The sequence below is a fragment of the Hevea brasiliensis genome, chromosome 5 (genome assembly GCF_030052815.1).
Source record: "Hevea brasiliensis isolate MT/VB/25A 57/8 chromosome 5, ASM3005281v1, whole genome shotgun sequence".
NCBI lineage: Eukaryota > Viridiplantae > Streptophyta > Magnoliopsida > Malpighiales > Euphorbiaceae > Hevea > Hevea brasiliensis.
The window spans coordinates 20,661,173-20,733,261 of record NC_079497.1 but is presented as its reverse complement, the minus strand read 5'-3'; the positions used below and the strand labels follow the sequence as shown (position 1 = coordinate 20,733,261).

The following is a 72,089-nucleotide window of genomic DNA, read 5'->3' as shown; positions in this document are numbered from 1 at the left end:
CAACTAAACCTTGAGCCAATCAGAAGGTGACATGTGGTAAGGGTTTTAAGTGGTGATCTAGCTATATAAGTGTAAGGATGAAAGAACAAAAAATATAAGCTGTTGTTCTCTCTTTGGTGCTGCCACCCTTGGCTGCCTCTCCTTCTCTTCTTCTTCATCTCTCATCAATTCAAAGAGATTAGACAACAATCTTGTAACACCCCTCACTCGACTACAGTATAGCCGAGCAAAGTGTGCTACATTCGGTGCCGGAGCACCCTATCTTATCTTACTTTATTCCTTTCATAATTTGATCTCATTATATTTTAATATTAATTATTTTTCGACGGAGAAACCAGCGGAGTTTCCCCTATTTTATTACCAGTTGACGTATTTTACTATTTACCTGTTTGAAAATTTCAATAATATTTTACAAATAAAATCTCATCAATTATTTTCATAACCATCTCATTCATATATCTCAATTTCATATTCATTTCCATGCATTATCTATATATTTCAAATCTGTCTTCGAATCCATACAATCTCATTCATGCTCAAATCACATAAGTAAAATTTTCAAATTTCTTTAATTTACATAATTTCATAATTTACATGATATATAAATTAATTACATATGAAAAAGCTAATTTATTAAATTACATTACATTTCTATTAATTACCTGCTCATAATCTACATTATAATACAATATCTAGCATTTTATACTAAATACAAATTTTTCTTATTAATATTTGAGTTAATTATGGTTCCTGACTTTAGTTTAAATATTTTTTCGGACGTTCTAGCTGTCCGAACTGACAACGGTCACCGGAACAGTAGAATGTACGGAGTTGCTACCGGGAGGGTGTTACAAATTTCTTGAATTAAAAATACTAGAAATCGTTTCTAGTGTCCTGTTTACATCTATAATTTCTCAAAAGGCAAAACTTGATTTTCTAATTGATTAGGAAAGCTTTAGAAGCTGTTCAAGGGCTTCCATTGGTGATCTTGGTGTGGACAAGCTAGAGGGACAATACCTGGTGTCCTAAGACGCATCCCAATAGTGCCAAACACACTACAGTGCATCAAAAGGTTAGTGCACTTGTTCTTGATCTAATCTAGGGTTCTAATGAATTAATCAGTTAATTCTAAAATCTTAAATGGCAAATGTAGATCCAAAAACATATTAAAAGAGTTTTAATATGCTGTTTATCATTGAAATCAAATAGATAAAAATGAATCTTGCATGATGCATGTGACCCTAGGTGAAAAGTTTTTGAATTCAATGATATAAACTTATGTTTTTCATGCTTCCGCTCCTTCACGACACTAGCAAAGTGGAGGAGATATTTGAATTTTTGCTAAAGGAAAACTTCATTAATCTCCTTGCTAATCACAAGCTTCCAACCAAGAAGGAGATGAAGGGGAGATTATTATAAGTATCATGGTTCTTGGAACCACAACACCAACAACTGTTGGGCTTCAGGGTAGTGATCCAGGATCGCATCAATAAGGGTGTCTTAAAGTTTCCTGAGAAGAAAGAAGAGATGCTAATTGATGAAGACCAATTTCCTTCTTTGGCTTCTATTAACATAGCCACTATGGACCCTAGGGGTGTCATCAATGAATTAAGGACATTGCATATTCAAACTAAGCTAATCAAGAAATCTAGAGGTCCCCCTCATATATATTAAGCCTATGGAACTCTTCCAAGGGTTTCTAGGAGCTTAGTCAAGAGACGTCTTTAATTTGACTCACCATCCAGGAAGTTGCTAGGTGATAGGTACCAAGTGACTGTTAACTAGGTGATAGGTATCAGAGTTCTAACAAGTACCAGGTTGTTAGTAGGGAGTTAACAAGAGAGCTGGTTACCAGCCAGACCACTTTCCTCAAAAAGTCAAAAGTCTCGCACCTGCCACACTTGCAATAAAATTCTAAAGCAGTTAACCCAGGTTTATGGCACCACCTCTAGTATAACAAAGTAGAAAATGGCTAGTGGCGCTCCATCCCAAATTCCCATAACCACTAAGTTGTACATAAAAAAGAAGGCATCTGAGGTAAAGGGCTATAAAAAGAAGACAAAAAGAAGTTGAAAAAGAGAAGTCTCTACCAAAAAGAAAATTTAACAGAAAGGCAACAGAGGACTCATAATTAATAGGAAGTTTAGAACAGGTATCAAACCAAGGAAAGAGAGGTAAGAAACTACCTATTGATTATGATGTTACTTATTTACTGCTACTTACTACTTTCCACAAAATGGCGGTAGAGGTACCTGAAGAGGTTTGAGAACTAGCAGATCCCTTAGAAGCTAAAGTTTGTAGTGGAGTTATAATATAGTGTACCAAACTAAGGGAACCAAAAAAAAGTTATAATCGACAAACCATCTAAAAGAATGACCAGGCACTTACATCCTTTATATATCATGGCTTATCTTAATGGTTGTCCTATCTCTAAAGTTTTGATTGACAATGGGTCAATAGTTAACATAATGCCACTCAGGATGTTGTTAGCCTTGGGAAAAATAAAAGAGGACTTGATCATAACTGATGTCTCAATATCAACTTTCACTGGAGGTGTGTTGAAAACACTTGGTGTTCTACTAGCGGAGGTAGCTATAGGGAGTAAGTTTTCTACTATTGCATTTTTTATTATATGCTGTATTGCAACTTATCAAGCTCTCTTGGGAAAGGATTGGATCCATGTAAATCGATCCATCCCTTTCTCTCTTCACTATTTTTTTCCATTTTGGAAAAGGAATGATGTAGAAGTGGTGTAGGTAGATGCAAAGCCATTTATGGATAATTTAGAAGTGGTTGAGGCCTAGTACTATGATGTGGGCATAGGTCTTAACCAATTCCTCAAAAAGAAAGCTCGGGGGACATCGGCTCATAATTCCCCTAAGGAAAGTCACATGGTGTATGCTAAGGTCATAACAACTTCTTCACCCAAAGAAGCAAAACAAAGCGAGGAGTCAAAAGAGCTAACAAAGAAAAATGAAAAGTCATTTGCAATTATGCTTTACTAATGGCCGATAAAGGAACCCTTAGTTGAAAGGTCCATGATTAATAACAAACACACTCAGGAGGAGTTAGCAGTGACTATAGCTGCCATATCCAGAGCACAGATGCAGTAACTCCTTGACAGTATAGAGATGGAAGAGACTCTAGAGGTTAAGGGAGTCGAAGTCATATATGAAGAGGAACCAGAGAAGGAAGGACTAGGAGAATTGTAACTTCAAGACCTAGACCCAACACTTGTAAAGCTTGATGACTTATTAACTAGTGTGCAAGATCTACTGGAGGAAGTAAACCTTGGCTCACCTAAGGAACCATGGGTAACTTATATCAGTTCTTTATTAAGGAAAGACTTGAAATAAGAAATAATTTCATTACTTGATGAATACAAAGATTACTTTGCTTGGGATTACCATGAGATGCTAGGACTTCAAAAAAGCTTAGTGGAGCACAGATTATCAATCAAACCTGAGTATAAACCTCACCTCCTGGCACCTAGGAGAATGTCATGAGAGGTAATCCCAAAACTGAAAGAAGAAATAAAGAAACTCTTAGAAGCAGGTTTCGTTAGACCAACCAAGTATAGTCAATGGCTATCAAACATTGTAATTGTAGTTAAGAAAAATGGGAAGTTGCATGTTTGTATTGATTTTAGGGACCTGAATGTTACAATGCCAAAGGACATGTAAGTGATGTTGATTATAGATATGCTTATTGATGATGCAGCTAAGAATGAACTGTTTGAAGGAGCGGAAGCAAGAAAAATACAATTTTAGATCATTGAATTCAAAAATTTTTCATCTAGGGTCACATGCATCATGCAAGATTCATTTTTATCTATTTGATTTCAATGATAAACAGTATACTAAAACTCTTTTAATATATTTTTGAATTTACATTTGCCATTTAAGATTTTAGAATTAATCAGATTAATTTATTAGAACCCTAGATTAGATCAAGAACAAGTGCACTAACCTTTTGATGCACTGTAGTGTGTTTGGCACCTTTGGGATGCGTCTAGGACACCAGTATGGCAGCCCTTGAACAGCTTCTAAAGCTTTTTCCAATGAATTGGAAAATCAAGTTTTACTTTTTAAGAGATTACAGATATAAACAGGACACTAGAAATAATTTCTAGTATTTTTAATTCAAGAGATTGTTTGCTAATCTCTTTGAATTGATGAGAGATGAAGAAGAAGACAAGGGAGAGGAGCCAAGGGTGGCGGCACCTTTTTGAGAATGAGCAGATTGTATTTTAGTTCTTTCATCCTTACACTTATATAGCTAGGTCACCACTTAAAACCCTTGTCACATGTCACCCTCTGATTGGTTCTAAGTTTAATTGATCCAATCACATTGTGCCAAGTGTCAAACCAATATTTAATCTTGACTTTGATAATCGTATATGATTAAAAGACATTTGGCAAGCTTATGTGTAGTGTCATGTGTCACCATCTCATAGTGCCACACGTTACCCTGTGAAATGACCAAAATACCCCTGTGTCTTAATTTTGAGTTCTCAATCCAAAATAATTATTTCTCTTCTTCTAATCAATTTATATCAGATATAAATTAATTAATTAATCTTTATTAATTAATTTCTCATTAATTAAATTCATATTTAAACACTTTAAATATAAATTTAACTTATACTATACATCCAATAACCTAGATTTGGTTTTAAGCCATGCTAGGCACTTTGCAATCTAATTGCAAACCAAACGTATTTAATTAATCAATTAAACTCTTTAATTAATTAATTAAATTATATTTAATTTGATGATTACTTGTGTATGTGTGTGACTTACTAGGCTCATCACTAATTGGCAATGAGACATGATATCAACTCTTAATATCATCAGAACTCTTTCTTACCATAAATGATTTCTCTAAATCATTTTATGCACCTCATAGACCATGGTTAACACCTAGCATAACATGCCATGGCCATCCAATTAGTAATAAAGTTTACCTTAAATGAACCTATAATCATATGTTACCATGCACTAGAATCTCGCTATTACAAAATCCCAATTTGAGCTAAAGTCATGGTTTATGTCAAACCCCATTTGCTATGAATATTATGTTCTCTTTTAATTCTAGTTCTTGATTAAAAAGATTTTCTCATCAGAAACACTTTTCTGAATAAATCTATTTGTCCTGGCCAAAAACTTGAAACATCAAGAACAATTAAAAGAACATAGGATTTTATCCCTATTTATTTAGAGGAACAGATTCCATCTTGATCAACACCTACCTCCCTATATAACTAGTAGGAGCCAACACATGCCCATATACCCATACACAATATAAGTATGAAAGCAGTATCAAACTCAAACCACCTATATACAAGATAATTATGCTATCTCAGGTCTAAAGATTATATGCACTGATATGATTTATGACAATGCATTGACAAGAGTAAACTCTATGTGCTTGTCATAAGTGTCACTGGTTCGGCCTACTTATCATGTATAAGTGCCTATCATGTTTATTATATGGCATGAAACTCACCATTCCATCTTATTGATATCTCATATAAATAACTTGGGAACAGACATGAATTCTGGATAAGTCATGTCCTTATTGTGAAGTATCCTCGATTGTGAACCTATTTATGATACTTTATACTAGAAATACTGTCACTCATATTCTTAATAACTTAAGAATAGAATTTCTAACAAAATATCAATGGACCTTTTCTATTACACATAAATATATTATATAAACGAAAAAGTGAAAATGCTTTTTATTAATAAAAACATGTACAAGATACATACTAAATGATATGCTCTAAGGCATACTACTAACACTGTTGTCCTTTCTTGACAGCTTTTCAAGCTATAATTAAATATTCATTACTCCAAAAGATGTATCAAAGATCACATTTAGGTATCTAGGTTCCATTGGGATGTTTGAATGGTTGGTCATGCCTTTTGACTTGAAGAATGAAGGTGCAACTTATCACAAGGCCATGAATGCAATATTTCATGGCATGCTAGGGCATTTCATGGAAGTTTACATTGATGACATAATGGTGAAATCCAAAAGGTCTGATGAACATGTAAAGCATTTGAGGAAAAAGCTTCTAGAGAATGAGGTAACATCAATTAAAGATTAATCCTTTCAAGTGCCCCTTTAGTGTCAAAGCTAGAAACTTCTTAGTTTTCCTGATAAATCAAAGAAGAATAAAAGTGGATTAAAGCAAAACCAAGCCCATCCAGGAAGCAAAATTACCTTAGACTAAAAAACAGCTGTAAAGATTGCTAGGATAGGTGAATTACTTAAAAAGATTTATATCTAACTTTGCAGGCAAAGCAAAAGAATTTTCAGACTTGCTAGGACTTAAGCAGGAGAGTGAGTTTAGATAGGAAGATAAGCACTAGCAGGCCTTTGACAAATTCAAGGACTATCTTACCAGGTCGTCAATACTTATTCCTCTAAGGTTGAGTGATCCACTTAAGCTTTATCTGTCTACTGCTTGTGATTCTATTAAGTGTTTGTGGGTATAAGATAACCAGTTAAGACATGAGCAGGTAGTATACTACTTGAGCCAAAACCTGAAAGATACAGAGACTAGGTATTCCCCCATTGAGAAACTTTGCTTGGCTTTGTATTTTTCTTATATGAAGTTAAGACATTACTTAATAGGTTCTAGGGTCTATGTAGTCTCACAGACAGATTTAGTGAAATACATATTGTCAAGACCACTAATTATTAGAAGAACTGGAAAGTGGTTATTGGCTTTATTAGAATTTACCTTGATTTATTTCCCTTAGAAAGTTGCGAAAAGGTATGTACTTATAGACTTCCTAGCTAACCACCCATGTTTGGAGACAATTAACCCAGTGGATTAAGGACTAAATGTTTACAATATTAAGAAGGTACCTTAGTCCCTGTGGTTTATTTGTCCCAGTATAAAGAACTCAATAGGTATGGGGATCATAATTGTCTCGCCTATTAGTACCAGAATAGCTCTCTCATTTAGTCTAGAGTTTTAGTATACCAATAAACATGCCAAGTATGAAGCATTAATCATTGGCTTGGAGATCCTTAAAAAATTAGGAGTAGAAGAAATACACATTATGGGTGATTTATAACTAGTCATTAAATAACTTACTAGAGAATACAAGTGTGGCAGTTTCTCCTTGGCTTCTTATTTTGCTACTGTAATACAAATTCTAGACTACTTCAAAGAAGTCTATTTCACATATATGCTAAAGGAAATCAAATGGAAACTACTGAGTTGGCCCAACTAGCTTTTAGTTTAAGGATGTCCTAGGAGCTAACACATAGGATGATTTTAATGAGAAAGAAAAAGCATCTATCCATAGAAGAAGAAAGAGCAATACCCATTGACTTATTTAACACTGACCTATTTATCACAGATGACTGGAGAACCTTGTTAAAGAGGTACCTGAAGTCTCCTTCAATCAAAGTACCACATCACATCAAGGTCCAAGCTATAAACTATTTACTACTTGAAAGTGAACTCTTCTGGAAGGGCTTTAATGACATATTGCTTCGGTGCCTAGGTTTTTTTTGAGGCCATGAGAGTGATGTAGCAGGTACATGAAGGGATCTATGAAGCACACCAGGAAGGTATCAAGATGAGATGTCTCATTAGGAGATATGACAATTACTGGCTGAAGATCCTAAAGGATTTCATAACTTATGCCAAGTGTAACACCCGCCACTTTTTGATGTAGAAATTCCTATCATTGATGGGAAATTCTCATGAAACTTAGGGTTTCGCAGATAAAGGAAGTGGTGGTAGGTTATATATATGTGCTATGATGTGTTAAAGAGGTATATAAGAATAAATAAGTTTTTATTTGTCTTGGACAAGTAAAAATTTAAGTGTTATTTTTAGAAAGAAGGAACTTTGGTAGTAGAAAGTTAGACTTTCGGTAGCCGAAATCCCTTATCTTTATTGAGATGTCCTTTTGCACAAAAAAGACTCTAGCAGCTAAATTTAGTAGCCAAAAGTTCCTTGACAGCTAAGGGTATAAAAGGATTAATGGCTCATTTTTCTGTCAAAAGAAACTTGAAAATTCTCTCTTTCTCACTCTCTCTCTCTCTTACTGTTACATGCAAAAGGTTTTAGCTTAAGTAATTCTTGGCAATTTGCATGATTGGAATTTCCTTGGAAAACTCAAGAATTCAAGAGATAGTTGAAGTTTTCTCTACCCTCTCTCTCAATCTCGTTTTCAAGGGAGAAAGATATTTCTTCTTTTTAATTAATTTTTTAATTATGGTTTTAAGTATTTATACATGGGCAAGAGTGAGCAACTTAAATTGCATATAGAATTTGAGTTGTTTTACATCAAATTTGATTTTAGGAAAAGTTTCTAAATGTGAGTAGTTTTGGTGAGATTTTCAAATTGTATGTCTTCTTGAGGGAGTTCTTGAATGAACTTACAGTGTTTTTAACTTGAGGGAGTTAATGGTTGAGATGTTGTAAAGTGAATTAGTTAAATTTTAGTGTTTACTCTTTTGTTGAGGTTTGAATGAAGCTTTTGATGGAATTTTTGACTTTTTGTTATAAGATTGGACGCATGTGACATCTTTGGTAGTTTTTAAGTTAATGGATGTTCTAGAAATGTGTTTTTAAGGTTGGATCATATGTTGGAGCTTTGAGATGTGTCTTTTTTAATTGTTTTGGGAGTGAGTTTTTTGCAAAATTCAAATCTAGAAATTTTGGAAAATTCCAAGTTCAGCTACCAAAAATAATAGTTTCGACAGCCAAAGTAGCTGAAGCTTTTTAGGAGTTTTTAATTCAAGACTTTGACCGGAGTGAAAGACCTTAGGACTTCGGTACTGAAGCTTCTTACTTCTGCAACTATAGTCATTATTGCCCAAAAAGGGCATTTAAAGCTCAGGATTTCAACAATCAAAGTTCCTTACTTCGGTAACCGAAGTTCCTTACTTTGGGAGCCGAAGTTGGTTTTGCCAACCTTATTTCCCTTTTTGTTCTAAGGCTCATAAACTTATTTTTATGACCCAAAAGGACCTAGAATAAGTTGTTTGTTTTATGTATAGAGTTTTAGAGTTCTAAAAACTCATTAAGGTCTGACTTTCATAAGATTAGATTTGAGGGACCCAGGAAGCCAAGGATAAGCGGATAGCGATCATTAGTGTCTGGTGGTTAATAGGCTATAAGAATTGAGTAACACTAAATCTAATAAATGGAAACTTATTTTAATTGAGCTCAAATCATTCTCATGCATCACTTTATGATTTTATTAGAGTGTATGTATTTAGAACACAAAAGTGCTATATTATTGCATATTTATTATTGTTGCATGATGGATATTAAATGACCCACTAATTTCCCCATGATAAGTTATATATTATGATCATGCATGATATAAGGTGGTCAGACCATGAGAGGTCTAGAAAAGCCCCTGGCTCACTATTATGAAAGAGAAAGACCCAAGGAACTTTTTTGTGAGCCAGGCACTTTAGTTATATTATGTATTTAAGAGGAAGTCCTGAAGAGCATCTATATGAACTGGGCAAATTGGTTATGAAAAATCACTAGTGACAAGTTCATCTTATGTGAATTGTTTATGATTTGAAAAACTCATATGACTGATGCATTACATATTTATGAGATGATTAATCTGACAACTGTAACTGTTAGTTTACTCACTAAGCTTTTTGAAGCTTGCTGACCCCTCTCCCCTAACCCCCAGGTGCAGGGTTGCAGGAGTAGAGTTACCTACAGGAATAGCTAGTCAGAGGCATGAGTTAGCAAGTCCTTATGCATGTTGTGTTATAAATTAGACATGTAATTTGTAATTACTAGATACCATGCTTGATTTTAGAAGAACTGTAATATATGATGTTTAAAGTTTAAGATATGTATTTTTACCTTAACCTTTTAAGCATACTCACTGAGTAGTTATGTATGTATGAAAGAATTACACTTTAGTGTTTATGAATGAAATGAAAAAGTTCAAATTTTGTACTGTTCAAAGAAAAATGATTTATGTTCTAATGTAAATGCTAAGGTTTGATTATTCATGAGTTACTTAGGTTTAGGTTTATGTGGAATGAGTTATGTTTATCAAGTCTTAGGCTTGCTATAGGTTCTAGTAGCATTAAGCTGACCCGTTTCCTTGCACCAATAATGGTCCCTTGTTGGGTTGTTACACTAAGGGTTACCAGCAATGCTAAAGATATGGCGTTGTGAAGAGGAGACTAACAGAGGAGATGCACCCTATCTTAAAGCCATGGCCATTCAGAGGTTAGGATATTGACCTCATAGGTAAAATTCATCCAACATCTTCAATGGGCCATATTTTAATTATTGTAGTAATAAACTACTTCACTAAATGGGTAGAAGCAGTGCCTGCAAAAAAGGTGGAACAAGGCAACGTAATTAAGGTCATCAAGAAGCACATTATTCACAAGTTTGGAATCCCTCAAATCATTACAATTGGCCAGGGAATGATGTTTAGTGGACAAGATATGAGGAACATTATAGAGGACTATAGCATAAAGCTACTCACTTTAACTCCATACTATGCCTAGGCTAATGGGCAAACAGAAGCATCCATCAAGGTCTTGATTGGCATCCTGGAGAAAATGATTGACCATAACCCAAGAGAGTGGCACCTGCTCTTGTTAAAGACCTTATGGGCATACAGGACTTCCAAACAGGATGAAACATAAGCAAGCCGTTTTGCCTTGACTTATGGTCACGATGCAGTATTCCCAATGGAGGTAATAGTTCCTTTACTCAAAACCTTTCTAAAAAATGGCCTTACTCTAGATGAATACACTCAGGCTATGGCCATGGAGTTGGAGGACTTGGGCAAAGTGTGGATGCAAGCATTCAATCACATGGCTACACAAAAGAGGAAGGTGTCAAGAATCTACAATAAAAGGATTTTAAGGCAAAATTTTCAATAAGGAGAATTGGTATGGAAAACGGTGTTACCTATTGGTGCCAAAGACAGGAAGTTTGGCAAATGGTTTCTAAGCTAGGAAGGACACTTCTAGGTACATTAGGTATTCAAAGGTAATGCTTATTGGTTAGCAAGTCTTATAGGAGAGCCACATAAGAAGTCAATCAATGGAAGATACCTAAGGAAATACTTTCCCGTTATATGGGAAATGCAAGAAGAAAACAACTAAGGCTGACCTACGACCTCATTAAAGATGACTCCACGGCTAGCATAGAATTCTTGCATAGAACAATGTAATGAAAGCTAACATAATGACTAGATATTCAATGTAATCACATGCAGTTAAGATAAGCTTTGTAATCAAAGTTGGCTTTTTTGGCCACTTATAAAATATATGAATAAATAAAGCCAACACATGGCTCACCATTCACAGTATAGCTGTAAATATATATATATATATATATATATATATATATAGACACACATATGTATAATAACTAAGTATCAAATGTCAAGGTCTGCGAAAGAGATAAGATGGAATCACAAAGGGTTGTCCAACGACTTTGGCTAGAAGCCAAAAACTCTGAGCACAATTGATGTTCCTAAATCATAGCCTTTGTAGTTGCAGTCAGCTCCCTCAAGGCCTCACCCTTAGACAAGATCACACCTTTTTTAATTATTTGATCAAGAAGCAAATCCTTCACCTGTTATAAAAGAAAGGCCTCCTCTATCTTCAGCTCTACAATCTTTGCCTTCAAACTAGCTAACTGCTCTTCTAGGCTAGCCACCTTATCCTTGATGGCCTTCACCTTATCTTCCTTTTCTCTAGCTTGGGACATATAAGATTGAGCTTTTTGAATAAGCTTCCTAAACTCAGCATGGTAGGTGGTGAAGGCAATAATGGAGGTAGAAAAGGATGCAGAAGACTTATTCTTTTCTACATAAGCAAGAAAGATCTCAGGAACCTATGCTTGGGCATCCTAAAGCTGTGTGCTTACTGTAATCAGAGTGGATAAAGCTAAAAGCAGTGAGGACCTTTATTCCTCTATGTGAGAACCAAGCTTTAGAGACAATAAGTTATGTAGCTAATTCTTAGCTGCTGTGACTGTGGTCTCACAAGGCCTAGCTACAAGATGAGTATTGGAGGAGTTGCTAGAGAACCTGGTCAGGAAAGAGAAGTTAAGATCCTAAAAGGATCAACCACATTGATCACGAATTCTCAATTAAAATCCTTAACACTAAGAAATTGGGGGAGAGTTCTCAACTAAATTCTCGACCAAAACCTTAATAAAATATGTGGAGATCAGAGGAGAGTTCCTATCCAAAATCTCCTGCTTAAATTTTAAACATAATACTCTAAGAGATCGAGGGAGAGTCCTTACTTGAATTCTCGACCAAAACCTTAATAAAATATTTAGAGATCGGAGGAGAGTTCTTATCCGAAATCTCCCGCTTAAATTTTAAACAGAATACTCTAAGCGATCGAGGGAGAGTTCTTACCCGAATTCTTGACCAAAACCTTAATAAAATATATAGAGATCGGAGGAGAGTTCTTATCCGAAATCTCTCGCTTAAATTTTAAACGGAATACTCTAAGAGATCGGGGGAAAATCCTTACCCGAATTCTTGACCAAAACCTTAATAAAACATGTGGAGATCAGAGGAGAGTTCTTATCCGAAATCTCCCGCTTAAATTTTAAATAGAATACCCTAAGAGATCGGGAGAGAGTTCTTACCTGAATTCTCGGCTAAAAATCTTAATAAAATGTGTAGAGATCGGAGGAGAGTTCTTATCTGAAATCTCCCTCCTAATACGTTAAGAGATCGGGAGAGTTTTTTTTACTCGAATTCTCTTAACTTAAACCCAAATTAAAACATCACAACTTCAATATGCGAATTAACCCGCAACAAAAAAATCCATTACACAACCACTATTCACTGAAGGGTCATTTCATGTACTTGTGTTCTTGGGCAACCCTAAATAGTGAAATATCAAATACTCCTTTTATCCATATAAAGGATTAACATTGCCATTATCACCCCCCCCCCTCTTAATTATCAATTTTCATTTATAAAGAGCACAACATTAAATTTGCTTACCCTCGTCGAGGGACGAGGTTAGATGCCTAACACCTTCCCCACTAGTGTACGGACCCCGAACCTAGAATCTCTATTTTCAAAGTGGTTTTTTTTAATTTATTTTTAAAAATGATTTTCTTTAATTTCCCTCAAAATTAAAGTGACAACTCCTTACTTTTCCCACTTCGGTGAGAATTCGTCCAAGTGACCGCAAAATCCCTTGCGATACAAATTATCAATCGTAAGTTATTAAGAGCACATCGTTAAATTTGCTGACCCTCATTAAGAGATGAGGTGGGGTGCCTAACACCTTCCCCACCCGTGAAAAGACTCCGAACTTAGAATCTCTGTTTCGGAAGTGGTTTTTATTTTCAGTAATGGTTTCCTTTAATTTCCCTTAAAATTAAAGTGGCGACTCTTTACTTTTTTCACTTCAATGAAAATCATCCGACTATTGTAAAACCCTTGTGACAGCTTGGCGACTCCGCTAGAGAATATAAACCAAAATAACCTTGGTTTAGAAGTCCAAAGAGCAAATTTAATTCTGTGCTTTTATAAATTGATATTTTCAGGGGTTAACTTATAGAATCAGAAGTTTTAATATTTTGATTATTACTATTATCTCTAACCATTTTGTTTGTTTTGATTGTTTCATTTATTGGAGTAATCCTCGTCTAAATTCCCTTGAATAAGGAAGAGGTAAATGTGTCCCTTCACACACTGATCACCTATACAATGTCCTCACATACTTTAGCGCTACACCCGGGCTCTCTTACCCTTTAGGAAGTAGGAGGGAGTCATGTAGCGGTACTCGTAGGTTTTTACCCCATTAGTATCCGTGAAAACTTCTGCTTAGATTGGAACTTATTTCACTTATTATGATACCCATGGGTTTGTCCCGTTAGTATCATAATGGTGAAATAAGGCTCTACGGTTTACAGTAGGGACAATTTGGGGACCTGTGGCTTTAGAAAATTAGACCTTGAGCTAAACCGTCACATTAGTCAAAGCCCATAATAAACCATCCTTGAGGGTAAGACCATCCAATTAGATAGTACCTACCCTATGTCATGGTTACCCTGTATTAAGACAAAAGGGAACTTGCTTTCACCTTACTCTGTTTATATTGTTAAACTTTTCTTAAATAACATGAGGGTAATTTTGAATCATACTGCCAAGATGATCTAAACACCTTCCTACTTTGATACGTGTATAGATATTGCCAAGCAAGCAGTATAATTCAAAATTATTTGAATTTATTCTGCTAACTTATTTTCTCCACAGGTATTATAAATTGGTGTTTGCTAAGGGTAAGGAAAACTTTAAAATGGCATCTTCGAGCCAGTCAGCCGAAGAGGTTTCAAAATAGAAACGGGATGCTCAACAAAGATTAAAATCAATCCATGATTCAAAATCTTTACAGACTAGTGAGATAAAAGCAGAAACCTATCCGTTGCCTCCATTAGATCCTAGTAAAATTGAGATCAGAACAGCCGGTTTTGATGACTTGTTAAATAGTTATAATCATTGCCCAATCATGCCCAGACGCAGTTCGAGGAAAAATATGGGAAGATTGCCTCTCTGATACGGGTCAAAGCACAAGCTCCGGCACTAAAGGCCATTCTATCTACTTGAAATCCCGGTTATAAAGTAATTTCATTCAATGATGTTGATACGACACCCACGGTAGAGGAATATCAGACGCTGCTAGAGATCTCTTATATAGCCCAGAATCGTATTTATCTCTACCTTGATCATAGACAGACATGGAAACGGTTCGCGTACATAATAGGAGTCCCAGTAGAGGAAGTTAAAGTAAAAGAAACCATTAAGGGAAACTCGTATGGCTGGCTTTGGATTTACATTAAGAAGCATTTGGACCAGTATATTCAGGGTAAGAGATGGGATAAGGCTTTGTCCATTCTAGCTCTAGGGATTTAAGGACTGGTCTTATTCCCTGGACCTCTGGGAATTGTAACTCATAACATCACGGAATTGTTTTGAGCAGTGGAAAAATAGAATGTCAATCTAATACCTGCCATTCTCGCTTAGACCTTCTTGACCTTGACATATTGCCAATGAAAGGGTAAGGGAATCATTAAGTGTTGCATCCAGCTGCTGTATCTTTGGATCCTCAGTCATATCTATCCACTAGAAACTAAGGGTCTAACCTGGTACTCTGATCAGCCCATTATTAAAAAGATGGTGAAGTTAGTAATAAGTCAAAAGGATGAACAGTAATGGCAAGAGCAGATTCTAAGTTTTAGTAGTCCACAACTACCTACAATTACTGCTGGAGGTAGTTGTGGACTACAGGCCAACCCATCTTGATCAGTATAGGAGGTCATCATTTTGTACCATTGGTAGGGCTAACTGGATGCACAAGTTATGTCCCAACCATGGTAATGAGGTAATTCAGCTCGACTCAAGTCATTCCCAGTATTGAAGGATTCCATCAAACTCATTTCTATCATGAACCTGGTAGAGAAGGTGAACTGAAAGCTTTGCACAAATCTTGGAAAAAGATGATCTTGATAGAACAGTCACCTAAATTGCCAGGTATAACGGAAGAATATTCCCTATGGAGAGACAAGAGGGACAAGGAATATCGAATCTCCAAACTGACAAGGTTCGGGGAAAGCATATCTAACTAAGAAGTCTGTTTGAAAAAAGTTAATGCCGGATTGGGCAGTCCTCTTCAAAGTTTGACTACTGAGAATCAGCAGCTGAAAGAACACATAAAATAGTTAGAAGATCAATAGCAAATGTTGGAAAAGGAAGTAAAGAGACTTAGAGAAGAGATGATGGCAGGAGAAATGGAACATGAGGGACGAAAAGCCCAATGGAAAAAAGAGAAGGTTTCGCTCCAAAGCACAGTAAAGGAGAAAGAGATACAAAACGGTAAATTACAAGAAAGATTGGAACATCATGAGATACTGGTGGAAGAATACAAACAAGAAAGCAAGAAGAGGAAGCTTGAGCTTAAGGATCAGGCACAATTAATCAATGACATCTTGAAAGAGTGTGCTAAAGAAAAAAAGGAAAAGGACAAACAAGCCACCCTTTACCAAGAACTGCGAGGGAATGTCAACCGGTTAGAAAAGATGATAGCGTAAGAGAAACAAGAACTGCTGCCTGAATCCGAATATGCTTTGAAGACATTCAACCCTGTAAAATAAGAAGCGAGATTATATGAGTATCTCAAAAGATGTCATTGTATTTTAAGGAGCCTTCTTGAGCCTAGGCAATAGTGCAATACTATGTATGCTTTATGAATAATAAAACTGTGTTTTGGAACCTTGAAACTTATGAATGAATAGTGTAACTCTTGTAGGATTTATCCTCATTAGAGCTATGCAAAAAGACATATCGTCATATGAACATGTATCATAACCATGCATACACCCCGTCATTTATGGTTGGACTATCGAATGATGCCATTATAAAGAATAATGTAATTAACCCTTGGCAGACACCATTTCAGGCAATTGCTTGCTACAGTATCCTTTGATCGGCCAAAACTTTGGTCACTATAAAATTATTTATAGAAATAAAACTGATAATGCACTTTTTCCACAGGAAACCAATATTGCTCCCAAAGCAAATTCGATCCAGCAACCAGTTGTACCAAGAAGAGTTTACTTAACAGGATCTCGAACAAAGAGGATAATGGAAGAGAAAGAACAAGTGCAGAACCTACAAGGGCAAGTTTCAGAATTAAGGGAAAGATCTCAGAGTTAATGAAGATAATGAGAAAAATGTCCCAAAACGAAGAAACCACCCAGCCAGCACCGAAACCAAATTTACCAGTAATTCTCCCATTTACAACAACAATTGATGCTCATGCCCAAAAGCTTCATGACCAAGCCTCAACTTCTTTCACCTTCCAAACTCCCATTCCTGACCCAAAAATTACCTTCAATCCAACATTCCCAAGCAGTGAATTACCTGTCTCTTATCACCAGGCTGTCCCAAATGCAGAATTTCATCCTTTAGCACCAATCCCTTCAATTTACCCTACAACTAATTTTCCAACTGGGGGAATAGCCCATGCAATAGGAGGAGAAAATATAGAGAAGGAGAATGAGAAGTTATTTGCTCTAGAGGAAAGACTAAGAGTTATTGAAGGGTCAAATATATATGGCTCAGTTGATGTGTCTTCACTGAGATTAGTGCCAGATGTAGTGGTATGGCCAAAATTTAAAGTCCCGAAATTTGATAAATACAAGGGAGCTCCAACCCGCACATCCATTTGGCCACCTTCATAGCCAAGATGTCCACTCTTACAGAAAATGACAGACTCTTAGTACACTTCTTTCATGAAAGTCTCACAGAGGTAGCTTTACGTTGGTGCATACAATTGGATAGAAGTATATTACGCTCCTGGAAGGATTTAGTGGACACTTTCCTCAAACAATATAAGTTCAACTGTGATGTTGCCCCCACACAGAGAGACCTCTACAATCTGGTGCGGAGGGAAAGGGAGAGCTTTAAGGAGTATGCCCAGAGATGGAGAGAAAAGGCAGCTGAACTTTATCCTCTGGTGACAGACAATGAACTCTGGTCTTTGTTCATTGAGACCCTGAAGGCCCCATTGTAACACCCTCATTGTAGCAATTTCGTACATTCTACTGTTCAGGTGACCGGTGTCTGTCCGGATAGCTAGAACGTCTGGAAAAATATTTATACTAAAGTGAGGAGTCATAATTAACTCAAATAATAATAAGAAAAATTTAGGAAAAAATTTAGAAATAAAATACAACCAAGTTAAATGAGTCGATGCCCTAGCAATGGGTAACCCAGTGGGAAGTTGTGGTCTTCACAGCTAGAAGCCCTAAACCCAGGGGAAAATTCATGAAATAATTTTTGGGACTCCAGAGAAGATTCATTGAGGTTTTGATAGCATTAGAATGGCAAGAAAATGCTTAGAAAAATTTTTAGATCGGTATAGACGATTTTGGCTCGATAAGCCAAACGGAGGGCATTTTGGTCATTTTGTCTTCAGAGATGATTTTTTACCAATTTGTCCAATTAAGCAAATAAATTATATGACATGAAATGAGAATAAATATTATTAAAAAAATTGAATTGAAAATGAATAGAAAGAAAAGAAAGGACAAATGAAGAAAAATGGGACTTTTGACATCATATGATGTCATTATTAAAGCCTCCAAAAATCAAATTTCACCAAGCTATAATAAGTCAACTTAAAGAGAGTTAAGTGGGAAAAAATTAAAAAGAAAAATCTTCATCCCTTCCTCTCTCAACCCGGCCAAAATCGTCCCTAACCCCAAACCTCCATTAAAGCTTTATCAAGCTTTATAGCTTACACCATTTCACCTCAAAATCCCTCACTCTCTTCACAAAAAGTTTTCCTCACCCCTTAAACTCTCTCTAGCTAGCAAAAAGAAGAAGGAAAAAGGAAGGTTTTGCAAGCTTGGGAGTTAGCTCCAACAAGGTTAGTGCCAATTTGATTGCATAATAGTTGTGCATGGCTGCCATTGAACATGATTTTGGTGTTTTAATTCATGGATTGTATGTATATAGAGAATTGAAATTATTGGAGTTAGGGTTTAGGAAAAACCTAAGGTTTTGCTCATGTATTGGTGAAAGGAAATTCTAATGGTCAATTAGTGACCATTTGGTTATGTTTGAGTAGGAATTGAAGTGAATTGTGCCATGAGAATTGAGGTTAGAGGTGCTGCCTTGAGTGCCCTGCAAGTCTGCATGTGAGTCTAGCATGTTTGGGCAGCTATAACTTGAGTTGTGTAGGTTCAATTGGTGTAAAGCTAATTAGACATGAAATTAGACACATAATGGCACAATTTTGGTGAAGAAACTCTATCCAGAAACTAAACATAGGATGCCCTAAAAATTGACCAAATCTGGGTGACTTACATTCTACCTGGGCAAAATGACCAAATGAATAGTATTCATTCATTTGGTCATAACTCAGTGTAGAAAGGTCCAATTGACCTAAATTTTTACCAGTAGAAAGCTGAGACATAGCCCTACAACTTTTAAAATAAACACAAATTTTGACCATATTATGTCCAAAAACTGACCTACATTCAGTGTACAAAAACTGCAGAATTGATTCTACTCAGAAATTCTGGAAAAATTGCAATCTGGCCAGTTATGGTGTTTAGGTCATAACTTGAGTTACAAAACTCCAAATGGAGTGATTCAAAAAGTGAAATATAACTAGACACAATAAGGAACAACTTTGATGAAGAATATTTGGCCAAATTCTCACTGTAGAATGGCCTAATAGAATAGTGAACTCTAGTACCCAAAACTAAAATTTCTAATTTATTCACCATTGGTTAGGAGTATGGATTGGCAACTAATGCCAACACTTTTGGGAACCAAAATGTGGTAAATTCATGCTATTATGCATTGGAAAGTAAACAATTTGACCTAAATAGTAAAATGAATAGTAACCTTACATGTAAAGCATGAAAATTCAATCAATAACTTTGTAAAGTGCCCTAGTACACCTAGTAAGATTGGTTTGGATAGGTTGGAATGCCAATAGGGTTCGGTTAGCAGTACTGCACATGGAATTATGTTATTCTGTGATTTTATGGCTTTTAGCCATTATGATATTATGGTGATACTTGGCCTTGTGCCTAATAATTATTACAGCTTATTAGCTATTCTGTTGCACATTGGGAGATACATATGTGACCAATGGTAAGATGGCCTGAGGTACTTGGTACCTAGTGCCAGTTTGCCCGTTTATCTAGTCCAGTCATCCAGTATAGGTTACTTGGGCAACCTAAAATGAAAGTTGATAAATTTAATGAAATAATGGATATAACAAGTACCAAATAAATAAGACTATAAATAATTACCAAAAATTTGTTTGCATGAGACATCAGTATACACACTGCATATTTATTCTCTTTTAGTTCTTTTTATTTTATTATTGGCACCACTAAGCATTATTGCTTAGCGCGTTGCTTTTTGCTACGCGTAGGTACTAGAGATACGGAGCGTGATCTCAGTAGACCCCAGTCAGGGTGAGAGTTAGATTTGCTAGTGTCCTTTGTCACCTCTCAGCTACAGTGCATTGGTAGGATGCTAGGCTACATTTTGTCTTTTGTGTTTTGTATTTTTATAAATTTTGTAATTAAACTTTTATTTTTTCATGTATATTGAAACTTATGTGATTATGTATTAATCAAATTATTTGTAAATGGCGTTCATAATGAAAGTTGAGCATTTAATTATGATTTGAGTGTAAATATGATGTGAATTGAATGATTGGAAAGTTTGAGAAATTGATGAGAAACTGTTGAAAATTGATGTGATAATTAGGAGTTGTGGAATAAAATGATTATTGGAAGTGTTTTTCACAGGTTCCGAAGAACTATTTTCTTCATTTTTAGTCGGTACTCTACCGGATTTTCTATAAAATTTTTGGAACCTCAAATGAATTTATAATTTCTATAAATGACTTAAATGAGTCAAATCTCCCAAATTGCATTTCATCATCATAAAGAAATAAATTAAGGAAGGATAAAAATAATTGAGATAAAATATGGTGTTCTGGTATACAGTGTGGCATATGTTGCTCGGCTATATTGTAGACGGGTAAGGGATGTCACATTTAGTGGTATCAGAGCACAATTTTGGCATTTCTGGGTCTAGATCGAGTCCATACCATGCATTGTATTTGTAAGAGTTGAGGTGACACTAATGCAGATTTATTTGGTTTTCTTATTTTGATTAGGATATGGACCCCACATCACAGAGGGCAGTTGAGGAGGAAGTGGAGAGTCATGCTCCACCTGCAGCAGCTGAAAGGAGAACTTGCTCCACCAGCTCCAGCAGAGCTTGCACAGCCTCCAAAGGCCATGTTCCAGCAAGTGGCTGAGTTTTTCAGACAAATGGCAGGGGTAATGCCACCACCACCACCTCCACAATAGAAATCCCATCTGGAAAAATTGAGGAAATTTAGAGCAGTGGAGTTCTTTGGCAAGAGAGAAGATGATTCTGTTGCAGTTGAGAACTGGTTGAACAGAACAGGGAGAGTTTTAAAATAACTCCATTACACCCCAGAGCAAAATCTAGAAGCTGTTGTATCTCTACTGTAAGATGATGCATATCAATGGTGGGATACAGTGTCCAGTGAAGTGTAGCCAGAATAAATAACCTGGGACTTCTTCCTCTCATAGTTCAAAAAGAAGTATGTGGATAGTGTATACCACGAAGAGAGAAGAAGAGAATTCATTAATCTGAGGTAGAGACAGCTGACAGTGGCAGAGTATGAAAAAGAATTTGTTAGACTAAGCCGTTATGGAAGGGAGATAGTCCCTAATGAGGTCGAGAGGTGTAAAAGATTTGAAGAGGGGCTAAATGACAACATAAAGATAATGATCACTGCCTTGGGAATCACAGACTTTACCAAGTTAGTGGAAGTTGCAGTAAAAGTTGAGAAAGTCAAAATAAGTGAGCAAACTAGAAGAGAGAGACAGCAAAAGAGGGGTCCAGGTCAGTCTAACTCATCTCCTGCACCGGGAAAGAAGTTCAGAGGTCCACCTGCTAATAGTTCAGGTCAACCTCAAGGTCAGGGTCAGTCCCAGGGGCCTAGGCCATAGTTCACACCCAGGAGAGGCTAGTCCACACCATCAGTGGGCAGCTCTCCGGGGACGGTGTTCAGGGGACTAGCCCCAACATCTTCTGCATGTTCACACTGCCTAAAATGGCATAATGGGGAGTGTTGGAGAGTGACGGGTGCTTGCTTAAGGTGTGCGTCGACAAAACATTAGTTAAAGAACTGTCAACGCAGAACTGCTATAGCTACTCCAACATAAGCAGATAGACCTGCCCTTGCACCTGAAAGGGGTAGGAAGTCCAGTAAATCTAAGGCAGTTAGTCCATCACAAAGACCTGCATCTAAGCTAGCCGAGAGGCCAGAGGCTAGAGCACCTACCAGAGCTTATGCCATGAGAGCTCAGGAGGAGCAAGATGCCCCGGATGTTATCAAGGGTAAGTTCTCCCTCTACAACACATCTGTGCTGGTGGATCCAGGATCCACTCATTCATACATTTGCACCAACCTACCCGTAGAAAGGGGGATATTAGTAGGGGAGAGTGACCAAGACATTCTAGTCACTAACCCATTGGGCCACAGTGTAGTGGTGAACAAGGTGTACAAAAGTTGCCCGTTAAGGATTCAGGGGTATGAATTCTTGGTAGACCTAATTGAATTGCCTTTCCATGAGTTTGACATGATTTTGGGAATGGACTGGTTGTCACGTCATCAGGCAATGGTTGATTGTAAATCGAAGAGGATTTCCTTGAAAACTCCAGAGGGTAATGAGATTACACTTGTGGGGGAAAGGACAGACTTCTTATCCAATGTCATCTCAGCCACAATTGCAAGAAAACTGATGAGAAAAGGTTGTGAAGCCTACCTAGCACATGTGGTAGATACTAGACAGGCTAAGCCTGATCTGTGTGACCTACCCACAGTAAGAGACTTCCCAGATATGTTCCCTAAAGAATTGCCTAGCTTGCCACCAGAAAGGGAAGTCGAATTTGCTATTGAAGTACTGTCAGGTACAACACCAATCTCTATTCCCCCTTATAGGATGGCACCCACAAAATTGAAGGAACTGAAAATCCAGTTATAAGAGTTACTGGATAAGGGGTTCATATGTCCCAGTGTGTCACCATGGGGAGCTCCAGTGCTGTTTGTGAAAAAGAAGGATGGGACTTTGAGGTTATGCATCGATTACCGATAGTTGAATAAAGTGACTGTGAAGAACAAGTATCCATTGCCTAGAATTGATGATCTATTTGATCAGTTGAAGGGAGTAAGAGTATTTTCTAAAATTGATCTCAGATCAGGGTATCATCAGTTGAGGGTGAAGGATGCAGATGTACCAAAGACTGCATTCAGGACTCGATATGGGCATTATGAGTTCCTGGTGATGTCCCTTGGCCTAACAAATGCACCAGCAGCATTCATGGACCTTATAAACCGTATCTTCCGTATATACCTAGATCGGTTCGTAGTGGTCTTTATTGATGATATTTTGGTGTATTCCAAGACTAGGGAAGAACATGATGAGCATTTGAGAATTATCTTGCAAACCCTAAGAGAAAAGAAGCTGTATGCTAAGTTGTCCAAGTGTGACTTCTGGTTGAATGAGATTGCATTCCTTGGACACATTGTGTTAGCTAATGGGATTAGGGTAGATCCCAAGAAGATAGAAGCAGTGATGGAATGGAAGCCTCCCAGAAATACAACTAAGGTCAGAAGTTTCTTAGGGCTAGCTAGGTATTACAGAAGATTTATGAAGGGATTTTCTTTAATAGCTGCTCCAATGATCAAGTTATTACACAAGAATGTCAGATTTGACTGGAATAACAAATTTCAGGCTAGTTTTGAGAAGTTGAAGGCTATGTTAACAGAGGCACCAGTGTTAACACAGCCAGTGTCGGGAAAGGATTTTGTGGTCTACAGTGATGCCTCATATAATGGGTTAGGGTGTGTATTGATGCAAGAGGGGAAAGTGGTTGCCTATGCTTCCAGGCAACTAAGGCCACATGAACAGAACTACCCTACCCATGATCTAGAACTTGCAGCAATTATCTTCGCACTAAAGATATGGAGGCACTACTTGTATGGGGAAAAGTGTTATATTTACACAGACCACAAAAGTCTAAAATATTTGCCAACCCAGAAAGAGCTCAACCTTAGACAGAGGCGATAGATTGAGTTCTTGAAGGACTATGATTGTGTGATTGACTACCATTCTAGGAAGGTAAATGTAGTTGCTGATGCTTTGAGCAGAAAATCCATCACAGCTTTGAGATCATTGAATGCCTGTCTATCTTTGGCTCGAGATGGAGCTATTTTGGCTGAGTTGCAAGTGAGGCCAAACTTGCTACAACAGATTTTAGATGGGCAGAAGGTAGATGAGAAGTTAATGGCTACTATGAGCAAAGTCTCAGAAGGAAAGGCAACTGATTATAAGGTGAAAGCAGATAGGTGTCTGTACTACAAAGGAAGTATGTGTACCAGATGATGGGGAATTAAAAGCCAGTATTCTAAAACAGGCACACATCAGTGTTTATGCTATGCACCCAGGAAGTACAAAAATATATCATGATATGAAGCTTCATTATTGGTGGCCTGGTATGAAGAAGGACATAGCTGACTATGTGAATAAATGCTTGACATGTCAGCAAGTCAAAGCAGAACATCAAGTTCCATCGGGTTTGCTACAGCCTATATGCATACCTGAATGGAAATGGGATCGGGTCACCATGGATTTTGTAAGTGGTCTATCTCTCACCCAGAAGAAGCATGATGAAGTATGGGTGATAGTAGATAGATTAACGAAGTCAACATACTTTCTGCCAGTTAGGACTAACTACTCACTTGAGAAGTTAGCAGAATTGTATATCAGTGAGATAGTTAGACTACATGGAATTCCACTTTCCATCATATCTGATCGAGACCCAAGGTTTTCATCGAGATTTTGGAAGAAGTTGCATGAATCCTTGGGTACACAACTCCACTTCAGCACAACTTTCCATCCTCAAACGGATGGGCAATCAGAAAGAGTAATCCAGGTAAACAATTGAAACCAAATTGAACTAATACAAATATTGAACTGAAATGATAATAATAACATGAAATATATTTCGAGTCCTTGAGGATATGCTGAGGAGTTGTGCCATTGAGTTTGAGGGGAGTTGGGATAGATACCTCCCACTAGCAGAATTTGCATACAATAATAGCTACCAAGCTAGCATCCAAATGGCCCCGTATGAAGCACTGTATGGGAGAAAATATAGAACTCTAGTGGGTTGGACTGAATTGGGCGAAGATAAACTGATAGGGCTAGACCTAGTGAAACAGACTGAGGAGAAGGTAAAGCTAATCAAAGCCAATCTAAAAGTTACCTTAGATAGACAGAAATCTTATGCCGACCTAAAGAGAAAAGAAATAGAATATGCAGTTAAAGATAAGGTGTTCCTCAAGGTGTCACCATGGAAAAAGTACTGAGGCTTGGAAGAAAAGGTAAGTTAAGCCCTAGGTTCATTAGCCCATATGAAGTCATTGAATGTGTGGTTCCAGTGGCCTATAGGCTAACTTTACCACTAGAGTTGAACAAAGATCCACAATGTGTTCCACGTATCTATGCTAAGAAGATACCGCTTAGATCCTTCACATGTCATCTCCATGGAAGAAATTGAAGTACGACCGGATTTGACATATAAAGAAGAACCCATACATATCCTGGCTCGGGAAGTGAAGGAGTTGAGGAACAAGCAGATTCCACTATTGAAAGTGCTTTGGAGGCACCACAACACCGAGGAGGCAACTTGGGAAAGTGAAGAGACGATGAGGCAATAGTTCCCTCAACTGTTTGCATCAGGTAAATTTCGAGGACGAAATTTAAATTAGAGGGGAAGAGTTGTAACACCCTCACTGTAGCAATTCCGTATATTCTACTATTTAGGTGACCGGTGTCGGTCCGGATAGCTAGAACGTCTGGAAAAAATATTTATACTAAAGTGAGGAGTCATAATTAACTCAAATAATAATAAGAAAAATTTAGGAAAATTTTAGAAATAAAATACAACTAAGTTAAATGATCCGATGTCCTATCGATGGGTAACCCAGTGGGAAGTTGCGGTCTTCGCAACTAGAAGTCTTAAACCTAGGGAAAAATTCATGAAATAATTTTTGGGATTCCAGAGAAGAGTCATTGAGGTTTCGATGGAATTATAATGCCAAGAAAATGCTTAGAAAAATTTTTAGATCGGTATAGATGATTTTGGCTCGACAAGCCAAACGAGGGCATTTTGGTCATTTTGTCTTCAGAGATGATTTATTACCAACTTGTCCAATTAAGCAAATAAATTATATGGCATAAAATAAGAATAAATATTGTTAAAAAAATTGAATTGAAAATGAATAGAAAGAAAAGAAAGGAAAAATAAAGAAAAATGGGACTTTTGACATCATATGATGTCATTATTAAAGCCTCCAAAAATCAAATTTCACCAAGTTATAATAAGTCGACTTAAAGAGAGTTAAGTGGGCAGAAATTAAAAAGAAAAATCTTCATCCCTACCTCTCTCAACCTAGCCAAAATCGTCCCTAACCCCAAACCTCCATTAAAGCTTTATCAAGCTTTATACCCCACACCATTTCACCTCAAAATCCCTCACTCTCTTCACAAAAAGTTTTCCTCACCCCTTAAACTCTCTCTAGCAAGCAAAAAGAAAAAGGAAAAAAGGAAGGTTTTACAAGCTTGAGAGTTAGCTCCAACAAGGTTAGTGCCAATTTGATTGCATAATAGTTGTGCATTTCTGCCATTTAACATGATTTTGGTGTTTTAATTCATGGATTGTATGTATATAGAGAATTAAAATTATTGGAGTTAGGGTTTAGGAAAAACCTAGGGTTTTACTCATGTATTGGTGAAAGGAAATTCTAATGGTCAATTAGTGACCATTTGGTTATGTTTGAGTAGGAATTGAAGTGAATTGTGCCATGGGAATTGAGGTTAGAGGCGCTGCCTTGAGTGCCCTACAGGTCTAGATGTGAGTCCAGCATGTTTGGGCAGCTATAACTTGAGTTGTGTAGGTTCAATTGGTGCAAGGCCAATTGGACATGAAATTAGACACATAATGGCACAATTTTGGTGAAGGAACTCTATCCAGAAACTAAACATAGGATGCCCTAAAAATTGACCAAATCTAGGTGACTTACATTCTGCCTAGGCAAAATAACCAAATGAACAATATTCATTCATTTGGTCATAACTCAGTGTAGAAGGGTCCAATTGAACTGAATGTTTACTAGTAGAAAGCTGAGACATATCCCTACAACTTTTATGAAGAAAACAAACCCAAATTTTGACCATAACATGTCCAAAAACTGATCTGCATTCAATGTACAAAAACTACAGAATTGATTCTGCCCAGAAATTCTGGAAAAATTGCAATCCGGCTAGTTATGGTGTTTATGTGACACCCCTTTCCCGTGTACAGTATACCCAAGTAAGCAATGTCACACGGTGTACTGGCACACTCTAATATACCTTAATTAATTTTTATCATGCCTTTGAATATAACTTGTGAAATATAATGTATTTGAGCCATTTATTGAAATTATAATTTATTTGAGGTTCCGAAAATTTTAAAGAAAATCCGCAGTGATCTGGCTAAAAATGGAGAAAACAGTTCTTCGGAACCTGTGAAAAACACTTCCAATATTCATGTCTCATCATCTCAAACTCCAATATCAAAATCTCAACAACATTTCTCAATTTCAGTTCTCAATCATCCGTCACATGTGATAATCAAGTATAAATCACAATTATATATTTACTTTTCCATTCACAAATACAATTTTCATAATTTACATGAATATCAAAATATATTACATAATTCTAAATACATATGAGAAAATAAAAATTTAGTTACAAAATGACAAAATGACACCTAGTGCCCTACCAATGCACTGTAGAAGTTGAGGTGACACGGACACTGTGCAGAACTGCAGGATGGACTCACCCAGTCTGCGGTCTACTGGGCTCACGATCTGTATCTTCAGAACCTACGCATGGCAAAAGCAACGCGCTAAGCAATAATGCTTAGTGGTGCAATAATAAAATAAAAGAAATAGCAAGAAAATAAATATGTAGTGAATGTATATGTTTCATTTGTTTTGAATTTGTATATCATTAACTTTGTCCACTTTCATTCATTTGGTTGCCCAAGTTAGTACACTAGACGACTGGACTAGATAAATGGGTAAACTGGCACTGGGTATCAAGTACCTCAGGCCGTCACACCATCGGTCACATATGCATCTCCCGGTGTGCAACAGAACGGCTAACAAGCTGTAAATAATATCAGATACAAGGCCAAATCTCAATGCAAGGTCAGAATGGCTAAAAGCCATAAAATCACAGAATGGTTTATTGCCATGCGCAGTACTGCTAACTGAACCCTATTGGCATGCCAAATTATCCAAACCAATCTTGTTAGGTATACTAGGGCATTTGAAACTTTTAAATTCTTCAATTTGTGAATTTCAAGTTTTGGTGTCACTATTCACCCCATTGGTCAACAAAAATGTTGACTTTTGGATAGAAAATAGGTATATTGGTTTTGACACTCCCAACATACCACATTTTGCATTTAAAACTTGTTGGAATTAACCCCTAAATCCATTTCCAAACCTAAAACCTAGAGAGCAAAATTTTCAGTTTTTGTGACCCAAATTTACTATTCCATTGGGCCCTTTTGCAGTGGGAATTTGAGAAAATGGTAAACATGAAAGTTGTTCCTTATTTTGTCTAGTTGAATTTCCTTTTTTGAATCACTCCATTTGGAGTTTTTTAGGTCCAGATATGGTCTAAAAACCACAGCTGGCCAGATTTCAAATCTGCAGAATTTACCAAATCTACAGTACCATGAACAGTGACTGCCACTGCCTTGTTGGATGGGTTCTGGCCATAATTTGGGGTAGGTTTCTTCATGAAAGTTGTTTGTCTATGTCTTATCTTGTTGCTGTAAAACTTTCAGGTCAATTGACCATATCTACAGTGAGTTATGGCCAAATGAACAGTTACTGTTCATTTGGTCATTCTGCAGATTCTGGGTGCAGGGTATCCGGATTGGGGCCAACTTTTGGTCCACTTGCCTTGGTCTTTTGGACATGGTTTCTTCAGAAAAATTGTGCCATTATAAGTCTAGTTTCATGTTCAATTGGCCAAACACCAATTGAACCTACACAGCCAAAGATATGGCAGCCCAAACAGGCTGGACTCACAGCCTCCCTGCTGCTGTCACTAGGCAGCCTACCAAAACTCTTTGTAACCCTCTAATGCACTTCAAATTATGGTCAACTTACCTCAAATGGTCACTAATTGACCATTAAAATGTTCTTTAACAATTTCATCAGCCAAGTCAAAATTTTACTCTCAAAACTCTAATTCCCATTATGAGTTTTCACAACATACTTTAATTAACTAACTAATCTATTATACTTATATTTACATACTTCAAACATAATCTCTAGTGCACTCCAAGTCCATCAAAGACACTCAATCTTGTTCCTTCCTTAGGGGCAGCCGAAATCCATGGGCTACATACACTTAACTTTTATTCATTTGGTTCACAATTCACACTTATTTTGAGTCATTAACATGGAATAAGAAAGATAGGTGTATAAATAGGCACTAACCTCTTGTAGGGCAGAATTTTCCCAAGCTTGACTTCACTTTCTTTCCTTTTCTAGGCTGCCAAACACTCCTCCTTGGTGTGGGTATAATTTTTAGTGAAGAGAGGATAAGGTTTTAAGGTGAAATAAGGTGAGGTTTGGGAGCTTTAGTGAGCTTTCATGGTGGAATGGTTATGGAATTTGAGAGCTACGGGTGGGTTTTGTGAAAGTGATGGCTGCTGGAATTTTTAGGAGCTTTTGCTGTATTCTCATCCATATTTTATTGATTAATTTAAGTGTTGATTAAATGTGATTGGTGGGTAAGTGTTTAATGACATCATATGATGTCATAATTAGTATTTTCTTCCATTTTCTTTTCTTCTTTTCTCTACTCATTTTCAATTCAATTTTTAGTAATGTTTATTCATATTTTATGTCATAATAATTATTTACTTAACTGGACAAGTCGGCCAAAAATCACCTCTGAAGGCGAAATAACCAAAATGCCCTCCGTTTGGCTTAACGGGTCAAAATTGTCTGTACCGATTGAAAAATTTTTCTAAATATTTTCTTGGCATTCTAATGCCATAGGAACCTCAATGAACCTTCTTTGGAGTCCCAAAAATTATTTTATAATTTTTCCCCCCGGTCTAGGGCTCCTAGTTGCGAGAACCGCAACTTCCCTCTGGGTTACCCATCGCTTGGGCACCGGCTCGTTTAACTTGGTTGTATTTTATTTCTAAAATTTTTTCTAAATTTTTCTTATTAATATTTAAGTTAATTATGGTTCCTCACTTTAGTTTAAATATTTTTCCGGACGTTCTAGCTGTCCGGACCGACACTGGTCACTGGAACAGTAGAATGTACGGAGTTGCTACCGGGAGGGTGTTACAGTTTAGGCCATAACTTGGGCTACAAAACTCCAAATGGAGTGATTCAAAAAGTGAAATGTAACTAGACACAATAAGGAACAACTTTGATGAAGAACATTTGGCCAAATTCTTACTATAGAATGGCCTAATGGAACAGTGAACTCTAGCACCCAAAACTGAAATTTCTGATTTATTTACCATTGGTTAGGAGTATGGATTGGCAATTAATGCCAACACTTTTGGGGACCAAAATGTGGTAAATTCATGTGATTAGGACTCATGTAGCTATTATGCATTGGAAAGTCAATAATTTGACTAAAATAGTAAAATGAATAGTAACCTTACATGTAAAGCATGAAAATTCAATCAATAACTTTGTAAAGTGCCCTAGTACACCTAGTAAGATTAGTTTAGATAGGTTGGCATACCAATAGGGTTCAGTTAGCAGTACTGCAATGGCATTATGTCATTCTGTGATTTTATGGCTTTTAGCCATTCTGATATTATAGTGATACTTGGCCTTGTGCCTAATAATTATTACAGCTTATTAGCTGTTCTGTTGCACACCGGGAGATACATATGTGACCGATGGTGTGACGGCCCGAGGTACTTGGTACCCAGTGCCAGTTTACCCGTTTATCCAATTTAGTCATCCAGTATAGGCTACTTGGGCAACCTAAAATGAAAGTTGATAAATTTAATGAAATAATTGATATAACAAGTACCAAATAAATAAGATTACAAATAATTACCAAAAATTTATCTGCATGAGACATCAATATACACACTGCATATATATTCTCTTTTAGTTCTTTTTATTTTATTATTGGCACCACTAAGCATTATTGCTTAGCGCGTTTCTTTTTGCTATGCGTAGATACTAGAGATACTGAGCGCGATCCCAGTAGACCCCAGTCAGGGTGAGAGTCAAATCTGCTAGTGTCCTGTTTCACCTCTCAGCTACAGTGCATTGGTAGTATGCTAGGCTACATTTTGTATTTTGTGTTTTGTATTTTTGTAAATTTTGTAATTAAATTTTTATTTTGTCATGTATATTGAAACTTATGTGATTATATATTAATGAAATTATCTGTAAATGGTGTTCATAAATGAAAGTTTAGTATTTAATTATGATTTGAGTATAAATATGATGTGAATTGAATGACTAGAAAGTTTGAGAAATTGATGAGAAATTATTGAAAATTGATGTGATAATTGGGAGTTGTGGAATAAAATGATTATTGAAAGTGTTTTTCACAGTTTCCAAAGAACTGTTTTCTCCATTTTTAGCCGGTACTCTGCCAGATTTTCTATAAAATTTTTGAAACCTCAAATGGATTTATAATTTTTATAAATGACTTAAATGAGTCAAATCTCCCAAATTGCATTTCATCATCATAAAGAAATAAATTAAGGAAGGATAAAAATAATTGAGATGAAATATGGTGTTTCGGTACATAGTGTGGCATATCTTGCTCGGTTATACTGTAGACAGGTAAGGGGTGTCATACCCATATTTTAATTTGATGATTGGGAACACTTCCAATAGCTTTTCTGGTATCATTCAGACAGGGAGAGGATTGAATCAAATCTCCGATTGGGGAGATTACACAAAGTAGTAGGGGAGAGTTATATGAAAAAGTCTACCAATTTTAGGAAAAAGAAGGAAGGGGATGTGCACTCAATTTCAAAGCAGACTCACCTACCGCCACACAATAATTTTTGCCTGTACCCTCCAGCCCAAAGTTCATACCCTCCAGCCTAAAACTCAATGGTAGTAAATGTTCCTCCTCCATTCCCGAATTATCCTTGCCCACAATATCCTCCCCAAGCTACCTACAATCCCAGACCATCAGACCAAAATGCTCCTTTCAGACCACCTGCTCCTCAATCTAGTCCAAGACCATCAAGGAATTCTGATCTGCCGTTACCACTCCCACTCAGTGAAATTTATCGTTACATATTGGGTATCAATCAGATAGTGCCCATCCCACTAGACCCTGTCCAGCAGCCATATCCCAAGTGGTATGATCCTAGCGCCAAATGTGAATATCATGGTGGGGCTATGGGACATTCAACGGATAACTGTGGAGCCCTTCGAGGAAGGGTACAATCCCTGATTAGGAATGGGTGGTTAAAGGTTGAAGGGAATGGCTCTACTTCTAATATCACTTCAAACCCATTACCCCATCATGACATGGGAAAAAGGAACGGTGTGAGTGTGATAGAATCCCTAATTGAGAACTTAATTACAGAGGTGGATCAGTTAATCCCGTACTTTGATGAGATTCTCACGATGGCAGTATTGGAAGGGTACATATATCCATATGGGCTTGACTCTGGAAATGATCTGTCGGGCTTAGGATGCCCTTATCATCATGGAGCAACCAATCACGAGTTGCAGAATTGTAATGAATATAAGGAGAAAATCTGGAGGATGATATGGCGAAGACATCTTAAGATCTGCTCCAAAAATGATTTTTGCTGTTCCTACCACATCAACACCGCTAGCATCACCCCTGACAGTCATACGTACCCCACCACAGCTGCCAGTTACCAATACCCATATTGTGCTTTGGAATTATAATTTTCAAGTTTATACACAGAGTGCATCTAGCAGTACTTCTATTCCTACCCTCAACCATACCTACACTCAACTTATCACCACTCCTAAACCATGTTTCAACCCTCATGCTCACTTCGAAATGACCTACACAGGCCCCTCCAATGACTCTGCTCTCCAATTCACGTCAAAACCTGCCCTAACAAATAGCTCGCCCCTAATAGATCCAGAAGTAGAATTTATTATCAGAAGTGGGAGGTGTTATGGCACTAATGAAAAGAAAAGTAAAAGGAAAGCAGAAGCAAGAGAATCACTTGAGAATGGGGAAAAGGTGGGGAAAGCAGTAGAGAGGGGAGAATCTAGTGAAATAAAAGAAGAAGATGAACTGTTATTGCAAATTATGAAGCAAAGTGAGTATGATGTGATTGAACAATTAAAGAAGACACATGCTCGAATCTCCTTACTGTCATTAATATTGAGCTCAGAAGTGCATTGCCATACCTTACAGAAGGTTCTGGACTAGGCCTTTGTAACCCCTGACATCACACCGAGGAAATTCAAAAAGATAGTTGGACAAATTCAGGCATCCAATTTCATCACTTTCTCAGAAGACGAAATAGACCCGGCTGGCTTGAAGCACACCGAAGCTCTGCATGTGATAGTTAAGTGTAAAGGATGTTTAGTTGCTAAAGTTCTGATTGACAATGGCTCGACACTCAATGTCTTACCCAACGCAACTTTGGCAAGACTCCTAATAGACCCATCTGGAGTATGCTAAAGTTCCATGATTGTAAAAGCAATTGATGGTACAAAGATAGACGTGTTAGGAGATATTGACCTGCCACTTCAAATTGGGGCATGCATTTTCAATGTTACATTCCAGGTAATGGATATTGAACCAGCATACACTATGCTATTAGGAAGGCCCTGGATTCATTCAGCAAATGCGGTGCCTTCAACTCTACACCAAAGGATCAAATATGTCATGAACGACAAAATTATCACGGTGAGAGGAGAAGAAGCTACGCTAGTTACTAAGTCACAGTCAGTTCCTTATGTGGAAACAACTGAACGATCCCTAGAAAGTTCATTTCAATCATTAGAGTTGCAAGGAACTACCTTGGGGGACGAGGGAGCTGCAGCCATGGTTATAAAAGTGATGCTGAAAAATGGCTATGAAAAAGGCAAGGGATTAGGTGCCACCCTGTAAGGAATTATCAAACCCGTGTCAGCCGCTCAGAGAAATGGTTGCTCAGGGTTGGGATATGATGAAGATGCTTTGACTGATAGAAGATTTAGGATGAGGAATATACTCAAGGATCAGAGGTTCGACAGATCTCTCGAAATGAGGAAAAGTGTTTCAAAAATCTCGAACATTTTTACCAAACCAATCATTGAGAACTTATAAGAAGAAGATGGAGAATCTCCCTCGGAGTCATCCATCAATGTCCTGCACCTAGAATTCATGTCCAAAATACCGATCTCACCAACCACTAAGGAACAAGAGCTTGACAATTGGGAAGCCGAAGATATCCCTATGCTTTATTTCGAGTAAAGTATATTTTATTACCAACACTTAATTACTTTGTCCATGGTGTCAAGTGTAATTCTGTAAATGAACCTCTTCTTATGATTAAATGATTAACAAATTAATAGCGCATTTTCCCAAACTTTGTGTCTAATATTTTCTTTTAAAAAAGTTCATTGTTAAAATCTAATCCTTAATATAATCCATTTTCATTTCTTCAAGACCATTGACCAACCCAGCCATAATAATCCAATCAACTCTGAAATCCCTTATGTTAACTTTGAGAGTCCCATAATTGCCATCGACACAAGTGATCATGAAGAAGAGCCTGTAAAAGAGCAAGGAAAAGCAGATGAACCCACTCTAGTACCCTGTGGAGATGAAATAAGTACCTTAAATTTGGGGACAGAGGAAAATAAAAGGGAACTCAGAATCGTGAATAATGAAGAATTAGAAAACATGATTTAATTGCTAAAGGAATTCATCGACATGTTCGCTTGGGGCTATGATGATATGCCAGGACTAGACCCTCAGATAGTCACGCATAAGATTCCTTTAATTCCTGAAATAGTCCCAGTTAAACAAAAATTAAGAAGAATGAACCCTGACACACTGCTCAAGGTCAGGGATGAAGTTAAAAAGCAATATGATGCTGGATTCCTAGAAGTGGTAAAATACCCAGAATGGGTAGCTAATGTTGTACCTTTAATGAAGAAAGATGGCAAAGTAAGGGTATATGTTGACTACAGGGATCTCAATAAGGCAAGTTTGAAATATGATTTCCCTCTCCCACATACAGATGTACTGATAGACAATGCAGTAGGATTGGGAAGATGCTCATGTATTGACGGAGCTTTAGGGTATAATCAGATTTTGATGGACAATGACGATAAAGAAAAGACTGCCTTTATCATCCAGTGGAGAGTCTTTTGCTACCGGGTGATGCCCTTTGGGCTAAAGAATGCAGGTGTTACGTACCAACATGCCATGGTCACATTATTCCATGACATGATGCACAAAGAAGTAGAAGTTTATGTGGATGACATGATCATTAAATCTAGAGGGATCGAAAGCCATGTATGGGTATTAAGAAAAGTATTTGAAAGGCTCAGAAAATATCAGCTGAAGCTGAACTCGGCTAAATGTGTGTTTGGGGCAAGAACAGGAAAGCTGCTGGGATTTATAGTAAGTGAGAGAAGAATAGAGGTGGATCCAGAAAAAATTTGAGCCATCGAAGAGATGCCTTCCTCAAAAATGGAAAGGGATGTGCGTAGTTTCCTGGGAAAGTTAAACTACATTTCAATATTCATCTCTAATCTCACCGCTAAGGCTGAACCCATTTTCAAGTTACTTAAGAAGAATAATACTGCCAAGTGGGATCAAGCTTGTCAAGAAGCTTTTAAAAGGATTAAGCAGTACTTGTCAAATCCGCCAATATTGGTTCCTCCGGTGATGGGTAGGCCATTAATTCTGTACATGGCAGTTTAGTAAAGCTCGATGGGTTGCGTTCTGGGATAACATGATGACATTGGGAGGAAAGAAAGGGCCATTTACTATTTGAGCAAGAAATTTAATGATTGCGAGTCGAGATACTCATTCTTGGAAAAAAACCTGCTATGCATTGGATTGGACAACGAATCGACTCAAACATTACATGTTGAATCATAAAACATGGCTCATCTCCAGAATGGATCCAATCAAGTATGCATTTGAAAGCCCTTTCATACCTGGGAGATTAGCAAAATGGCAGATCATATGTTCTCAATATGACATAGTCCATATGACAAGAAAAGCAGTAAAAGGGAGTGTGATAGCTGATCTCTTGGTTGAAAACCCAATCAATGATTATGAAGCCCTGGATTTTGAATTCCCAAACGAATATATTAACACAATGGGCGATGATGCTGAGGGTACAAATGATGTATGGGAAATGTATTTTGATAGAGCTGTCAATTTAGCCGGTAATGGGATTAGAGTGTTACTTGTTGCCCCCATATGGGAAACATTTCCTAATAGCTGCTAAGTTGAGGTTCAGCTGCATAAACAACATAGTAGAGTATGAAGCCTGTGTGAGTGGCTTACAGGCGGCCATTAAAATAAAGATAAAGAAATTAGAGGTGTATGAGGATTCAGCTCTGATCATTTACCAAGTCAAAGGGGAATGGCAAACTAAAGACCCGAAATTGGTCCTGTATCAAAAATATCTCCTTGAACTAATCAAGAAATTTGAAGAGATTTCTTTCACTCACCTGAGCCGAGATAAGAACCAATTTGCTGATGCCTTAGCTACTTTAGCGGTGATGACTCGGATGGAGGAAGGGCAAGTAACGCAGTTATTACAAATCAAAGCAAGAAGAGAGCCAGCGTACTGTTTTATGATCGAAGAAGAAATAGATGGCAAACCCTGGTATCATGATGTCCAGGTTTACATCAAAAATAGGGAATATCCTCCTGGGGCAAGCAGAAATGAAAGGAGAATGATCAGAAGATTAGCAATGGGATACTTCCCTAGTGGAGAAATCTTGTACAAGAGAAGCTCCAATGGTGAGTTGTTGAGATGTGTAAATGCCAAAGAAGCTAAGAGAATTCTATTTGAAACCCATGAAGGGAACTGTGCTACTCATAGCAATGGGTATATGTGTTAGTAGTATGCCCTAGAGCATATCATTTAGTATGCATCTTGTACATATTTTATTAATAAAAGGCATTTTAACTTTTCCGTTTACATAATATATTTATGTGTAATAAAAAAGGTCCATAGATATTTTATTAGAAATTCTATTCTTAAGTTGTTAAGAATATGAGTGACAGTATTTCTAGCACAAAGTATCATAAATTGGTTCACAATCGAGGATACTTCACAATAAGGACATGACTTATCCAGAAAGATTGTAATAATGTTTGTTCCCAAGTTATTTATATGAGATGTAAATAAGATAGAATGGTGAGTCTCATGCCATATAACAAACATGATAGGCACTTATACATGATAAGTAGATCGAACCGGTGACACTTATGACAAGCACATGGATTTTACTCTTATCAATGCATTGTCATAAATCATATCAGTGAATATAATCTTTAGACCTGAGATAGCACAGTTATCTTGTATATAGGTGGTTTGAGTTTGATACTGCTTTCATACTTGTACTGTGTATGGGTATATGGGCATGTGTTGGCTCCTATTAGTTATATATGGAGATAGGTGTTGATCAAGATGGAATCTGTTCCTCTAAGTAAATAGGGATAAAATCCTATGTTCATTTAATTGTTCTTGATGTTTCAAGTTCCTGGTCAGGACAGATAGATTTGATCAGAAAAGAATTTCTGATGAGAAAAATCTTTTAATCAAGAACTGGAATTAAAAGAGAACATAATATTCATAGCAAATAGAGTTTGACATAAACCATGACTCTAGCTCGAATTGGGATTTTATAACAGAGAGATTCTAGTGCATGGTAATATATGATTATAGGTTCATTTAAGGTAAACCTTATTACTAATTGGGTGGCCATGGCATGCTATGCTAGGTGTTAACCATGGTCTATGAGGTGCATAAAATGATTTAGAGAAATTATTTATGGTAAAAAAGAGTTCTGATAATATTAAGAGTTGATATCATGTCTCATTGCCAATTAGTGATGAGCCTAGTAAGTCACACACATACACAAGTAATCATCAACTTAAATATGATTTAATTAATTAATTAAAGAGTTTAATTGATTAATTAAATAAATTTTGTTTGCAATTAGAATGCAAAGTCCCTAGCATGGCTTGAAACCAAATCTAGGTTATTTGATGTATAGTATAAGTTAAATTTATATTTAAAGTGTTTAAATATGAATTTAATTAATGAGAAATTAATTAATAGAGATTAATTAATTAATTTATATTTGATATAAATTGATTAGAAGAAGAGAAATAATTATTTTGGGTTGAGAACTCAAAATTAAGACACAGGGGTATTTTGGTCATTTCACAGGGTGACATGTGGCACCGTGAGATGGTGACACATGGCACTATACATAAGCTTGCCAAATATCTTTTAATCATGTAAGATGATTAAAATTAAGATTAAATATAGGTTTGACACTTGGCACAATGTGATTGGGTCAATTAAACATAGAGCCAATCAAAAGGTGACATGTGGCAAGGGTTTTAAGTGGTGACCTAGCTATATAAGTGTAAGGATGTAAGAACAAATTACACAAGCTGCTCATTCTCTTTGTGCTGCCACCCTTGGCTGCCATTCCCTTCTCTTCTTCTTCTTCTCTCATCAATTCAAAGAGATTAGCAAACAATCTCTTGAATTAAAAATACTAGAAATTATTTCTAGTGTCCTGTTTACTTCTGTAATCTCTCAAAAGGCAAAACTTGATTTTCTAATTCATAGAAAAGGCTTTAGAAGCTGTTCAAGGGCTGCCATTGGTGATCTTGGTGTGGACAAGCTAGAGGGACAACATCTGGTGTCCTACACGCATCCCAAAGGTGTCAAATAAACTACAATGCATCAAGAGGTTAGTGCACTTATTCTTGATCTAATCTAGGGTTCTAATAATTAATCTTATTAATTCTAAAATATTAAATGGCAAATGTAGATCCAAAAACATATTAAAAGAGTTTTAATATGCTGTTTATCATTGAAATCAAATAGATAAAAATGAATCTTGCATGATGCATGTTACCCTAGGTGAAAAATTTTTGAATTCAATGATATAAACTTATGTTTTTCATGCTTCCTCTCCTTCAATTGATATCAGAGCTACTATATTTGCCATTTAGATTGTTGATTATATGATTTAATTGTGTGGTTTGATCATGAAATGATAGATCCATTGCTGGTTGGACCAACAAAGGTGGCGGTTTGATGAACTACACCACCATACGCATGGTTTGATTCATTCAACCATGTGCATAGTTGTTTGGGTATGTTTGTGGGCTTTGTTCCAAGGCCCATAATTAGGCCAATGACTAATTAAAGTGCTTAATTAGTTGTTTTAATCACACAATTAAATTTTGATTCAGATCTGAATTTTAAAAATTATTTAAATGTGATTCAAATTTGAATTTTAAAAGTTGTTTGAATGTGATTCAAATCTGAATTTTTTAAAGTTGTTTAAATGTGATGCAAATCTGAATTTTTAAAGTTATTTAAATCATATTCAAATCTGAATTTTAAAAAGTTGTTTGAATGTGATTCAAATCTGAATTTTTAAAGTTATTTGAATATGATTCAAATCTGAATTTTTAAATTTGTTTGAATCACATTCAAATCTAGATTTTTAAGTTGAATATAAGATATTCAATTTAATTTAAGTATGTATATTTTATTTAATTGTTAAATAGTGATATGCATGATGGATGATCATGGACTATAAAAGACTAATGTGATTGGATTAATTTCTTTTATGTTTTCTTTGGGTTGTAAATTAATTAATTTATTTTAATTTATTTTGGGCATGTATTATAAAGGTTGTAATATTTTGGATTGTAATTTCATTTATTTAGTTCTTGTAAATTCGCCTTGGTACGCCAAGGATTACTATATAATTGGATTGCAAGAAGATCAAGGAGGTCAAGAGCATTGGTGGGACCAGTGGGAGGAATTCAAGATCAAGTATTGATTATGTACTCCTTCAGCAACTTTTGTAATATGAATGAATGAAATGCACCTAGGAATGCTCTGATTCAATTCTTGGTGGCTCAGAATTGAATCCCTTAGAAAAGTCCATGATTATACCATATTTATTTATTATCCATGAATGCATGAGATGTATGGGAATGTATGCAAGTATATGATATATGCATGCTAATTGGATAATGTGCAAAGTGAGACCTTAATAGTAATTAGGACGACCATAAAATCTTTCAAACAAATGATTAAGTTGGATATGCTATAATTAAAGTAATTATAACATGAGCCCTCCATTGGGGCAATTATTTTAAGAATTTTAAATGGTTGCATATGATGCAATTAATTTAAGAGATTTTCTTAAGAATAATTGTTAAGCATGAGATGTTGTAAATATGTAAATGATTTGGTGGCCAATAATGGATGTGCCTGAGGACATTAAAATTATTTGCATGTTTACTGGCTAAATGGGATCAACTTAACTAATGCAAGATAAGTCAATAATAGATTTGCCTGAGATTTTGAGCATTAGGGGCGGGCTAAATGTTACATGCTTGCTTCCATGAGTAATGAGTTATAAAAGCAGCATGAGAACATACAGAGTGCGAGTGAGATCCTCCTTCACCTACAAGAGTTGTATGGTGAGCACAGTAGGAATGCTAGGTATGAGATATCTAGACAGCTATTCCGCATGAGGATGTCTAAGGGACAGAATGTTGGGGATCATGTCCACAAGATGATTCGGCTAATTGAGCAGCTAAAACATCTTGACATTAACATGAATTTCCAACTACAGACGGATTTGATCCTTTAGTCCCTTCCTGAGTCATTTGATAATTTTGTGACAAATTTTCATATGACTAAACAGGAATGCACCTTGGCTGGTTTACTCAACATACTGGTTATTGCCCAAAAGAATATGCCGGGCAATAAAGGAAAAGAGGTAGCTTTGATTGCATCTTCTTCTGCTGGAAAGTCCAATAAGAAGAAGGGTAATAAGAAAAAGAAATCTCAGATTTCTAGTCCTTCCAAGAAAATAGCTAAACAAAAAGGGAAGACTAAAGTTGATAGAGGCAAAGGAAAGTGTTTCCATTGCTAGAAGGATGGGCACTGGAAAAGAAACTGCCCAGAGTATAGCAAGTAGTAGCAGCTTGCAGTAACGAGATATTAGATTCCGAGTTGGCAAAAGCTCAACTGTTGAAGCTTTAACCATAGGATCTAAATCTTTATACATGTCTGGACATGTTTTGTGTTTGGATAATATTTTATATGTACCTGATGCTTTTAAGAACATCATTTCTATATCTAGTTTGACTAGAAATGGCTATGAATTTCAATTCACAGATGATGTTTGCAATATTTATTTTGGAAATAAATATGTTGGTTTGGGTTATATGAATGATGGTCTTTATTATTTGGATAATAATGACAAACACAAATTGAATGCAAGTGATCTAAATGAATGCAATGCCATGGTGAAAAACAACTCAAGTTCAAAATATATTTGGCACTTAAGGTTAGGTCATGTTGCAGAAGATATGATTACAAAACTGGAGAAAATAGGAATTTTATCTTCATTGGGCTCTGAACCTACTCCAACTTTTGAATCTTGCCTTCAAGACAAAATAACTAGATCACCCTTTGTAGGACAAGGGATAAGAGCTGAAAATATTTTCGAGCTAATACATAGTGATGTATGTGTGCCATTTAAAGAAATGGCTAAAGGTAGTTTTCATTACTTTATTACCTTTACTGATGATAAATCAAGGTTTGGGTATTTGTATTTGATGAAATACAAACATGAATCCTTTGAAAAGTTCAAAGAATTTAAATCTGAAGTAGAAAATCAAACAGGAAAGAGTATTAAAGCTCTTCGATCAGATAGTGAAGGTGAATACTTGAGTACTGAATTTGATGAATACTTGAGAGAGCATGGCATTGTTTCCCAGCTGACTCCTTCAGGAACACCACAGCTGAATGGTGTATCTGAAAGGAGAAATCGTACCCTATTGGATATGGTATGTAGTATGATGAGCTATACTGATATGCCAATCTCCTTTTGGGGATTTGCATTAGAATCAGCTTTGTATATTCCGAATAGGATTCCATCAAAATCAGTATCTTCCACATCATATGAGATATGGCATAGAAGAAAACCAAGTCTTAAGCATATTAAAATTTGGGGTTGTCCAGCTTATATCATAAAGCTGAACACTGATAAATTGGAAACCAAATCAGAAAAGGGTCGATTTGTTGGATATCCAAAAGATAGTTTTGGATATTATTTTTATTTGCCTACATCACAAAAGGTTGTGGTAAGTAGAGATGCCACATTTCTTGAACAACAGTTTGTTCAAAAAGGAGGCAAAGGAAGGCAAATAGAGTTAGAATTGGAGAATTCTGATCAACCAACAGATCAAATGGATATAGATCCATCTAGTCAACCTACACCTATTAATGAAACATCTACAGCTGTTCCTCGTAGAACAACCAGGGTATCTCACCCACCAGTGAGATATAGTTTTTTTATAAAGAAGAACAAGAGTTTTTCACTCATGAAGAAGTTGATCATGGAGATGATCTACTTACCTATGAAGAAGCTATATCAGATTTAGACTCTTCCAAATGGATTGATGCTATGAAATTTGAGATTGATTTCATGTATAAGAATCAAATCAAGTTTGGGATCTTATTGACCCACCTGAAGGTATTGTACCTATCGGGAACAAATGGATTTTCAAGAAGAAAATTGGTTCTGATGGAAAGGTAGAGACCTATAAGGCAAGGCTAGTAGCGAAAGGGTTTCGCCAAAGGCAAGGAATCAACTATGAGGAGTCTTTCTCACCTGTTGCCATGCTTAAATCAATTAGGATTCTATTAGCAATAGTTGCATACTATGATTATGAGATTTGGCAGATGGATGTCAAAACAGCTTTTCTCAATGGATACATTGAAGAAAACATTTTCATGGAACAACCTAGGGGTTTTGAATCCCAAGATGGTTTCAAAGTGAGTAAGCTAAAGCGATCCATTTATGTGTTAAAACAAGCTTCGAGGAGTTGGAACATCTGTTTTGATGAAGCCATTAAGTCATTTAGTTTTATCAAAAATGAGGATGAGCCATGTGTATATAAGAAGGTTAGTGACAGTGCTATCACTTTCCTTGTCTGTGGATGACATTTTGTTGATGGGTAATGACACAGGTATGTTGACAACTGTAAAGGTGTGGTTGTCAAATACATTCTCCATGAAAGACTTAGGAGAGGCAACCTATATTGTTGGGATTCACATCTATAGAGATAGAGCAAAAAGAATAATTAGTTTATCCCAAAGTCTAGACTTGGAAAAGGTGTTAAAGAGGTTTAACATGCTTGATTCCAAGAGAGGATTGTTACCAGTGAGACATGGTATCCAACTTTCTAAAGAGATGTCTCCAAAGACACCTAAAGAAAGAGATAAAATGCCTAGGATTCCATATGCTTTGGCTATTGGAAGTTTGATGTATGCAATGTTGTGTACTAGGCTGGATATCGCATATGCTGTTAGTTTGACTAGCAGGTATCAATCCAATCCAGGTTTGGAGCACTGGATAGGTGTCAACAATATCCTTAAATACTTTGAGAAGAACTAAGGATTTATTCTTGATATATGGAGGTGGAGACTTGCAATTGGATAGTTATACTGATTCTGATTTTCAATCAGATATCAATGATAGAAAGTCTACCTCTGGATATATGTTCATTTATAATGGAGGTGCAATCAGTTGGAAGAGTTCCAAACAGAGTACGACTGCAAATTCCACTATCGAGGCTAAGTATATTGTTGCATCAGATGCTACAAAAGAAGATGTTTGGATATAAGAAACCTCAGTCTCACCAAAAATCCAAACACATAGAAAGGCGCTACCACATTATCAGATAAATAGTTGAGCAAGGCCATGTAGCCATGTAGAAAATAGCATTAGCTGAAAATCCGGCTGATCCATTCACTAAGCCTTTGTCACAAGCACAGTTAGACCGACATCTTGAGAAGATGGGCCCAAGGTATTATAATGAATGGCTCTAGTGCTAGTGGGAGATTGTTAGTAGTATGTCCTAGAGCATATCATTTATTATGTATCTTGTACATATTTTATTAATAAAAGGCATTTTCACTTTTCTGTTTACATAATATATTTATGTGTAATAGAAAAGGTCCATTGATATTTTGTTAGAAATTCTATTCTTAAGTTGTTAAGAATATGAATGACAGTATTTCTAGCACAAAGTATCATAAATTGGTTCACAATCGAGGATACTTCTTAATAAGGAAATGACTTATCCAGAAAGATTGTAATCATGTTTGTTCTCAAGTTATTTATATGAGATATAAATAAGATGGAATGGTGATTCTCATGCCATTTATTAAACATGATAGGCAGTTATACATGATAAGTAGGTCGAAACAGTGACACTTATGACAAGCACATGGAGTTTACTCTTGTCAATGCATTGTTATAAATCATATCAGTGCATATGATCTTTAAACCTGAGATAGCACAATTATTTTGTATATAAGTGGTTTGAGTTTGATACTGCTTTCATACTTGTACTGTGTATGGGTATATGGGCATGTGTTGGCTCCTACTAGTTATATATGGAGGTAGGTGTTGATCAAAATGGAATCTGTTTCTCTAAGTAAATAGGGATAAAATCCTATGTTCATTTAATTATTCTTGATGTTTCAAGTTCCTGGCCAGGACAGATAGATTTAATCAAAAAAGAGTTTCTGATGAAAAAAATCTTTTAATCAAGAACTGGAATTAAAAGAGAGCATAATATTCATAGCAAATGAGGTTTGACATAAACCATGACTCCAGCTTGAATTGGGATTTTGTAACAGAGAGATTCTAGTGCATGGTAATATATGATTATAGGTTCATTTAAGGTAAACCTTATTACTAATTGGGTGGCCATGGCATGCTATGCTAGGTGTTAACCATGGTCTATGAGGTGCATAAAATGATTTAAAGAAATCATTTATAGTAAGAAAGAGTTCTGATGATATTAAGAGTTGATATCATGTCTCATTGCCAATTAGTGATGAGCCTAGTAAGTCACACACATACACAAGTAATCACCAACTTAAATATGATTTAATTAATTAATTAAAGAGTTTAATTGATTAATTAATTGCAATTAGATTGCAAAGTCCCTAGCATGGCTTGAAACCAAATCTAGGTTATTGGATGTATAGTATAAGTTAAATTTATATTTAAAGTGTTTAAATATGAATTTAATTAATGAGAAATTAATTAATAGAGATTAATTAATTAATTTATATTTGATATAAATTGATTAGAAGAAGAAAAATAATTATTTTGGGTTGAGAACTCAAAATTAAGACATAGGGGTATTTTGGTCATTTCACAGGGTGACATGTGGCACCATGAGATGGTGACACATGGCACTACACATAAGCTTACCAAATATCTTTTAATCATGTAAGATGATTAAAATTAAGATTAAATATAGGTTTGACACTTGGCACAATGTGATTGGGTCAATTAAACATAGAGCCAATCAAAAGGTGACATGTGGCAAGGGTTTTAAGTGTTGACCTAGCTATATAAGTGTAAGGATGTAAGAACAAATTACACAAGCTGCTCATTCTCTTTGTGCTGCCACCCTTGGCTGCCATTCCCTTCTCTTCTTCTTCTTCTCTCATCAATTCAAAGAGATTAGCATACAATCTCTTGAATTAAAAATACTAGAAATTATTTCTAATGTCTTGTTTACATCTGTAATCTCTCAAAAGGCAAAACTTGATTTTCTAATTCATAGAGAAGGCTTTAGAAGCTGTTCAAGGGCTACCATTGGTGATCTTGGTGTGGACAAGCTAGAGGGACAACATCTGGTGTCCTAGATGCATCCCAAATGTGCCAAATACACTACAGTGCATCATGAGGTTAGTGCACTTGTTCTTGATCTAATCTAGGATTCTAATAATTAATTTGATTAATTCTAAAATCTTAAATAGCAAATGTAGATCCAAAAACATATTAAAAGTGTTTTAATATGCCTTTTATCATTGAACTCAAATAAATAAAAATGAATCTTGCATGATGCATGTGACCCTAGGTGAAAAATTTTTGAATTCAATGATATAAACTTATGTTTTTCATGCTTCCTCTCCTTCAATATGATGGCAAAGCAGATTTTAAGGAGGGGTTACTTCTAGACCACTTTGGAAAATGATTACATTGAGTACTTTTGGAGATGTCACAAATGCCAAATTTATACTAATCAGATAAATGTCCTACCTCATCAGCTCTACAATCTTATCTCACCATGGCCTTTTGCAATGTGGGGTATCGATGTGATCTGTCCGATTAATCCAAAAGCATCCAATGGGCACAGATCATTTTAGTGGCCATCGACCACTTTACTTAATGGGTTAAAGCTACTTTATATACTCACATCACTCAAAACACCTTTCTGAAATTCCTCAAGAATAATGATATCCGCCAGTATGGTATTCCTGGAGAGATTGTCACTAATACTGCCAAGAATCTAAATGCTCTGAAGATTCAAAAGTTGTGTGATCAGTACAAGATGCAGCATCTCAATTCATCGCAATATCAACTCCAGATGAATGGAGCTGTAGAAGTTGCCAATAAAAATCTCAAGCGGATAATCAGAAAAATGACAGTCACTTACAAAGATTGGCATGATATGCTTCCCTTTACCCTTCATGCTTATCGAACTACAGTATGAACATTGACCGGGGCAACTCCATATTCGCTAGTCTACAGGATGGAAGCTGTTTTGCCAATAGAGGTGGAGATTCCTTCTTTAAGGGTTTTAAAAGAGGCAGAACTAGATGAGACATAATGGGTTCAGTCAAGGTTAGATTAACTGAATTTGATAGATGAGAAAAGACTGATAGCAGTATGCCACGGACAGTTATACCAAAGAAGAAAGGCCAGAGCATTCGATAAGAATGTACACCCGTGCGAATTCCAATCAAGAAATCTAGTTTTAAAGAAGATCCTCCCGAATCAAAGCGATTCCTAGGGCAAGTGGTCACCAACTTACGAAGGGCCTTATGTGGTTAAAAAAGCATTTTCTGGCGGTGCGCTCATCTTAACTCACATGGATGGAGAAGAATTACCAAGGCCGGTGAATATAGATGCTGTAAAAAGATATTATGCATAAAAAAAAATGTTGGAGTGAAAACCCAAAAGGGCGCTCCTAGCAAAATGAGGGAAGGAGGCGAAAACCCGCAAGGGCGCTTTCTATAAAATGAGCGAAGGGTGAAAATTCGAAAGGATGCCCCGAAAAAGAGAGTCAAGAAAAAAAAAAGAGTTAGGAGTGAAAACCCGAAAGGGCACTTCTAGTCGAAGACGGTGAAGAAATAGGGATGATACCGAGATCAAGGGACAGTAAAATACACAGTATGCTTTTCAGAAGGTCACTTGAAATGATGGCAATTGAGGGACTTCAAAGTTAACTGAGGACTTTTGTGAGATTTATTTCTGTACTTTTAGCCATAAAATTGTACCTTGGTTCCTTTTAATGATTATCTTCTTACACCATGAATAAATTTGTGCATATCTCGTCTGCCTTGGTTTATGCGCTATTAATTTATTGAAAGCTTTCTTATAATATGAGAATTTAAACATATGTAACTTCATATACTTTATTTTGAGATTTATAGGAGGGTAAACAATCATCAGGCAACTGATGCATCTAAGAAGCAAACACCTGCAAGGACGTTTCCTGCAAAGCCAGCAAAGGGTCAAAAAAAAAAGGTAAGAGTGAAAACCCAAAAGGGCGCCCCCAATAAAATGAGGGAAAGGAGGCAAAAACCCGTAAGGGAACTTTCTGCAAAATGAGCGAAGGGTGAAAATCCAAAAAGACGCCACGGAAAAGAAAGAAAAAAAAAAAAAAAAACTAGGAGTGAAAACCCAAAAGGGCACTTCTAGTCAAGAACGGTAAAAAGTAAGGAAAGAGCCAAAAGGGTGTTGAAAAAAATCATGGGCCGAGCCTCGAAACTCGTTCTAGCCTTTTTCATCAATCGTTTATCTTTGGGATCTTATTAAGTAAACTTTGTCTAGAATTAACACCCTGTATCATATTTGCTTTGCGAGCATTTAAGGTATGTACAAAAAGCTTATTTACAACAATTGGTTAAGTTAGATCCAAGTTGATTTTAATTTTTAGCACTTTAATTTCCTGTTGTCAACATCTGGATTCAAGATCCAAGTTAATTTTAATTTTTAGCACTTTAATTCCTGTTATCAAACTCTGAATTTAAGATCCAAGTTGATTTTAATTTTCAGCATTTAATTTCCTGTTACCAACCTTTGGGTTCAAGATCCAAGTTGATTTTAATTTTCAGCACTATAATTTCCTGTTTCAACCTCTGGATTCAAGATCCAAGTTGATTTTAATTTTTAGCACTTTAATTCTTGTTATCAACCTCTGGATTCAAGATCCAGGTTGATTTTAATTTTTAGCATTTAATTTTTTGTTATCAACCTCTGGGTTCAAGATCCATTTTGATATTAATTTCTTGTTATCAACCTCTAGATTTAAGATCCAAGTTGATTTTAATTTTCAGCATTTAATTTCCCGTTATCAACCTCTGGATTCAAGATCCAAGTTGATTTTAATTTTCAGCATTTAATTTCCTATTATCAACCTCAAGGTTCAAGATCCATGTTGATTTTAATTTCCTGCTATCAACCTCTGGATTCAAGATCCAAATTGGTTTTAATTTTCAGCATTTAATTTCCTGTTATCAACCTTTGGGTTCAAGATCCATGTTGATTTTAATTTCCTGTTATCAACCTCTGGATTCAAGATCCAAGTTGATTTCAATTTTCAGCATTTAATTTCTTATTATCAACCTCTGGATTCAAGATCCAAGTTGATTTTAATTTTCAGCATTTAATTTCTTGTTATCAACCTCTGGATTCAAATATCCAAGTTTATTTTAATTTTTAGCACTTTAATTTCCTGTTATCAACTTGGATAACCTCTGGATTCAAGATCCAAGTTGATTTCAATTTTCAGCATTTTCTAACCTTTAGATCCTAGTATCCCAGCCGCCCAAAATATGGTTCTAAAGCTTTACATGATTCCTACACAAAGAGAATTTCATTCTTTTTAATAGAAATTATGTAAAGAGGGGCAACTGTAGACACCATATTTTGGTTGACCCTCAAATGCATAACTTAATATACAATTTTCTTTTAAAGTTGTAATGAAATTGAAATTTCAAATGTTTTCTTGAATGGATTTTCTATCTTAATGTTATATGTTCTCAACTAATCACCCAATCATAGGCCGCCTTTCTGAACTTAGCAATGGTTTGTCTTTGGAATAACTCGATCTCACGTTCAAGTTAGGTTGTTTTTTGATCTCTTCGTCTTTATTCGATGTGTTTGGATTGATATTGGATCTTTGGACCATTCAATCTTACATGCTATTGTTTTCCGATCTGACTGTGTTCAAATAGCTCAAAATTCCAAATCTGCGTATAGTTTTGTGATTAGGTATCTCGCTCAAATTGTTCGAACATCTCTTAAAAAAGCTAAGGTTTTATTCGATCTCTAAATAATGATTTCGACCCTAATAAGCTCAAGTCATTTTCAAATCTTTACAATTCTACGAAATCACTCTTTGAATGTTTCAAGGTTTCAGTCGATATTCGATCACAGCACCGTTCGATCTTATGTTCACGTGTAATTGTTTTTTGATCTCTTAAAGTGGCCTGGTGTTTTATGATTAATAATAGTCTTAGGTTTAATGTTCAACTTTATTCAATTGATTAAGTGCTCATGCGATTTGATTTGGATGTTTTCTTATCTCATCAAGAAAATTGAGCATGAAAAGGCTTAATTCATTTCAAAATAGAAAATATACATGTCATTCGGCAGGAGGATCTCCCCTAACCTACTCTTTAAGTACATTTTCAGTTTCATCATTCCCTCTCTCTCTCTCTCTCTCAGGCTCCTCCTCGCTATCTTCTTCAGCTCTCGAGATAAGGTCCTTTATCTAGGAGAAGTCTTCTTCAAGATAGAGCTTCACAAGCTTAGCCAGAAGATCGCCATGAGCATTCATATAAGCACCAGCCTCTCTGGCCAGGGCTTCCTCTTCTTTCGCCTTGATCTCTTTAGTAAGGCGAATGACATTGGCATATCAACAGGCCCGAGCGTCTTCAAGTTCCCACTCCAGTTCAGTAATCCTTTCTTCGTAAGACTTTGTTCGATCTTCTATCTGAGCGATGTGATCCTGGGCAGTAGAAAGTTGGGCCTTGGCGGTAGCTGCGTCCTAGACCACCTTCAAAATATCTTATCTCAATAAATAGGCCTTTTCCCTGATCAGATGCTGGTTTGCAAGCGTCTCCAAACCCAAGCTCATAGACTGAGCTAGGAGATTGTCAATGCTATCCTAGGCCAATCTATTCCGATCTTTTTGAAAATAGATGGTGGCTCCCAAGACCTTGGCTAGATCAGGATTACCCCGAACTAAATGGTTCCTTTCTAGAGAATGGATAAGGACCTGAGCACCTCGAAAGAGTGTTCTTATGACTGGTCAGGAAGGCCCCCCTTCTGCACTTGAAGAGATCGGCGGAGGTGGAGGTTCAGCTTATCGAGGTGGAGAAGGAACAGTCTCTACCTCCTAAGCTAGCTACTCTGGAGGTCAAAACAGAGAGCTCAATACTTCTGCTAAGTCCTGCCTTGACATCTGAGCAGCAGCAGCAGTAACTTTCATTTCTCGCACTTTCTGGGCGAGCTTCCTTTTTCACTTGCGGCTCTTCTTTGCACTCTCACCTCCCGCCATACCTGCATAGAGAACAAGTTAGTAAGATCACCAAAGTTAGGAGACTGAAGATCTAGATTGTATTGATCCAGGGGCCGAGGTCAGAGAGCTATAGCTCATAGTCCTCACAAGCGATCACTTGCATCAACCACCATTTTAGTTCGACCATAACCACATCCAAACATGAGTACTTGTGAATGGCCGTCTGATCCTTCAACTCCTTTACCATGGCATCCTCATCCTTATTTAGGGTGATCTTATTTGGAACTGAAGGAACCAAATACTGCCAACTATGTGGAATGCCCTCAAAGCCATTTGCGTCCTTGCTCCTCAATATGAAAAAATGATTCTTCCAGTTCTTCAACGAGGAAGGGAGATCGGTGAAAAACCCACAATTTGACTTGGCTTGGAAAAACCAAAACTCATCGTCTTTCCGCCGAGTTAGCCTATGCAACTCGATAAAAACCTTCACATAGGCTCGAGCTTTTAGCTCGGCAGAAACCTCTGAAGCCACCAGAGTCCGCCAGGAGTTCGAATGCACCTGGGCTATAAAGACATGATGGAACTTCAGAATGGCTCTATAGAATTTGTTCAGGGGAAATCGAAGCCCGGCTTTTAATTGTTCTTCATATACCATGATCAGGTTGGTTTCTTCAAAGAAATGATCGGCTCGAAGATGCTATGACATTTGATAAGTTCAAAAGAGTCAGTTGGAAGGTTGTACTCTTGGCTAATAGACTAGAATCAGTCTCCTTGAGGACCGATGACAACTCATCCATGAGTAAATTCTCTTTCTGTGAAGACGATGCTTGTTTTAACTTGGTTGCTTGTCCATAGACCGAGACCATGGTTGTAGAAGGTTCAGATCGCTCACTCAGTCTGGCCACTTCACCTTCGTCCAATGTCCATGAGATGTGGACAAAAGAAGGACTGGCAGCTCTCTAACCATCGGTACCGCTCATTTTTTAAGATAAAAATAAAATTGATCGGAAAAAGATTAAAGCTCTTACCGAAGTGTAAAACGATGCCAGAAAACTTTAGAAGGTAGGAAAAAATGTAGTAGTTGCTCAGAGAATCTCAAAATGGCGTAAGTAGGCAAATGGCCAACACTCCTCCCTATTTATACCTGCCCGAGCATTACATACTCACGCAGCCCCAAGAAACGCATCGGTTAACAGGATTGGGCTATTTTGATGACTCATCAAAGGTAAATTCCAGAAACATGGTAGGGAGATTGGATATTTAAAGAGCGGTTAGGAGAGATCGGTCCTTGAGTGTGAATTATGAAGATCAGATTGGACACAGTCATAAGAGATCGAAAAATAATGCAATAATAAAATAAAATAAACAATCAATTTTGAATAAATAAAACTTCATATCATTTCCAAAAGGTCAAATTACATCATTTGGGCGATCTCTCAAGATCAACAATTACAAATTTCCCTCCATTACATTCTACCTATATTGTTCCTGCGGATCAAACCACTCCCGATTTCAAGATGCCATTCAAGAGATACGTGGCGATCAGGAGGGTAGCTCTCGTCAACTATGGCAAAAACTATAGGAAGCTCGGTGTCTTCGTCTATGTCATCGACCAGAGATAAGCTATGATCGGGACCCCCAATATGGTAAGGAGCCAAATGAACTTCAAGAGGCGGTCACCGATATTAAGATTGAAATTAGCGGTCCCCTTGTTAGAGATCAGTCTACAAACCATACCGATAAGCCGATCTGAGATCAGCGCGGTAGTTAGTTTCAACCTTGATCAATCAATTAGTCCAGTTCCCTCATTGTCATCAGACGATGCCCTCGTAAACCTCTAATCACCAGAATTGTTCATTTTCAGGAGATGAACAAAGAAAACATTCGAAAAAAGATTAAGGTGGTTGTCATGAGAAGAATTCTTGCTGAAAAAGCCAAGAACAGGAAAAAAAAACATTGAAAATTCACCGGAGAAGGAAGATTGTGAGTATGCAAAGGAAAAAATTCTTTTACATATATATAGGGCCTTGGCATTTATTGCATGCAAAACTCGAAGCGATTCATCGGTAATCGAAGAATTAATTGCTTTAAGAGTGAGAAAGGGATCAGAAATTAAGATCAGGAAGAAAAGAGATCAGATGCATAAAGAGCTGAATTGGGAGATCAGAACAAGAGGCCTCAGGTCTACCAACTATAAAAGAGATCGACTAAACTGAGAAATGACCTATAGAGATTAGAAGGGTTGGAGAATCAAAATCACTTTCAAGTTTGTAAGATTAACTCCTTGCCATCGGATCTCAAACGGTTAAAGCAACCCAATACATCTCAATTTACACCATTAATCATACTTGTAAGGACAGATTTGAGACCTTTAGATCAAAAGTAAATAACTGATTCAGTACCTTTTGCTCCCAGCCCTTGGATCTATTCTGTAAGGTGGAATTCCTGATCGTTGGATTAAAGAATGAAAGGACAGAGATTCTAAACCAAATCCTGACCCTCAATCTTGATTCTCTTTAATTCAAAGACATCATATCACTTCCTTTTAAATCCAAGCCCTCCATCTTCTCCTACTGGAATCCTAACCCTCTGTTTTGAGTACCCATCTCCTATAAATACCTGCATGCAATGCTATGGAGGTAGCGAATTATTAAGGAAAAACCCTGGAATTTTGCTATAACTTTATTTTCAATTGAAAACTCTCAAAGTTCCTAGAGACTTTAGAAATAAGTTTTCTAAAGAATCTTACCACAGAAGCTATAGCCTGGCAATCCATGCCTTGAACAACCACGCATGGTCTTAAGAACTCAATCACCGCCTATCAAAAAGATCTCATTTCAATCACTTGTAACTCCTCAAAATCACCTTACCGTATCAGTTTTAGTGGCTCTAGATACACGAAGACATCGGTACCAGGTTACTCATTATTTCAACCATTTCTATAGGTAAGTGTTCGACTTATCATTCTCAAAAGTTGATGATATAGTCTTTGTTAGATCCTTCATCGCAATAAATCTTCAGAATAAGTTTACGTCGAATTGGACTTATTTCACCCTTTTTATGACGTTCGTGACTTTTACCTTTTATTTTTTTTACGTTGTCCTTAATTTCTTTACGTTGTTTCGTGTAAAAAAGATAGTTCAGGACACTAATATTCTGTAAGTACCGTAAGGAGTACAGATGGAAGAAGATAATATGGAGATTCCCAATCATGATAAAAATGATTAAGAATAGTGCGGATAAATTGGGAGGTTAGATACTCAGTCTAGCTCTGGAAAACAGGAATGAGGTTGAGATTCAGGATTAAGTGTTTTCTGGTTTTACAACCACCGCAAGTGCACAGATCACTAACAAGTAATAAAGTAATGAGTAAAGCATCGTTCCCACGAGGAATTTAATTAGTAACTAACAAACTACATAGTGATTTTGACTTTTTAGGCTATCGAATAATGAGGGAATGAAAGTTGTTTATTTTAAACACTAAAATGATAAATTTAAAATGAAATAATATATTTTGAAACAATTCTAGAACTAAGATTCACACTTAAATCTTACTATGAATGTTATCTTGTTTATTTACTGGATTGAGAATCGTTTGCCTTGATGGAAATTAATCCTAAGGTGTCCTAAGTCCTCTCTCAAGGCACCTAGGATGTATTTTAATTAACTTAAACCCAACTTTCATGACGATCAAATTAATTAAAACCCTTTAAGGTCTTTGACCAATTTTGAAATTCCACAAAACTAATTAGCTTATGTCTATGTTAGAATTCCTAGGTTCAAAATCTTGATTTTCTAATATTAATCTTCAACTTTCAGTCCTTCAATTAATATCTATAATCAATACTAGGTGGGTACCAATACATAGCATGCATTAAGATCAAAAGAAATTAAATCAAGTAATAAATCTCAAACCCAATAAATAAAACTTAATGTTTATCCATAATAATGATTACAAGCATTACTCTCCCAATTCCAAAATATGAAAGTTACTCACTCATGGTGAGTTCAGCAAACATAATAAAAATGAAGTAAAGAACAATAAAAATCTATTTAAGGAAATGGAATGAAAGAACCGAATAGGGTTTGTAGTTTTGATCTTGTGGAACTTCGGCTGAAAAACTCCTCTTGATACTGATATTCTTCTCCTCAAGACGGCTGAAGAGATTGCAGAAATGAGCACTCTTTGAAACTCCTAAAAAGCTCTGTAAAAATATTCTCCCCCCTTTCTTTGATATTTTCTGCTTCTATTTATAATAGCTATTCTAGGGTTAGGTCATTTTGAGTCCAAAAAGCCTTAGGAGTCTGATTTGAATGTGTAAACAAAAACAGGAATTCGGGTTAGGAGACTGGCTGTCACATGGTACACGGCCAGTGTGTCACTACATGGCCACGGGCCGAGTAACTTACTGGAGCGAAAATGGCAGAGTCTTACATTGGCACAGAGACTTACACAGGTCTGCGTTGGCTATACGGGCCTAGTTACATGACCCATGTACTTTTGTTCTCATAAAATTCTTCAAGCTTGTGCCTGGCAGAGACTTATACAGGTCCCTACAGATTACATAGATCTAATTACATGACCCATGTACTTTTGTTCCTCCATTGGCCCTCTGGCTTTCATCTGGCAGAAAGTTACATGGGTCTGTGGCTTTCCTTACACGACCCGTGTACTTTGTATCAGCAGCAATTCTCAATCTTTTGACCTCTCCAAGCTTCCTTTCGCACTCCTATGCTCTGGGACTTCACCAAAACACCTGAACTACTACAGAAACATGGAATTTAGAGCTTGACAATAGAAATTATAAAAACTAATGAAATCAACTATTATGCATGAAATTACTTACCTAAATGCTATGAGATAGTATACAAATGTTCTTAAAAATATCTATACAATTCAAGTGTATCAAATGCCCCCAAATTCAAACTTTTACTTGTCCTCAAGCAAAATAAAACTCTATTTTAAAACGCATTTCAGGGGATAACTTAGGAACATAACCAATAATTTAATAAGCACACGATTGAACTCCTCCAATCGTTCATACCATTTACCCTCTTTCAATGCATAAGGGTTCTAATAGCTGCCTGTTTGGAACTTCACTTCCTTTCATGGTGTTTTGCCTAGTTATTCCTCTGTGCAAGGCTATTAATAAGTCACAAATAACTTGTTTTATCAAAATAAATTTAAGAAACACTTACTCCTCTAAATTTGTCTCCGTTGTGGATAATTGTGATGAAGTAACTCAATTCTAACTCTACAGGCACATCTGAATTTTCTATCTCCACTAATGTATCTTACACTTTTCAAAAGATCGAAAGGTCTTTAAAAGGGTTGTAATGGGGCTAACAGATAATGAATTGGTTGCTAATGAAAAGTTTTTAGGGAATACATATGTGAGGACAGCATGTATGCATAAAATATCAAGTATACTAAGTTTATTCCACTGATTTTGTATTGAGAAAAAGGCTTTTGGTTTCTTATAGTGCCAAGCGTGCTTCCATGATATCTTGGGACTTCTTCTTCTTCTTCTTCTTCTTTTTTATTTATGTCCCTTTTTCCTCTCCCCCAAACTCATTGCTTTTACTGGGTTGGAAAGGCAAATTTTTCTTTGATTTTAATTGCACACTTGCACTCTTTCTTGAGTTCTTCATCCTCTCTCCATTTTCCTTTTTGCACTTAATATACTTTTTACTTATGCATTTAGCTTCCTCAAAAGGGTAGGATAGGTGTTTAGGCTAGGGGCTAGGTAAATAATTATGGGTAAACAAGGAAAATCATATAGTTAAAAATATAAGCTCAAGTTGGATGCAAGGGACATATTGTGACTAAGGGTGGCTAAGGCTTAATTAGGTTATATCAAAGAATTTCTTAATCATTTCTTCATTAAGCATATGCTAGGATTTCGCCTTGATAGGTCTAAGAGATATGTTCTAGAGCTGGTGAGGCATTTTTAAGTTTGTTTATATTTTAAGAAATTTCTCCTAACTTCACAAGTTCGATGTGACAAATTAATAGTTATGAAGGGGTTTAACTAGTCTAGTTCCACTAAAGAGATTAGGTTTTTCATAGACAACATGTTAAAATCCCTTTTTGCCTATCCAGATATGTTCATTCCTCTATCCCGTGGAGTCCAATTATTAGCTTACTAGAAATTGGTTATAGTTTTAAGTTTCACAATTCAAAGTTCAAAATTTTCAAAAATTTTTCAATAATTTTTTTCTAGAATTTTGATACACAAGAATAATATAGTTGAAATTAAGCAATGTAATGATATGAAAGACATGAAATGCACTTGTATCCCCCTAAACTCGAATCGGACATTGTCCTCAATGTCAACACAATATGCAAAATTATAGAAAACCATCCAAAAATAATAAGAAAGCATATTTTGTATTAAGCATGGAAAGGTTGCAGAAAAAGCAAATAAAAGAGAACTATGATTGCAGTTTAGGACAAGTTATGTAAGATTTTACAATAAAGAATATATCCTATAGTCCTAGCTCTAAAAGGTCTCTGATGGTGATGATGGCAACAATGGCTCCTCTTCATCAAACCTCTCCATTAGCATGTCCAGCTTATTGTGGACTTTCTGGAGGCTGTCCTTGATTGCTCGCATCTTGTTGTCGATGGTGGCCTCCATATGCTGTAGGTATGCAAGGACTGGGTCTGTGGGTGGTGGTGTGTATGGAGGCACTCGAGCGGGGGACTGATGAAAGAATGGCTCTTGGGCTTCCGCCTATGGCTGCGAGGTCGCGCCAGGTCCTTCTTGTGCTTCGTCTCTTCGAGGGATGGCATTCCCTTCGGCATTAAGTAGGTGATAGGTGTTGTCGACCTTCTTACATATCCCCATGGATATGCAGATGGTTTGATCAATTCTTGATGTTTCACTGATGGAGCATAGCCTGTGATGTCCTGGGATGAATCCGAAGTGGAGGGCGATGGTTGTAATGAGGCCACTAAGAACGATGTGCCCAATAGGCTGGTGACAGAGGCGGCAAAGGTGGTTGCACAAAAAAAAGTCGATGCTGCAGCGCTACCCGGTGACCATACACCATAGGAAAAAGAGCTCGTTGGCATTTACCACACCAAGGCTGTCACCATGGCCCATTATGGTGTGGGCGGCTAACCGGTGCATGTAACACAGGGCTAGACTAGTGATACCCGAGGATTTTGACTTGCTGGAGTTATACGGCTCCTTGTTCTAGGCTATGGAACTTTAGAAGTTAATGTTGTTGTAGAGCATGCGATTCCGAGGGATCTCTTGGTGGCCGGTGCTGTCGAAGCCGAAGATGGCATTTTTAGATCCCTTTTTGTTCTTAATTTCAAGGTCAAATTCTTGCAGGAGTATAATCCATCGAATCAGCCTTGGTTTTGCTTCCTTCTTGTTCACAAGGTACTGGATAGCAGTATGATCTATGAATACAATGACTTTTGACCCAATTAGGTAAGATCTGAATTTATCGATTGCAAACACTACTGCCAGGAATTCCTTTTTTGTGGTAGCATAATTTATTTGTGCGTTGTCAAGTGTCTTGCTGGCGTAGTAAATGGCATAGAGTTTTTTATCTTTTCTTTGCCCAAGCATTACTCTAACTACATAGTCACTTACATCGCACATCACCTCGAATGGTAGCTCCCAATTTGGTGGCTGCATTATTGGTGATGAGATCAGGGCTTATTTTTATCCTGTTAAAAGAGATAAGGCAATTTTCATCAAAATCAAAGGGAACATCTTGACTTAACAGGTTAGTAAGTGGCTTAGCTATTTTGAAAAAAATCTTTAATGAATCTTCTGTAGAACCCTGCATGTCCCAGCTTTGCACTCCCTTGACTGATGTTAGTGGTGGCATGTTTTCAATCATCTCAATTTTTGATTATCAACCTCAATTCCTCTTTCTAATATCAAATGTCCCAAAACTATACCTTCCCTTACCATGAAGTGGCATTTTTCCCAATTTAGGACCAGGTTTGATTCTTTATATCTTTGCAACACCTTAGATAAATTAGCTAGGCAATCATCAAAAGTTGTTCCATAAATAGAAAAATAATCCATAAAAACTTCCATGATATTTTTAATATAATCAGAAAAATAGCCATCATGCATCTTTAGAAAGTGGCAGGGGCATTGCAAAGACCAAAAGGCATTCTCCTATATGTAAAAGTTCCATAAGGGCAAGTGAATGTGGTCTTTTCTTGGTCTTCTGGGTGAATAGGAATTTGTAAGAATCCCGATAACCCATTTAGATAACAGAAGTAAGAGTGTTATCTATAATCTATGCACATTCGCCAACCAGTGACTACCAGTGACTAACCTCTCTAACATTTGGTCAATAAAAGGGAGAGGAAAATGGTCTTTTCTGGTAGCACTATTCAGTTTTCTATAATCTATGCACATTCGCCAACCAGTGACTACCCTAGTAGGGATTAATTCATTGTTTGCATTTTGGATAACAGTTGTCCCACCCTTCTCAGGAACTACATGTACTGGGCTAACCCATTTACTATCAGAAATTGGGTATATGATACCTGCATCTAATAATTTTAAAATTTCTTTCTTGACTACATCTTTCATGTTTGGGTTAAGTCTTCTTTGGTGCTCGATAGTGGGTTTACTATTTTCTTTCATAGGTATCCTATGAATGCAAATCGAGGGGTTAATCCCTTTTGGGTCTTCTATTTTATACCCTATGGCCTTGTTATGGGTCCTAAGTTCTCTTAGTAATTTTTCCTCTTCTATCTTATACAGGCTAGCATTGATTATAAAAGGATATTTAGAGTTTGAGTCCAGAAATGCGTACCATAGTGAGGAGGGGAGAGGTTTAAACTCTACCTATTCAGTGGTGCTCTCTGGTTTGCTTTTGGTCTGTTCCTCCTTCAACTTCTCCATTTCGGAAGCTTGAGCTAAGGGTAGGCGGATGAGTTGCTAACTGTTGTGCATAGGCTGCTATTTCTGTGTTTGCACAATGCATGCTTCAAGAGGATCTTTAGGATGTATCTTATGAAATTCCTCTTCAACTTGTTTGTCAATTATGTCAACCTTAAAGCATTTGTCAGGTTCAAATTTGTGTTTCATTATGTCGAACAAGTTGAATTCTACTTCTTCTTCTCCTACCTTGAGGGTTAGTCGCCCATTTTTTATGTCTATGATTGCTCCAGTGATTGCCAAGAATGGTCTTCCCAAGATGATAGGGATCTGAACATCTTCTTCCATCTCAAGGACAACAAAATCTACTGGAATGAAGAATTTGCCCACTTTGATGGGGATGTTCTCAAGTATGCCCAAAGGTTATTTAACAGATTGATCAGCCAATTGTAGTGAAATTGTCATGGGCTTCAGTTCTCCAATCTCCAGCTTTTGGCATATTGATGGAGGCATTAAACTCACACTTGCCCTAAGATTGCAGAGGACCTTGTCTATTTTCTTATTGCCAATGAGGCAGGGTATGGAGAAGCTTCCTGGATCTTTCAATTTTGGAGGTAGTTTGTTTTGTAGTATAGCACTGCATTCCTCTGTTAGAGCAACTGTCTCATAGTCTTCTAGTTTTCTTTTCTTTGACAGAATTTCCTTAAGAAATTTGGCATAGGATGGCATCTAAGAGAGTGCTTCAGTGAAGGGAATGTTGATATAAAGTTTCTGTAAAACTTCTAAAAGCTTCCAAAACTACTTGTCCAATTTGGCTTTCTGAAATCTCTGAGGAAAAGGCAGGGGAGGCTGGTATGGCTCTGGTAACTTTTTTTTCTTCCCTGTTTTCTCTTTCTGATCTTTCTTGGCTTCTTCCTCCTTTTTCTCTGCTTGTCTTTCAGATTTTTCTGGGGTTTCCTCTATCGGTTCTTCCTCTGGTTGTACTAGAGTTCTCCCATGCCTTAATGTAACTGCCTTACAATGCTCTCTTGGGTTCATCTCTGGTTGACTAGGCAATTTACCAGTAGCATTACTTGAAAAACTTGCTTACTGAGCAATTTGATTCTCTAGCTTCTTATTATGGGTAGCAAGTTGGTCCATTCTGGAAGTCAGCTATTTAGTCAATTCATTTTGTTGTTATTGAGCTGCTAGGAAACCTTCCATCATGGATTCCATGGTCATCTTCGGTTCAGGTTGCTGAGGTTGAGGAGGCAGTGGTGGCTCTGCAAAGTTTTGACATCTGTTCTGAAATTCAAGGGTTACTAGTGGTTTATACCCCTGTTGTTTGTTTATTGGCTAATTCTGTTGGTTTGACCATGAGAAATTTGGGTGGTTCCTCCATCCAGGGTTGTAAGTGTTTGAATAGGGATTGTTGGGCTGCCTCTAGTTGAAGTTTTCTCCATTATTCACATAGTTGATCTGTTCTGTGGGAGGTTCATTAAAGCTGTTATATTCTGAACTCATGTATCCTCCTCCATAGCTGTCCTTATGTTGATTGTTGATCCCTATAGCATTGGCTTGCATTCTGTTGAGTCTCTTTGTGAACTGATCAAATTGAGCATTTATCATGCTTAAGGCGTCCACTTCCAAGACCCCTACTGTTCTCCTTGCGATTCCTCTTTCATTTGACCACACATAATTATGATATGCGACCCTCTCTAGAAGTTCAAGTGCTTGTGTCACTATTTTCTCCATTAGGTCACCTTCTGTAGCCGAATTTTATAAAGGGTAGTAAGCCATTATAGAAATTTTGCACTAGTAGCCAGTCCTTTATGCCATGGTGAGGACATTCCCTCTGCAAGTCCTTATATCTTTCCCATGCGTTATAGAATGATTCACCTTCCTTTTGCTTGAAGGTATTGAGCTCAAGCCTCAGTCTTGCAGTCTTTGCAGGTGGGAAATATCTTGTTAGAAAAGCTTGTGAGAGGTTTTCCCAAGTGGTGAACGTTCTAGCTGGTTGAGAAAGTAACCACTTCTTTGCTCTATCTCAAAGGGAGAATGGGAATGCTCTGAGTCTTATGGCTTAATCAGACACTCCATTCATCTTAAACGTGTCACATAGGGTAAGAAAGTACTGGAGGTGATAGTGTGGATCTTCTGTTGGTGAACCTCCAAACTGGGTTTGTTGAATCATTTGAAGCCATGCTAGTTTTAACTCAAAGTTGTTGGCTTCCACTGTGGGTCTTGTGACACTGGGCTAAAATCCTTAAATAGATGGAGCTTCGTAGTCTCTCAAGAGTCTTGGCCTGTCATTATTATTAGCCATAGTTGGAATTTCGGGATCTTGATCGTGCTCTTAATGTTTCCTTTCCCTCTTGATGGCTCTCAGAGTTCTGTCTATCTCTGGATCATAGTTCAAGATTTCTTTTTATGGCCTTGTTCTGGTCATATACCAGGTCAGGCACCTGAGAGAAAAGAAAAGAAATAAAATAAATCAAATAAAATTAGATAATAAATATAATTGCCTAAATCAGCTAAATTGCCTATCGCTCGATATTACTAAAGCCAAATTCCCTGACAACGGCGCCAAAAACTTGTTTGCTGGTTTTACAACCACCGCAAGTGCACGGATCGCTAACAAGTAATAAAGTGATGAGTAAAGTGTCATTCCCACAAGGAATTTAATTAGTAACTATCAAACTACATAGTGATTTTGACTGTTTAGGCTATCGAATAATGAGGGAATGAAAGTTGTTTATTTTAAACACTAAAATGATAAATTTAAAATGAAATAATCTATTTTGAAACAATTCCATAATTAAGATTTCACGCTTAAATCTTACTATAGATGTTATCTTATTTATTTACTGGATTGAGAATCATTTGCCTTGATGGAAATTAATCTTAAGGTATGCTAAGTCCTCTCAAGGCACCTAGCGTGTATTTTAATTAACATAAATCCAACTTTCGTAACGATCAAATTAATTAAAACCCTTTAAGGTCTTTGACCAATTTTGAAATTCGACAAAGGTAATCAGCCTATGTCTAGGTCAGAATTCCTAGGTTCAAAATCTTAATTTTCTAATATTAATCTTCACCCTTCAGTCCTTCAATTAATAGCTATAATCAATACTAGGTGGGTACCAACACATAGCATGCATTAAGATCACAAGAAATTAAATCAAGTAACAAATCTCAAACCTAATAAATAAAACTTAATGTTTATCCATAATAATGAATACAAGCATTACTCTCCCAATTCTAGAATATAAAAGTTACTCATGGTGAGTTCAGCAAACATAATAAAAATGAAGTAAAGAACAATAAAATTCCGTTTAAGGAAATGGAATGAAAGAACCGAATAGGGTTTGCAGCTTTGATCTTGTGGAACTCCGGCTGAAAAACTTCTCCTCGATACTGATATTCTTCTCCTCAAGACGGCTGAAGAGAGTGCAGAAATGAGCACTCTTTGAAACTCCTAAAAAGCTCTATAAAAAGATTCTCCCCCGCTTTCTTTGATATTTTCTGCTTCTATTTATAATAGCTATTCTAGGGTTAGGTCATTTTGAGTCCAAAAAGCCTTTGGAGTCTGATTTGAATGTGTAAAAAAAAGTAGGAATTCGGGTTAGGAGACTGACTGCCGCATGGTACATGGCCTATGTGTCACTACACGGCCCCAGGCCGTGTAACTTACTAGAGCAAAATAGTAGAGTCTTACATTGGCATAGAGACTTACACAAGTTTGCGTTGGCTACACGGGCCTAGTTACAAGACCTGTGTACTTTTATTCTCAGAAAATTCTTTAAGCTTGTACTCGGCAGAGACTTACACGAGTCCCTACAGATTACACAGGTCCAATTACACGACCCGTGTACTTTTGTTCCTCCATTGGCCCTCTGGCTTTCATCTGGCAGAAAGTTACACGGGTCTATGGTTTTGCTTACACGACTCGTGTACTTTATATCAGCAGTAATTCTCAATCTTTTGACCTCTCTAAGCTTCCCTTCACACTCCTATGCTCTAAGACTTCACTAAAACACTTGAAATACTACAGAAACATGGAATTTAGAGCTTGATAATATAAATTACAAAAACTAATAAAATCAACTACTATGCATGAGATTACTTACCTAAATGCTATGAGATAGTATACAAATGTGCTTTGAAACATCTATACAATTCAAGTGTATCATTAAGCTCGGACGGGAAACCTCCGAAATAAGATGTCTAGAAGACTCCAAATGAGGAGTCGTACTAAGCTGAGAAAAGTTCAGATAAATAAATCATGAGATCAGAAATTAAAAGTCTAGGATAATATGAAAAGTGAGAGGCGATGCAAGCATATCTAATAAAGGTCAAACAGGTTCGATCTCACGACCGAGACCTTTTAAAATTCACTTTTGATGAATTAGAAGGGAGCCAGGAAAGAGCTCTTTCCTGAACCCTCTTAATGAAAGTTCTAATATATATACATTTTAAGAGATCGAGAGAGAGTCCTTACCCGAATTCTCTTAGCAAAAATTCTAATATACACATTTTAAGAGATCGGGAGAAAGTCCTTACCTGAATTCTCTTAGCTAAGTTATAATAAAATATCTTAAGAGATCGGGAGAGAGTTCTTACCCGAATTCTCTTAGCAAAGTTCTAATAAAAATATCTTAAGAGATTGGGAGAGATTCTTTACCCGAATTCTCTTAGCAAAAATTCTAATAAAAATATTAGATCGGGAGAGAGTCCTTACTGTTGCAAGGTATTTTGCGGTCGCCTGGACGAACACACACCGAAGTGGGAAAGAGTGAGGAGTCGCCACTTTAATTTTGAGGGAAATTAAAGAAAACCATTTGCGAAAATAAATTAAAATGAAACCACTTCGAAAAACAGAGATTCTAGGTTCGGGGTCCATATACGGGCGGGGAAGGTGTTAGGCACCCCACCTCGTCCCTCTATGAGGGTAAACAGATTTAACTTTATGCTCTTTATGAATTAAAATCGATAGTAAAGGGGGGTTAGAATGACGATGTTAATGAAGGAACGGAAGCGTGAAAAACACAAGATTATACCATTGAATTCAAAAATTTTCACCTAGGGTCACAAGCACCATGCAAGATTTATTTTTATCTATTTGATTTCAATGATAAACAACATATTAAAACTCTTCTAATATGTTTTTGGATCTGTATTTGCCATTTAAGATTTTAAAATTAATCAGATTAATTTTAGAACCCTAGATTAAATCAAGAACGATTACACTAACCTCTTGATGTCTTTGCAGTGTCTGCGCTTTGAGATTCGTCTTGAGGACACGGATGTTGTCCCTCTAGCTTGTCCACACCAAGAACACCTATGGCAGCCCTTGAACAGCTTCTAAAGCCTTTTCTATTAATTAGAAATTCAAGTTCTGCCTTTTAAGAGATTAGAGATGCAAACAGGACACTAGAAACAATTTCTAGTGTTCTTAATTCAAGAGATTGATGGCTAATCTCTTTGAATTGATGAGAGATGAAGAGAAATAGCTGGAGAGGCTCAAAGTGGCGTGACAATTGAGAGGAGAGGCTGCTAGTTGTGTTTTCTTTTCATAACCCCACTTAAATAGCTAGGTTAACACATTAAACCCTAGCCACATGTCACCTTTTGATTAGCTCTAGGTTTAAGTGACCCAATCACATTGTGCCAAGTGTCAAACCTATATTTAATCTTGATTTTAATCATCTTACATGATTAAAATTATTTGGCAAGCTTATGTGTTATGCCATGTGTCACCATCTCATGGTGCCACGTGTCACACTGCAAAATGACCAAAATGCCCTCTGTGTCTTAATTTTGAGTTCTTAACCCAAAATAATTATTTTCTTCTTCTAATTAATTTATATCAAATATAAATTAATTAATTAATCTCTATTAATTAATTTCTCATCAATTAAATTCATATTTAAACACTTTAAATATAAATTTAATTTATACTACACATCCAATAATCTAGATTTGGTTTCAAGTCATGCTAGGGACTTTACAATTTTATTGCAAACCAAATCTATTTAATTAATCAATTAAACTCTTTAATTAATTAATTAAATCATATTTAAATAGGTGATAACTTGTGTATGTGTGTGACTTACTAGGCTCATCACTAATTGGCAATGAGACATGATATCAACTCTTAATATCATCGAACTCTTTCTTACCATAAATGATTTCTCTAAATCATTTTATGAACCTCATAGACCATGGTTAACACCTAGCATAGCATGCCATGGCCACCCAATTAGTAATAAGATTTACCTTAAATGAACCTATAATCATATGTTACCATGCACTAGAATCTCTCTGTTACAAAATCCCAACTCAAGCTGGAGTCATGGTTTATGTCAAACTCCATTTGCTATGAATATTATGTTCTCTTTTAATTCCAGTTCTTGATTAAAAGATTTTTCTCATCGTAAACTCTTTCGAATAAATCTATCTGTCTGGCCAGAACTTGAAACATCAAGAATAATTAAATGAACATAGGATTTTAACTCTATTTACTTAGAGGAACAGATTCCATCTTGATCAACACCTACCTCCATATATAACTAGTAGGAGCCAATAGATGCCCATATACCCATACACAGTACAAGTATGAAAGTAGTATCAAACTCAAACTACCTATATACAAGATAACTGTGCTATCTCAGTCTAAAGATTATATGCCTCGATATGATTTATGACAAAACATTGACAAGAGTAAACTCCATGTGCTTGTCATAAGTGTCACTGGTTCGGCCTACTTATCATTTATAAGAGCCTATCATGTTTGTTATATGGCATGAGACTCACCATTCCATCTTATTTATATCTCATATAAATAACTTGGGAACAAACATGAATACAATCTTTCTGGATAAGTCATGTCCTTATTATGAAGTATCCTCGATTGTGAACCTATTTATGATACTTTGTGCTAGAAATATTGTCACTCATATTCTTAACAACTTAAGAATAATATTTCTAACAAAATATCAATGGACCTTTTCTATTACACATAAATATATTATGTAAACGGAAAAGTGGAAATGCCTTTTATTAATAAAATATATACAAGATACATACTAAATGATATGCTCTAGGGCATACTACTAACAATCTCCCACTAGCACTAGAGCCATTCATTACAATACCTTAGACCCATCTTCTCAAGATGTCAGTCTAACTGAGCTTGTGACAAAGGCTTAGTGAATGGATCAGCTAGATTTTCAGCTGATGCTATTTTCTGCATGGCTAAATCGCCTTGCCCAACTATATCTCTGATAATGTGGTAGTGCCTTTCTATGTGTTTGGATTTTGGTTGAGACCTTAGTTCCTTAGCCTATATGACTGCTCCATTATTGTCACAGTGTAGTGGAACTGCTGACTCAATGGAAGGAACTACTGTAAGTTCTGTCACGAACTTATTAATCCAAATGACTTCCTTTGCAAAGATCTCGATGCAAAGAATATACTCACCTCAGAGTGGAATCTGCGATGTGCTCGCTTGGTACTCTTCCAACCGATCGCACCTCCATTACAAATGAACACATATCCAGAGGTAGACTTTCTATCATCGATATCCGATTGGAAATCGAATCGATAACCATCCAATTGCAAGTCTCCACCTCCATAAATCAAGAATAAATCCTTAGTTCTTCTTAAGTACTTAAGAATATTCTTGTGACTATCCATGTTCCAAACTGGATTGGATTGATACCGCTAGTCAAACTAACAAAGATATACGATATCCGCCTAGTACACAACATTGCATACATTAAACTTCCAATAGCCGAAGCATATGGAATCCTGGCCATCTTTTCTCTTTCTTCAGGTGTCTTTGGAGACATCTCTTTAGAAAGATGGATACCATGTCTCACTGGTAACAATCCTCTCTTGGAATCAAGCATGTTAAACCTCTTTAACACCTTTTCCAAGTATAGACTTTGTGATAAACCAATTATCCTTTTCGCTCTATCTCTATAGATGCGAATCCCAAGAATATAGGTTGCCTCCCCTAAGTCTTTCATGGAGAATGTATTTGACAACCATACCTTTATAGTCGTCAACATACCTGTATCATTACCCATCAACAGTATGTCATCCACATATAAGACAAGGAAAATGATAGCACTGTCACTAACCTTCTTATATACACATGGCTCATCCTCATTTTTGATAAAACTAAAGGATTTAATGGCTTCATCAAAACGGATGTTCCAACTCCTAGAAGCTTGTTTCAACCCATAAATGGATCGCTTTAGCTTGCATACCTTGGAACCATCTTGGGATTCAAATCCCCTAGGTTGTTCCATGAAAATGTTTTCTTTAATGTATCCATTGAGAAAAGATGTTTTGACATCCATCTGCCAAATCTCATAATCATAGTATGCAGCTATTGCTAATAAAATCTGAATTGATTTAAGCATGGCAACAGGCGAGAAAGTCTCCTCATAGTCTATTCCTTGCCTTTGGCGAAACCCTTTCGCTACTAGCCTTGCCTTATAGGTCTCTACCTTTCCATCAAAACTAATTTTCTTCTTGAAAACCCATTTGTTCCCTATAGGTACAATACCTTCAGGTGGGTCAACAAGATCCCAAACTTGATTCTTATACATGGAATCAATCTCGGATTTCATAGCATCAATCCATTTTGAAGAGTCTATATCTGATATAGCTTCTTCATAGGTAAGTGGATCATCTCCATGATCTACTTCTTCATGAGTAGACAACTCTTGTTCTTCTTCATGAAGAAAACCATATCTCACTGGTGGGTGAGATACCCTGGTTGTTCTACGAGGAATAGCTGTAGATGTTTCATCAATGGGTATAGGTTGACTAGATGGATCTATATCCATCTGATCTGTTGGTTGGTCAGAATTCTCCAATTCTAACTTTATTTGCCTTCCTTTGCCTCCTTCTTGAACAAACTGTTGTTCAAGAAATGTGGCATCTCTACTTATCACAACCTTTTGTGAAGTAGGCAAATAAAAATAATATCCAAAACTATCTTTTGGATATCCAACAAATAGACCTCTTTACGATCCGGTCTCCAATTTATCGGTGTTCGCTTTTTTGATATAATTGGACAACCCCAAATCTTAACATGCTTAAGACTTGGTTTTCTTCCATGCCATATCTCATAAGGTGTGGAAGAAACTGATTTTGATGGAATCCTATTCGAATATATAAAGTCGATTCTAATGCAAATCCCCAAAAGGAGATTGGCATATCAAGATAGCTCATCATACTACGTACCATATCCAATAGGGTACGATTTCTCCTTTCAGATACACCATTCAAATTGTGGCGTTCGAGGAGTCACCGAGAAACAATGCCATGCTCTCTCAAGTATTCATCAAATTCGAGACTCAAATATTCACCTCCACGATCCGATCGAAGAACTTTAATATTCTTTCTGTTTGATTTTCTACTTGATTTAAATTCTTTGAACTTTTCAAAAGATTCATGTTTGTATTTCATCAAATACAAATACCCAAACCTTGATTTATCATCAGTAAAGGTAATAAAATAATGAAAACCCCCTCTAGCCATTTCTTTAAATGGACCACATACATCACTATGTATTAGCTCCAAAATATTTTCAGCTCTTAGCCCTTGTCCAACAAAGGGTGATGTAGTCATTTTGCCTTGAAGGCAAGATTCACAAGTTGGAGTAGGCTCAGAGCCCAATGAGGATAGAATCCCCATTTTCTCCAATTTTGTAATCCTATCTTACGCAACATGACATAACCTTAAGTGCCAAATATATTTTGAACTTGAGTTGTTTTTCACCATGGCATTGCATTCATTTAGATTGCTATACTCTGGCCAGTGGAAACACTTTCTTACTGGCAATGGAAACACTTTCCTATTGGCAATGGAAACACTTTCCTTTGCCTTCATCAGCTTTAGTCTTCCTTTTCTGTTTAGCTATTTTCTTAGAAGGACCAGGAATCTGAGGTTTCTTTTTTTCTTATTGCCCTTCTTCTTGTTGGACTTTCCAGTAGAATAAGATGCAACCAAAGCTACCTCTTTTCCTTTATTGCTCGGCATATTCTTTTGGGCAATAACCAGCATGTTAAGTAAACCACTAAGGTGCATTCTGTTTAATCATATGGAAATTTGTCACAAAATTCCCAAAAGACTCAGGAAGGATGAAGGATCAAATCCGTTTGTAGTTGGAAATCCATGTTGAAGTCAAGATGTTCCAAGCTGCTCAATCACCGAATCATCTTGTGGACATGATCCCCAACATTACATCCCTCGGACATCCTCATACGGAATAGTTTGTCTAGATATCTCATACCCGGCATTCTGCTGTGCTCACCATACAACTCTTGTAGGTGAAGGAGGATCTCATTAGCACTCTGCATGTTCTCATGTTGCTTCTGTAACTCATTACTCATGGAAGCAAGCATGTAACACTTAGCTCTCATATCATGCTCCTTCCACTTGTCCAAAGTATCATGTTCCTCTTGTGTGGCCTCTGGAGGTAAGGGACCAGGAACATTTGAATATAGAACATATCCTATATGTTCAAGGTTCAGGACAAGTTACAAATTTCTTAGCCAATCAGACATATTAGGTCATGTCAACCATTAGTGATCAAGTATGCTTGCAAGGATATTGGATGGTGGTGGTTGTTTTGTGCTCATTATTATCAGAAAATTAATTGCAGAAAATAACCAGATTAATTAGTAAATGTATCATATAATTAACCAAAATGATTATGGTCTTTTAATCAAATTGGTCCTCCCACTAACTTAGCGAATCCTACACTTCCAAAGTAGAAAACGGAAATCCTAGTTGGATGGATTTCTAGTGGGTGATTGAATTCTTATAATTCTATTGATCATCCTCAGGTACATCCATTATTGGAATTACAATAAACTATAAGTGAGCAACTCCTTGCCCATCACATCTCATGTGAGGTTCAATCCTTTTACTAGCCCCTAATGCTCAAAATCTCAGGTACATCCAATATTGACTTATCTTGCATTAGTTAAGTTGATCCCATTGAGCCAGTAATTATGCAAATAATTTTAATGTCCTCAGGTACATCCAATATTGGCCACCAAACCATTTACATATTTACAACATCTCATGCTTAACAATTATTCTTAAGAAAATCTCTTAAATTAATTGCATCTTATGCAACTATTTAAAATTTCTTAAAATAATTGCCCCAATGGAGGGCCTATGTTATAATTACTTTAATTATAGCATTTCCAACTTAATCATTTGCTTGGAAGATTTTATGGTCATCCTAATTATTATTAAGGTCTCACTTTGCACATTATCCATTTAGCATGCATATATCATATAATTGCATACATTCCCATACATCTCATGCATTCATGGATAAGCAGTAAATATGGTATGATCATGGACTTTCTAAGAGATTCAATTCTGAGCCACCAAGAATTGAATCAGGGCATTCCTAGGTGCATTTCATTCATTCATTTTACAAGAGTTGCTGAAGGAGTACATAATCAACACTTGATATTGAATTCCTCCCACTGGTCCCACCAATGCTCTTGACCTCCTTGAACTTCTTGCAATCCAATATTACATAGTAATCCTTGGCATACCAAGGCGAATTTACAAGAACTTAAATAAATGAAATTACAACCCAAAAATTATTACAAACTTAATAATACATGCCCAAAATAAATTAAAATAAATTAATTAATTTACAATCCCAAAGAAACATAAAAGAAATAAATCCAATCACATTGGTCTTTTATAGTCCATGATCATCCATCATGCATATCACTATTTAACAATTAAATAAAACATACATACTTATATTAAATTGAATATCTCATATTCAACTTAAAAATCCAGATTTGAATATGATTCAAATAAATTTAAAAATTCATATTTGAATCTCATTCAAACAAATTTAAAAATTCAGATTTGAATCACATTCAAACAACTTCAAAAATTCAGATTTGAATCACATTCAAATATTTTTTAAAAAATCATATTTGAATCACATTCAAATATTTTTTAAAAAATCAGATCTGAATTTTATTGAATCAATTTTAAAAAATCAGATTTAAATATGATTCAAACAACTTTAAAAATTCAGATTTGAATCACATTCAAACAACTTTTAAAATTCAGATTTGAATCACATTCAAACATTTTTTTAAAATTCTGATTTGAATCATAATTTAATTGTGTGATTAAAACAACTAATTAAACACTTTAATTAGTCAAAGAATAGGCCTTAGATCATACAACAATTGCAGAATTAAAAGCCAAACCTTGAATCACCCATGGAACCATTGTTGCCGCCACCATTGGTGGCTTAACCATGTGTGACGCCACACCTCTTAATCCAACCAGCAATGAATCAATCATCTTATGATCAAATCACACAATTAAATCATATAATCAACAATCTAAATGGCAAATATAGTGGCTCTGATACCAATTGAAGGCAGGCGTGAAAAACACAAGATTATACCATTGAATTCAAAAATTTTCACCTAGGGTCACAAGCACCATGCAAGATTTATTTTTATCTATTTGATTTCAATGATAAACAACATATTAAAACTCTTCTAATATGTTTTTGGATCTGTATTTGCCATTTAAGATTTTAAAATTAATCAGATTAATTTTAGAACCCTAGATTAAATCAAGAA

General features: G+C 36.4%; 1 non-coding gene across 1 annotated transcript; it reads left to right on the top strand.

The window, feature by feature from the left end:
- Window positions 1-61,259: 61,259 nt before the first annotated feature.
- On the top strand, window positions 61,260-61,366 carry LOC131180292 (small nucleolar RNA R71). The gene has a single exon (XR_009149068.1). It is a non-coding gene; the product is annotated as a small nucleolar RNA R71 (small nucleolar RNA).
- The last annotated feature ends 10,723 nt before the right edge of the window (window positions 61,367-72,089 follow it).